Source organism: Pelodiscus sinensis, chromosome 1 (genome assembly GCF_049634645.1).
Source record: "Pelodiscus sinensis isolate JC-2024 chromosome 1, ASM4963464v1, whole genome shotgun sequence".
Lineage (NCBI taxonomy): Eukaryota > Metazoa > Chordata > Testudines > Trionychidae > Pelodiscus > Pelodiscus sinensis.
In genome coordinates this window covers 16,140,611-16,201,558 of record NC_134711.1, presented here as the reverse complement: position 1 = coordinate 16,201,558, position 60,948 = coordinate 16,140,611, and the positions used below count along the sequence as shown (strand labels likewise).

The window sequence follows — 60,948 nt, the reverse complement described above, 5'->3', positions numbered from 1 at the left end:
CTGAAGTACGCCTTGTCTGAAGCAATCAGAGCTACTGCTGTCTACTGCTCCCTGCAAAATTGTCAATACTTGCAATGTTTCCCCTTACTGAGTTTACAAAACTTCTGCAAAACCATTCCTGTTTCATACAAAAATGGGAACAACACTGAAATATTGCAATCTCTGATTCTTCAAAGAGCTGGGCTGAGGGTTGATGTAGTAACGTGAATAATCCTTTTGCTTCCAAATTACTCAGTGCGATGTAAATGGGCTATTTCTAGTTCCATAAAGTTAAGCACATGCAAAATGGCAGAACTGGGGCCCTTAAACTGGGTCTGAATATTCAGTGACGTTTTCATGACACAGGTTTGAATTCTCAGTTGGTCCATAATTTAAACTGAATAATGATTAAAATCTTGACATCTTTCACAATGAAAATAATTCAATAAATTATTTAGCCAGAGCTACATAGGAAAATTAAATACTCCTCTTTTTCTTTTTTTAATATTGTATTTGTTTTTATAATGGACATTATTTTTTCTAATATGCTGCTAATGAGGGGAAAAAAGGAATCTGAGACCTTAACCCTGGAAATAACTACTTAGTTGATTAGTTTTACTCATGTGAGTAGCCCCATTGACTTCAGTGAATCACTCTGTTGAATTCAACAGAACTCTTTCTGTTCAAGCAGAATTGGATCCTAAGAATGTATTCACAAGAGACAGTTATCGCTATAGGCACCACCATCTTCCCTTTCATATGAATTACACATCTCATTAATAAGACCCTTCTCTCCTCCAGAATTCTTCAGTTCAACACAATGGCTAGAGTTTATTTCCTTGTCAGCAATAGACATGAAGCACTGGAGCTCAAGGTGAAATTGAGTTTGCAGTGAAAAACCACAGCGAGAAGTAGAGATTGATTTTTATTGTTGGTTGACATTGTTTAAGACTTTTTAGTTGTAGAAATAAGATAACGAGCTAATGATTTTGTATGTTCATCTATCTACCTTGCTAGTGAACCAAGTGCCAAACCTGGGTCGAGTTCACACAGGCTGAAAAAAAATTAGAACAATTTTAAAGTTTGAAAATGTTTATCAGAAAAGGAGGGATGTGTGAGCTTCAGAAGACTCAAGATCAAACTGCACTTACATTTTTGTGGGGGAGGAAAAATAGTTTCACTTTGTTGGCATAGTTCAGCTTCTTTTTATTTAATTTTTCACTCTTATCTTTGCAATTCCTTGATTTATTTACCCAGGTATTCGTGAAATTTTTCTTTTAACTAACTACAGACTACTTAATTATGGTAAGCTCTAGATGTAAGCTTGGAAATAATGCATAGCTACTCAAATGTAAGATACTAAGTGCCATGTATACACAATAACTAATTAATGAATGCAGATTAATTCCTCTATGTGTTATCTCCCAGGACTTTGACCTTCAACAATAATGGATAATCCTCAGAGCAAAGATCCATTTCCTGTATGTACAAACTCCAATATACAGACGACCCTAAACCAAAATCTCTGGATTCAAATAGATACAAGTTTTGGAAAGCTAGAGGACCCAGGCCCTATCACTATAGTAGATTGAACCAAAATGCAGGACTTCTGTCAGTTCCTCCCCATCTAAACCACAGTCCAACAGTCCATAGCACCAGTCCTCTACCTCTGAGGAGCCCCTCACAGCTAATCTGCTAGATATCCTGCTGATCTAATCAACAACCACATACTATACCCTTGCCTTTGACCACATCAGGCTTGGTATATGATAAGTCAATGGGATCATTCATGGGAGTAAAGCTAAACATTTGTGTAAGCATTTGCAGGGCACACACCACAGTATTTGATTTTAGATTTTCTGAACAGTCGTGACTGTATTTGCCTGTCATGTTAGTGCAGCCAACATTTTCCATTGTCACGCATTTTAGGTCGAACAAGCACCAAGCCCGGAATGCAAGGCAGTACCTTCGCTGAGTCTGACAGAAACGGGGGAGCTTTACAGCATGATCCCTTTTGTGCCGGTGAGTTAAAATAATCCCAGAAAGAGCAAATAACGAATTGTCCTATTTCCTCTCAACCTCAGAGAGGATTATCAACAACTGCAGCAGCTGGTCATTTGGGCTAGGATTGGCTCCGTGAGGAAAGCTAATTTTGTTAGGTTGCCATCTTTTATTCATCTATTTATTTATTTTACAAACGGCAATAAAAACGGACAGAGCACATAACACCTTGCACAACTGGTATAGAATCATAGAATCACAGAATACTAGAAGTGGAAGGGATCTTGAGAGGTCATCAAGTACAGTCCCCTGCACTCATGGCAGGACCAAACACTGTCTAGATCATCCCTAATAGATGTCTATCCAACCTGCTCTTAAAAATTTCAAATGTTGGAGATTACACAACTGCCCTAGGCAAGGAAGGTTAATCCCTTTAGACATTCACAAGCAGTTCTAGAAGCTCTTTTTACCCCATGTCATCTAAGCTGCTCTCTATCCACTGCTGTATAGTAGAAATATGAAGTGGGTTGAATTTTCATTTACTTGTACTTCTATATCACTTGACTGCTTTTGAAAATCCCATCCTGAAAATTTATCCTTGATAATTTGATTATTTATCCATCCTGAAAATGTGATTATTTCCTATCCTGAAAATTTATCTTTGATTATTTGATTATTGATTATTTTTATTTGCAACGCTCAGACCTCCTACCAGGTGAAGCACCATTGTTCTTGGTGCTGTATACACATACACAAAGAAACTGTCTCTGCCTGGAATTTACAATCCATTATGGGGAAAGTGACAAGAAAAAGAGTGACAAGTGGAAGGAAGAAAGAAAGGCAGGCAGGCTGACTGGTTGGTGATTGGTGTGGAACCAATCTGCCCACATCTGGCTACTCAGGTGTATAATAAACTATGAGTGTGTGAGGAGGAAATATATTTCAGAGATGGTCAAATATTGTGGGCTTTTTTGAGCAAATAAAAATTAGTATGGGAAATATATTTGCATTGCTTAAAAAATTTCAATTTTTATTGGAAAATCAAAACATTTTTGGTTTTTGATAAAAAGTTGAAATTTTCCATTGACGTTTGTGAGAAACATGTACACTTTCATTTTCATTGAAATTTTCTGCAGGAATAATACAAAACCTTATTATGGGCAGTTCTATTGGTCATATTTACCTGTTATGCTGTCTATATTTTGGGGGTTGAATCTCTCTATTTTGACACTGATCCAATGTAACCTATTCATTTTCTTTCCAAGTAAGTATTTACATTGTACTCATCACCTCACTAAATTTATTCCTCTATTTTAAAGGGTTGAGTATACTCCTAGAAGTGTGCTGGGCACTTCTAAAAAAACCCAGGAATGTTGTTAAGAAAAGTCTCTCTCTCTGATTAACTGCTTGAATGGGAAATATGTCAGGAATGCTGCTCACTTTTTTTAACTTGTAAAAATATGATACAGGCAGTCCCCGGGTTACATGGATCCGACTTACATCAGATCCCTACTTACAAACTGGGTGAGGCAACCCCGCACTAGCTGCTTCCCCCCAGCAGACTAGGGAGACGCGAAGCTAGCACCCCCCACCCCCCCCAGCAGACCAGGGAGACGCGGAGCGGCTTTTCTCAGCAGACACCTCAGCTTGAGAATAAAGGACTGAGGGAAGTGAGGTGTGGGAGAATAAAACTGAGCTCTGGAGAAGTGTTTGGCTAGAGTTTCCCCTACAATATGTACCAGTTCCGACTTACATACAAATTCAACTTAAGAACAAACCTACAGTCCCTATCTTGTACGTAACCCGGGGACTGCCTGTATAAGGAAATCCTGTCCCTTATTAAATATTTGATACAATTTCAAGTCATCATCACTAAGATTCTTCGTAAAAAAAAAATCTATAGAATATCAAAATGAACCCTTCACAATTTGACTACTCAGAGGAACCTTGGACAGTTGGTCACTATGATCCTCAGATCAGTATAAGCAATATCACACGTGTACTTTTAGTCCAGTTAGACAGATGTTGTTAGTAATACAGATCTGGAATTAAATAATATTTTTTATGTAATAACCCCTGGTTAATGACCTGCCCTGAGCATGCCATGTATTTTTTAACATCCATGTGCCACTCAGCCAAAAAACATACTAAAACAAAATTAAGTCATCCCTGAACAATGCTCTTATGATATAATACACAAGAGAGCCATAGATTAATGGATTACAATGGGAAACATATACACATACATATATATTATTTTGCTGTTTGGCAATGTGGATGAGAAAAGAAATTGTGAATTCTTTTTTGCAGAATGATGGCTGAAACAAAGCGAAGGTTTGCTGGTTGCTTGTTGAAGGTTTGTTGGTAGGTTGGTTATTTAATTTCCTATCAATATATAAAAATAATAAGACCACTAGTAAAATTGAATGCAACATTTTAAGTGCTTCTATGGCCTTTTAAAGATTCCACACATAATCCTAATTTCAGTACAAATTAATGCAACCAGAAATAAATTATCAAAAAAAATGTGGGAATGTGTTTATCATTTTTGTCAGACCTGCAACGTATGTTATCATTAAACCACTACTTACTCTGCCACCCCCTTAAAAAATCCTTACTCATTTAATTAACTGACACAAACTAGTATATATGAAGTGTTTTAGCCATGTTGGTCGCAGCATATTAGAGATGCAAGGAGGGTGGGGTAATATCTACTATTGTACCAATATCTTCACTTAAGGGGAATATTTTGTATATACTTAATAGATTAATAGATTTCAAGGCCAGAAAGAATTATTGCAATCCTCTAGTTTGATCTCCAGTATAACATAAGCCATAGTATTTCCCCAAAATAATAAACTTGACAGGAAGGTGCCTTTCTCCAAACCTTCAGTACACATCTTAGCAGAGCTAGGATTAGGATGGACATGACTGTCCTTGCCCTTAGTCAATTAGGCCACTTTGCCTTTTCATACTATGACTCTCATGCAGCAAGGTACCAAGGTGCATATTGTAGAAAATTAACCATGCGAGTATTTCAGCTGAAGTCAACAAGATTCTTACACTGATGTTGGAGTATCTTGCTGACTCAGAGCCAGCGTAAGGTTTAGCTCTTGATATATTGTGCAGTACAGTGATAAGTCAAGTAAACATCTAAGATATGATATGTAGAGACAATTGAGGTTTTTTTTTTGTGCTGAGACAAAAAGAAAAGCCAACATTCCTACAGAAAAGAATTCTGCAAGCATTTGCAAATACAAACAGAAATTACAAAGGGAAAGAAAAATTGCTGAGTCTTTCACCTACTGCAATTTCATCTCTCTGTGGTCATTGAATCTGGGAAATAAACAAGTGATGTAAGTACATATTCCATATGGGATCTAATCTAGAGTTCTGGATTCCATGCCTGAAAGACTATATAGTCTATGACCCTTGGATCACTATTCCACTCTTTGATTTAGCTTCATATGCTTGTGAAAGCCATGTGGATGAAATCAGAAAATTTAGGAAATGAGGACAGGGTGCAGCGGAAGACATACTAACACCTTTAGAACTATTTTATGATGAAGAGGGCAGGAAATGTCATTTCCATAACTATTGAAATCTAAAACAGAAGGCTGGACTATTCAAAGGGAAACTAAAAGCTTTTCTTCATGGCATCACAATGCAAACTAGAGAGATGTAATGTCTAGAATGTGCGAACATATTTTACTCTGCCTTGTGTAGATCCTTCTGGCACCCTCTAAACGTTACCTAATGCTTGTCAACCAAATCCTGTTTGACATACAACAACATCAATGTGAACCAGGTACCTTTTAGAGCACACTAGCAGGATTTATAAAGGGAAGTTAGAGCAGGGTGCTGTGGTAAATGAGAGGAGAAGGAATAATTCCATTTTCTGGACATTCCATCCATCCATTTAAGTTCAAGTCTTTACTCAGCAGTGTTAACTCTTTAATTCTAACCCTAACTGACTTGTCTGTAAGGGTTAAAGCCATAGACAGTAAGTCCTAGAGAGTCTCAGGTATGTTTAGAGAAGCAGGAAGTGAGTTGGAAGGATGCCAGGAGAGACAATGGACATAGACTGTGTATAGGCTTTGGAACTCGAAGTAGTAGACTTTCCTGTTTCTGTGTGCCCAGGGCAGAGGTCCTTTAAAGAATTAGGGTATGTCTACACTACCCTCCTAGTTCGAACTAGGAGGGTAATGTAGGCATACCGCACTTGCAAATGAAGCCCGGGATTTGAATTTCCTGGGCTTCATTTGCATAAGCGGGGAGCCGCCATTTTTAAAACCCCGCTGGTTCGAATCCCGTGCCGCGCGGCTACACGGGGCTCAAACTAGGTAGTTCGGACTAGGATTCCTACTCCGAACTACCGGTACACCTCGTGGAACCCTAGTCCGAACTACCTAGTTCGAGCCCCATGTAGCCGCGTGGCACGGGGTTCGAACCAGCGGGGTTTTAAAAATGGCGGCTCCCCGCTTATGCAAATGAAGCCCGGGAAATTCAAATCCCGGGCTTCATTTGCAAGTGTGGTATGCCTACATTACCCTCCTAGTTCGAACTAGGAGGGTAGTGTAGACATACCCTTAGAGAGATAGGCATGGAGAATCCAGTGACATCCTTGCCTAGGAAAGGACTGAGTCTTGAAACAACAGATATGTGAGTAGAACAGGGAATATTTAGTCACACATGATCAGGTTATGTTCTTTATTTTTGGATTTGTTGGACTTCTCAGTGCTCAGCACATTTAATTACCCCTTACACTGCAACTTTCCAAACTGAATCCTAGGGAAGTAATTATCTCTAATTTTAATCCATGGTTTAGTTGCTCTGAAACAATGAGCAACCATTGGGTTTTGTTTTTTTTAATAAAAATCACCCTTTTAAGAATATGATCTGATTTCTGTGTCCTAGAAGGCAGGAAGTTCTGCTTACAACTGCACAGCCAAATTACTAAGAGAAACTAAATTTCCATTATTTAGCTGATCTCAGAAGATGGATTTCAGGATCTCTCCAGAGGAGGGGTTAAAGGAGCTTGAGGGTACCTCACAGGAAGGAATTCCGAAGTGTGTCTTCCTGAGTTCTCAAATGGGCTTTGCATTTGGGTGGTGGAAGTGACACCAGTTCAAGGCCAGAGAATTGGTAGCCTTATATAGTTTTTAATGCCCGGTGTTTTCTGGTTTTCTGACTGGGCACCTGGAAGCCTGGCGGGGGGAGTGGCTGGGAGGTGAGGCACGATCAGCACTGGGAGCCCTGGTCGTGTGTGAGGAGGAGGGGCAGCCCAGTCCATGCTCCTGCGCGCTGGTCAAGTACATGATGGAGCCTCAGCCGGACTGACTCGCGCTTCGCCTGGACCATGCAGGGGGCGGGAGCGCCCTGGGATCTGCACTGCCTGGATAAGTCCCATTCCCCACTGGCTGATATGCTCTCCCCCCCCCCCCCTCCTACCCCCCTCCTGGCCAGCCGGTTGGTTCTCCCCCATTTCTCCTCCCGATCTTCCCCAGCCAGCCCTGCTGCAACCACAGCCAGCCCTGCTTCCGGCGGCCAGTTCTCCCCTCCTCTCCCGATCTCCCCCAGCCAGCCCCTCTGTACCCAACCCCTGCCCTCACCACCAGTTCTACCTTCCGCCAGCTGGTTCCTCCTCCCAGTCTTCCCCGGCCAGCCCTGCTGCATCCCCCCGCAGCTCTGCTTCCCGCCCCCCCCCCCCCTTTCCTCCTGGCCAGCCCTGCTCCCCTCCCGGCTGGTCCTTCCCCCGCCCTCCCATGAAGTGTGTCCAGTATTTTTTTTAAGACTAACTGGTAACCCTATAATGTCTCCAAAAAAAGTGTCTTTGTGTTTTAATTTAATCACATGATACGCTCTTTTAGTTTTAAAGTATGGATTGCTGTATTATGCAATAAGTGCTGAATTGCACATGTAAAAAACAAACTAAGAAGTACAGTGTCCCATACTTAAGTTTGTATTTTTTCAGTAAAATTTAGTTGTTAATTAAAAAAAGTTTAGTTAAGTTTTAGTTTCTTTAGTTTGTTTGATGAATAAAAATAATGTCCTTTATGATTGAATATTCAATAAATGTTCGACTTTAAAAAAAATAAAAAATACAATTCTCTGGGTGCACACCCTAATGAAATGTGCTGTGCACACCTATGTCTCGAATTCTGATTTCTAACAATGGTCAATGCCAGGTGCCCCAGAGAGAATGAACAGAACTGGTAATTATCAAGTGATACATCCCATGTCACCCATTTCCAGCTTCTAAGAAATAGAGACTAGACTCACTATCCCTGCCCATCCTGACTAATAGCTATTGTTGGACCTATCCTCCATGAATTTATCTAGCTCTTTATTGAACCCTGTTGTAAAAGTCCTGGGTTTCACAACATCCTCTGGTTAGGAATTCCACAGGCTGACTGTACATTATGTGAAAAAATGCTTCCTTTTGTTTGTAAACCTGCTGCCTATTAATTTCATTCGGTGACCCCCCTAGTTCTTGAGTTATGGGAAGGAGTAAATAACTCTTCTTTATTCACTTTCTCCATACCAGTCGTGTTTTTATAGACATCACATCTCCTTACTTTACTCATCTCTTTTCCAAGTTGAAAAGTCCCAGTCTTATTAGTATCTCCTCATAAGGCAACCATTCCATACTCCATTTTAAAGTCTCTTGCAGGCCCCCACGTTGTGCAGTTGAAGTGCCAGAGTGGCAAACAGCTTTGACAGGTGCTCCAGAATTCACACCTCTCTACTTCATCCTTTGACATCATGTACAAACATAGAAGGCCTAAGGAAATACCTTGGCAGTGCCTATCGAATGTCAGTTGAGATTTGGGCACCTTACAGCCTTTAGCTCTTGGAAAATCCCAGCCTTAGTTTTTTTAATTGTGGGGTGGGTGGGGTTGCTAGCAGCTCTGGGATATGGTTACTTTGACTCAGGTCAGTGCACTGCAGTGTGCATATTAGAGCCATAGGTTGAGCATGGGTTACAAAATTCTTAATTAGGGTAAAAATTTAATGTGGATATTCAAGCCCAGCATTCCTGGATATGGATCATCTGATTTGAGTCCCACTAATCCCCAGCTTGTACTGCAATGTGTATATATATGTATATATAATACCCTCATTGATGTTGCATGTAATAAAATATCACATGGGCATTCTTCACATGTTGTTTCTGTGCTGCTCCCCAGCATTCAGACCAAATTGTTCACCATCTCTTAATTGAAATAAGCTTTACAGCTTCTTTTGAACTTCTTTCGGGAAAAAAATTAACTGCGTGACAGTAAAGCATTAAAGTTTTGATGGAGAAAATTATTAAAAACATAATACAAAGAAAAAAGGCCAATTTCTGTGGTGACCCACCACTGAACTCCTGTGGCAGCTCACTCAATGATGAGCAAAAACATGTTGTACATGTGTTAAACAAGAGAGCTGAAGCTTGAGGTATGTAACCTTCCCCCCTGGATTCTTATTGATATACAAATATACTAACCTGAAACAGATTTTCGGATTGAGCAGAGGACTGACTTATGGCATTGCCTTCTGTTACATCAGTTTTCATTTGAAGCCTCTGGAATCCCACCTATATTTTTTAACTAGGCCACGCCCAGTTTAAACTTGCACACAAGATGTTTATTTCAGTGATTGGCCGGGATTTGTCAGTCCCCTCTGTTATTTCCCTTTATTTTATGCAGAATCAAATGAATGAGATGATTGTACACTTGGGGGCACTGACAGCCTCCATAGGTCCTGTGCAATGGGGGTGGGGGACAGCTCTATACTGCCAAAAGGAGCAGGGTCGCAGCAGAAAGGGATGGAGCCCACAGCGTGGTCCCCCGCCCCCGGCCCTCAGAGCCACCTGGAGTGAATGGCATTCCACACTGGTGATGAATTAAAGAGCCCAGGGGCTCTGGCTACCATCATTGCCACTGTAGCAGCAACGACCGGGAGCCCCAGACTCCTTTGAATCATTGAACCCTGGGACAACTTCCCACTTTGCTGCCCCCATCGGTGGGCCTGTACACTCATTATGACAACCTAACCCACTGACTATTGCTTGTTACTGTATATATTTTGCTAATCCACAAGGCAGCAAACCATACACATATGGTTACTCTAGCTGCAAGGCCTTTATGATGTAGTCCATTGAGGCTACAAAGTTGTTCTAACAGGAGCCTGCTCTTGGCTGTGTCACATGAACCAAACCGAGGCCACAAAACCTTACACCCATGGTCCCCAACATGGTGCCCGCGGGTGCCATGGCGCCCGCGGGGGCATTTGCATGCGCCCGCCAGGTGCTCGGGGCTGGCCTGGCCCCGGGCACATGGCGCGGCGCTTGCGGGGAGCGTCGGCCCCGGGCGCGCGGCGCTTGTGGGGGGGAGCGCCGGCCCCGGGCACGCGGCACTTGAGGGGGGAGCGCCGGCCCCAGGCGCGCGGCGCTTGGGAGGAGCACCGGCCCCGGGCGCGCGGCGCTTGTGGGGGGGGGGAGCACCGGCCCCGGGCGCGCGGCGCTTGTGGGGGGAAGCACCGGCCCCGGGCACGCGGCACTTGAGGGGGGAGCGCCGGCCCCAGGCACGCGGCGCTTGGGAGGGGGGGAGGAGCACCGGCCCCGGGCGCGCGGCGCTTGTGGGGGGGGGGGGGAGCACCGGCCCCGGGCGCGCGGCGCTTGTGGGGGGAAGCACCGGCCCCGGGCACGCGGCACTTGAGGGGGGAGCGCCGGCCCCAGGCACGCGGCGCTTGGGAGGGGGGGAGGAGCACCGGCCCCGGGCGCGCGGTGCTTGTGGGGGGGCCCCGGCCCCGGGCGCGTGGCAATGGGGGGGGCCCGGCCCCAGACGCGTGGCTATGGGGGGCCCCAGGCCTGTGGCTATGGGGGGCCCCAGGCCTGTGGCTATGGGGGGCCCCAGGCCTGTGGCTATGGGGGGCCCCGGCCCCGGGCAAGCGGCTATGGGGGGGCCGCCCCCGGGCATGCGGCTATGGGGGGGGCCACCCCCGGGCGCGCAAGTGTCCCCGCCCCCTGGCGCCCGGCTGGCGAACGGCCACTCCCCCTGGCGCCCGACAACCTCAAAAGGTTGGGGACCACTGCCTTACACGATGATGGAAACAAATCACATGATTGTCGATTTTGGTTTTAAACTAAACGAGATCTGAAATTTTGCAGCCGTTCCATGATGTTGCTGAGCTCCAAGCGTGTGCTAAAGAGTACCAAGCTGAATGTTTCTCTTTACAGTCGGTGAGCAGGAGGCTGTGCTACACCCTGAAGGAATGCTTATGTCAACCAAGCAGAAGTGACAGTTGGACTTTTTTTTCAACAATAAATTTCAACTTTTTTTGACGCAGATGCTGTCTGCAAAAAGTTGAATCAAAAATCCAATTTCCCATTGAAAAAAATGTTTAAGTAGAAAATATTTGATCAGCCCAACACACAGTAAATTGTGCCAATATTTATTGAGAGCATAGAAGTGCAGATGGGTTTCTCCATAGCTTATTATCATTGTAATTCAAGGTCTCTGTACCCTACAACAAGCTAGAAATAAAATCTACGGCAAGACCTGATGGTTTTTATGTCGCTGAGGTATGAAAGCTGTAAACTACAGCAGGTAAGCATCTGGTCCTTAATAAATTCCAAATACTAACATCTTCTGTCAGCTTTTTCAATAGTAAAAGTGAATGATGGTTAAAAGTTGATTATTTATTATTATTTCATAGAACTATTGGTGTGTTTACATAGGTTTTGCCCTGAAGTGGCAAATTCTGTCTTGGTTAACACTTATGAATAACTTGGGACAGCGCTGGACTATTAAAAAAATGAGCAAGATTGGCCCAGAACAGGTATAATGCAAAAGGGGTTGGAAATTCAAGTGAAGGATCTGGCCCTCGGTTTGAAAGTTTGGATGACTGTCTGAATCTTAGATGTTGAAATCACATAAGAAATGTGGTAAAGTAAAGATTTTTGGAGAGATTTCCAGTATTTTCTGCCTTGGGCAGGCCACAAAAGCTATAGAACTACCTTCTTACAGTAACAGCAGCAAATGTCCTTTGAATTGTCGCTTTATACAAAAAAAATCTCACTCATGTGCGCTTTAAATAGGTTTAAAATAATTTGTCACTGCAAGAAGTGTTCTGAGGCCAAGTAAGAAATAGTTAATACCCAACACAATCCCCCTATTGCATAATTTCCCCTGGCTCCCCCAAGTTCCCTTTTCCCTTTTGTAGACAGTTAGGACTCACTTGGCCCAGCAGGTCGGGTGAAGGTTTCCACCACACTGATGTGGAAGAAAGAAAGCTGCCCTGTCAAGCTGCTCATGAGTTCTGAATGCATGGGCTGCCCAACATGGAGCTGTCCAAGCAGCTGTTGGGCTAAAGGCATATTGTTGGGGCATCATGGTGTATGGGAGAGAGCAGGAGCCTATGCTCTGGAAGCCAAAAGACATGTTGCCGAAACAGTTCTCTCTGTTAAGCTGTATTCTCCTGCCTTACCTGCCGTTCCTGTTCCAGGAACTGCTTTACAAGTGCCAGCTCCCACACTGAAACCGTCTCCTCCACCTGCATGGTCAGCAGGCCACTGTTCTAGTCCTTTGTCCTTCTTCTCCTGGTACTGGACCAGCTAGTCTGTCCTTTCAGAAACATTGACCATAGCTTCATCATTGAAACACTTTGCTTTGGAATGGTCCAGGAGGGTACATTGGGCCAGGGATCGAGTGCCTGAAGAGCGGCAGGCAAAATAGGTTGAGATCCTGATACCGGATAAGAAACAGAAGGTTATTGCTGAAAGTAGCTCTCTGGAGGAGCAAAAAATTAATGACTCTGGAATCTCAAGGATATAACAGTTCTCAAGGAGAACTGTGAAGGGAATGCTTCAGCCATCACACCGTCTCTTGAAATAGCCTTGTTACTCCTGGTTACAGAAGTGCAGATTCAATGGTAAGTTTAAAATGAAAACTTAGTTTTCTGCTTCATAACATTTCCTAACAAATTGCCAGGTGAAGGGAGGGACATGGTAACCTTGTCTGTCAGGCCTTTCCTATTTTGGAAGCCATAATGGTTCTTGTGGTGAGAGAGAGAGCTGTCATTCCAAGGGGCTGAAGGGAAACCTGTAATGGATGCAGCAGAAGTATTGAAACCAATGGCGACCGAACAGTATATTTGTGAGTAGACTGGACTAGTCAGCTCTAGAGAGGGGCTTGGAAAATATGCTCTTCCTCTCAGTCCGACAGCTTCTGTGGGCCCCTGGGCAAGATGTAAGGGAGCATGGCTCCACCCCCATAAGAGGCAGGGCACTGGGCAGAAAGAGAGGGGTCAGGGACAGCCAGCCCCTCAGCCCTGGCCCTCAGAGTCACCTGGAGCATGCGGAGAGGTTCTCTGGCAGCAATTTAAAGGCCTGGGACTCTGACCACTCCTGCTGCCACAGTAGCATTGGTGGTGGCCAGGACTCTGCACCACTTTGAATCGCTGGGCCCCAAGGCAAAATGCTTTGTCTCCAGGGCCTGACTGTAACCAAGTCTTTGGTGTTCCTGCTCCAGGAAAAGATTGCAGCTAACATCAGCCAGGATTGGGCCCTAATGCATAATGGAATAAGGATGCTGTGTTGGCCCGCACATGGCTTATCCTAGCATTGCTGCCTGCAAAAGTCTCTGAAATCTGCTACTTTACTCCATCACTGCAAGGATTACCTCTCGCTGACATGGGCTAGATTTGTAAACAGAATATTGGTTCCCAAACACATGCACTCAGTTCACTTTTTACAGTCATAGACTGAGAAGGAGTTATTGTATGGTGGTGTAACTCCCTCGCTTTCAGTACTCGGATGGAGGCTTCCTCTCTGTTAGTAAATGCCAAACTCCATACCTTTGGTTTGGGATGGAGACCCCTCCTACAGCCTTTGGGAGGCAGGAATTCACCCCTGCATTGCTCCAATGGCTTTATCAGCAGGAGTCACTATCATCAACAAACAGCTACAGTGCCCTTCAGCATCAGACCCATGGTCACTGGTAAGGGGCTCACTCTCCTTTGAGCTCCAGCTTACTCACATGCTATACAGTGCAAGCTCATACTAGCCATGCACAACTTTAAGCCTGCTGCAACCCTGTAGATGTTGCAGGTATCCTGTGCAACAGCCCACACAATCAGAGGAGATCTGGCTGCAGGGAGTCAGGGTGGGATTTTCTGCCAGTTTCCTACCCAACCAGGGTTTTTAGGGTGGAGTACTGGCCCGTTCACACTGTTGATCTGTGGGCTGAGGCTGGTCAACAGCAGTGGATTGCATATGTAGCAGTGAAACAATCCTGGCTGTAGTGTGTTATGATTTAATACCTTTGATAAATATATTCTAAGGCCCAGATTTGGACATCATTATCTATACTGGGTAGTTTCTGGCTGTACATATACATAATCTTAATGAAATTAGCAGGGCTGTTAGAAAAGTATAGTATTACTCAGTATAAAGGGAACCAAATCTGGCATTGTGCTTTAGCAAATCTAGTGCCCCTTTGTATCTCAAGTGACAATTCTTAAAGGAGCCCTTTAAATAAGAAAGGAATGATGAACTCCATACTTTCATTTATACCTGGCTTTTCCTTTTTTGTTTGTCTGTTTGTTTCAAATTCTCAAATAAATTTCTCTCTCATCACTGATTTTTGCAATACTATTGCTCATCTTTAAAAAATGGGCACCAATGCACTTTTACCTGGGTTTTGGAATGGAAAGTATTTCAAAGCTTGCTTTTTTTTTTGTTTTTTGCAAGCATTGTTAAAAACAGGTGTTTCATAAAAGGAGTTGTATTACTACTGAAAGATTTAGAATCACGCATATCAGATGTGTGGTCAATGTTTCTCATTCATTAAACAGAATCCGGGGTAAGTCCATCAGGAATTGCTGAATGACCTTCTATAAAAGCCACACAAATATTCCATATTTCATAAAATGTGTTGCATGCCATTAACTAAAACAATGTTTTCAGAAATGTGGGAAAGAGGTACGAGCAAATCATACCAATGATTTTAAATTATTTTGCCTGCAAGCCTTACACTTTCAAATCTTATCCTTTACGGAATAAAGACATAGAGTCAAATCCTCTTCCCTGATTTACACCAGCTGATGAACTAGCTCAGATTTAGAGGGTCTGAAAGACAGTGATGCCATATATTTTTGGAGAGCTCAAATCACATACCATCAATGCTTATCTAGGTATTTTCTGTAATATGATATTGCTGAATGTATTTCAGGCTTTTACCATTATAGGTTGGAAAATATGTGGGAATGTTCAATGGGTCAACAAATGCACATCAAGCTAAATGCCTGGAACATGAGCATTGCAGAGCTTTGGTAAGCCACACTAATGACCATGAAACCCATTGAAAATGAAGGAATGTTGCCAGTTACTAAGCAGTCTTGCACACTCTACGGAGTTTATCATGAGTCTCGTGTTATTCCTTAAAGCCCAGATCCTGGAGTCGGATGAATATATAAGACTTTTGGGTTGTTTCTAGCTTTCATGGTTGCAGAGAGAAGTTGGAACCTATGAACTTTGAAAGTTCAAACATGATATAAATAAAAATAGTCCCAAATGTACTTTTCTATGGAACTCATGATTTGTAATTCAAGCACATGAGTTTTTGGGGACTGATTAGTAGGATTTGAATCATGAAGACTGGCAGAACTGAGGATGGCACTTGTTCCTGCAAAGTGTAGAATTCTTGTCCTGCGGTGCCCAGCGATATAGAATGGTAGGACAATCCAACAGCAATGTAGCTAATGGGACTTTGCCAATGATTTTAATGAGTCACTGCATCACTGCGAGCTGGACATCCCAGGGTACTACTCACAGTTGAAAATGCTGGCTTTTGTCAGTAGTTGAACATACCAAATAACAGCAATAACTCAAAGTGCAATTGGCTGATTTATTTTGCAAATTGTCATGAAGAGTTTTTATTGTGGGTGGATCTCAGTGCACCAGTGGGTAGATCTCAATGCACCAATTTCATACTTACCCTGCAGGCCAATTTATGGCCACAAGTCTGGCTGCTTGTTTCATCCCATTACCCACTCTTGCATTTTGGGGGTTAAAAGTACCGGTGAATCAGAAGAGTGTAGCTGATTAATACCTTTATCTTACTGTCTACTGACCATGGGCAGAACTCCACAGAGTTCACAAGGGCTCTGTATGAATACAGGGCTCTCACTGTGCCGGTCACATGAGAATTTACTGGGAACTGCGGTGCTGCCCATGCAACTCAGGATCAAGCTTTCTGAAGTCTGAAATAGGGTGAGTAAACTTGCCCTCTCCATGCTGAAGCTCGGGGATGTGTAACCAGTGACCTGGGGAGGCTGGCTAAACTTTGGCCCTTGAGGACAACTGTGTTAAGAGGAAAATGTGAATTTGATCTGAGCTGAATGTATTTGTTCCTTGAGTTGTGACTTTGAAACAGAAACTTTGTCACTACAGGCAGGGGGGTTGAGATCCAGGACCTTCCGGTTTCTCTCCCAACACTCCCCTGCAGCATCAGCAGCTGCTGTTGTAGGAGCTAGGAGTTTTCAGAGTAACTGCTGCTGTCCTTCCTTTCTGCAGCTGTCCCACTGGTCAGCTGCATGTATGGCAAGTCAGGAAGATTTTTTTTCTAGTGACTTTCACACTGCCAGGCTTCAGAAGCCCCAGGGAGAGCAACGTGGGAGCTTGACTGGCTTTGTCTTGACCTGGGACAGCCCAACAAGAAAAGTTCTCCTCAGAGAGTGGGGGGCTTCCTCCTGTTGTCCACAGTGCCAGCCAGGAAGCTGCAATCCTCCCCTCCTCCAATCCTGATGGGTGTCTGCTTGGCTTTGTGAAATGAGCAGGGACTTGCTCTGGTTCCTGGTGGGATGGAGGCATGAGGTGACTGGTCTGCTCCAACAGAGGTAAAGGGTTGAAAAGGCAACCGACATTGACCTTGCTGTCCTTTTTGTGGGGGACAGTCCTGCCATGGGAGGGTTACACAAGTTGTTGATGGGGAGTGGCATAAGAAGCTTGCCCTAATATTCCTCAGTGTCTCTTAGGCCTGGTCTACACAGTTAGGTCAATGCAAGACAGCTTCCACTGATTTCAGTATGGAAGTGTCTACTCTTAAATGTTGCTGTTGCCAATGTAACTGCCCACTATGCCAACTTCATACCTCCACCTCCATGAGCAGCGTAGAGTCAAGGTCAATGGAGTGAGGTCGACACAGAGTTAGGGTAGGTACTGTGTTGTTTATGTCTACTGTTACTGGCTTTCAGGAGCCGTCCCACAACGCCCCACACTGACAGAGGAATTGATGCACATATTCCTGGTGAGGACATGCACAGCTGACACTAGGAGCAAAGTGTAGACCCACACAAGTAATGTAATTACTCTGGTGGTTGTAAGTCAATGTAAGTAAAGTTGGCTTCGTTTTGTAGTATAGACAAGGCTCCAGAGTCTGGGACTGCAGTGAAGCCCCATGCGACCCATGGCAACCTAGGAGTGGGGAAAAAGAGGAAAGTCATGAAACAGCACCTAGTAATGATCCTTACAAGCTATTCTAACTTGTGCCAGCTGACCACAGTCCCCAAGAGTGCACAGGACACCAGAGGATAAGCAGGTGGCAGGGCAGCCCAGCTGCTCCCTCTCCTTCTCCACAATATGCCAGGTGTGCCAGGAGCAGTGGGGAGGCAGGTGTAGGAATTGACTATGCCAGTTACAAGATTGCTGGGAACTGCCCCACAAGAGGAATTGTGAGTGGCTTCAGCTCCCTTTGTATCAGCTGGGCTGCAGAATAGAAGGTGCATAAGGCAGGCAGTCTTTCCTACCGCATTCACGGTGGCCACCTGACCTTTGTTTAATATGTTTTGCCCTCAGTAGGAAAAGCAGGACACCAGGGAGACTTCATTTTCCTGCATGTTGAGTTTGGCCCACCTCAGGAATCCTCAGATGAAGTGCCGGGGGTCACTACCTTCTTATCCAGCCCACAGTTAAATCTCTTTCCCTCTAGCTCCACAGAAGAAACATTCCCTGAGTGATACATTTGCTACAGAGGAACCATTTTCTAAATGTTTGAAAGACTTCAGCGTGGGCGAGTACATGCCCTTTAAGAGCCGCATTCACCATGGTTTAAGATTAAAGGCAGTCTGCTTAACAGCATAGCTGACGGCATAGAGGTCTGAGCATAAGGGTCGTGTTGGGAAAGCAAAAGGCTTAAAGCTAAGGAATAAAGCATGCAGGGGAAACTCTCAGGATCCTTTGCATCTGTGCTTAGGGTAAGTGTGACTGCTGGAAAGCAAAAAGCCATGGGTGATCAAGGCACAGAGAGGAAAGAATGAAATTGACTGGGATTAATAGAAACACATTAAATTTAAACTTTTAAAGGGATATGACTCAATTCGGAAACCATATATTTTATACCAGCAGGTGATCAGTCCTTTGTGCTGCCCTAGAAAATAAGTGAATCCTAACTTCTCCAGCTGTGCTGCAGTGAATTTACTCTCCCCACTTGGCTATGCTACTACAGGTTGCATTTATGGAGCCCTACCTTTTTGCCTCCTAGATCTTACATACTCTGCTGGTATGGCTTGTGAGTTTTATGAACCCTAACAAGTTTTCCTATGGAGGTTACATAGGGCCAGAACTTACACTGTCATAAATTGGCCCATCTTCACTTCAGTCAATAGAGCTATGCAGATTTGTACCAGCTGAAGATTTGGCCCATAGAGTTCTACCAGGTGCCTAAGCATGATTTATAGGATGTCTTATATGACTTCTTTTTTTTAGATTCACTCCATATTAACTACTTCTGCACAGCCAATCACAGAAGTTCTACAGTCTCCAGAGACCTTCAGTGGCAGCGGCTTAGTGAGTCAAATTCTGACCAGGTATTACTCCAACTTTTCTACTCAATCTTAATAAAAGTAGTCCCTTGCATTAATTTCTTAATGGGTGTCACAAGGAGGAAGGCGAAAATTTGTTCCTCTTGGTTTCTGAGGACAGGACAAGGAGTAATGGGCTTAAAGTGCAGCAGGGGAGGTTTAGATTGGACATTAGGAAAAAATTCCTAACTGTCAGGGTGGTCAAATATTGGAATAAATTGCCAAGGGAGGTGGTGGAATCTCCCTCTCTGGAGATATTTAAGAACAGGTTAGATAGACATCTGTCAGGGATGGTGTAGGTGGAGCTTGGTCCTGCCTTGAGGGCGGGGGGCTGGACTCGATGACCTCTCGAGGTCCCTTCCAGTCCTATTATTCTATGATTCTATGATTCTATGATTAGTGATTAATGCTCTACATTGCATCATAGAGACAAGGTGGGTGAAATATTATCTTGTATAGGACTCATTTCTGTTGGTGAAAGGGACAAGCTTTTAAGCTCTATGTAGTTTGATAGCTTGTATCTTTTGCAAGCCGAAATGGATCCAATAAAAAATATTATCTCACCCACCATGTATCCTGGGACCCACACAGCTACCGCAACACTGCACAACAATAATACATTGCTTCATGAAATTTCTGAGTTATGAGTGGACAAGAAGAGTTCGAATGATATTTAAACACTGAACACACTTTTTTCCTAGTCCCATATTCCAAATATCTCTTGTCGGCTTAATCTTATATTTGCAATAAAAAAAAAATTATCCTCTGGCCAGAGACAACATGTCAAATATCAGGCAGAAAAGAGATGCTTAGTAAGAGAGCTAGAATGATTCCATAATTATACTGTAAAAAACGGCTATCTTAAAAACCAATAGAATTTCCATAATGAGCAATGCCATCTTAGGGCCTTAAGTAATGCTCACTAAAGTCAAAATGAGATTTTCCATTAATTGGACATTGGGTATCATTCATTATTTCTTTCTATTCTATTTCTTTGGCCTCTAGAAAGTGGTAACTTGGAGGAAACATTGTCCTACATCTTGTTCCTGCTGGCATTGGCATCTAAGTCCCATATTCAAAAATGACTTAGAAATCTAAGTCTCAATGAAAGTCAAGGGCACAAAATGCTCAACTCGCTTAGGAAAATACGAGTAAGGATAATTGTCACTGACGACAATTTTAGCCAGAGCAACTAGGAAGTTTATGGCAGAGTTAGAACTGAATGCAGATCTCCTGATTTCTTAGCCAATGCCTTAACTACACCACCAATCATTCTCTCACAACTCCAGCTTACTTGCCGTGATATAAATTGTCTGTAACACAATGGTGCTATCCCAGTGTGAATGTCATATGATAGGAAATTCAGGTTGTAAAAGTTTTATTTTATTTATTTTTACTTTTTGCGCACCCTATACAATTTCCAGTTCCTCTGGTGCTAATCCCATCAAAAGCCATGTCCCCTTCTAAACCATTAGTTTTAGGGATTATCTGTTTTAGGGTTTCACTGTAATTCAATAGTTAAATATAAAAACTGTTGAAATTGTGCCATTCGCACTACAGTATGGTGGAAGGAGAAAGAGAGTGTCCCCTTTCCAAGGGGCAAACTGCAGGACAGCAAGGGGGCTCAAGAAATTCTACAATGAGGAATTTAATGTCAGGCATCTTTCAGGGGGTTGGTTACATCATTCTTAAATTAATTTGAAACTAGATCAGTCAGGAACTAGGCACCAGCCCCACAAATGCAGGAGCATTTGCAAGAATGGTTTGTTTCTCTGTTCCCGTTAAGTCTCCGCCCCTCCTCTCATCACTGGAAGCATAGCACATTGAGGCTTTTGTCAGCCATTGATTCCCCATGATGTGAATGTGTCCTGTTTCCCCAATGCTGCAAACCAATGTCAGGGACAGCACCTACACCAGTGGCATTTCTGTTATGACAATTAAAGGTTGAGTTTGCAGGATGAGGTTCTTACAAGGGGATAAAGGAAAAGTCTGCATTTTCCCTTGTGAATTTTTTAGTCTTAATTACAGTTTCTTTTTCATATAAGTCAAGGAAAGGCTGTGAAAGCTGATCTCATTCTCCTTGAATAGGAGAATCTTTGAAGTGGCAGGAGAGAGATTTTCAGTGAAGGAAAGGGAGATAAAAAGGAAAATAATATAGTAGAAAGGGAGATGGAGCTTTGTGATAATTACTTTAAATGGAAAAATAGGGGAGATAATTTAAATATTTAGGTAACATTGAGCAAACAGGCTTATTTCACTCTAGAAACACAGACATATGGAATAAGAGACAGGAGACACAATTCTAAATGAGCTACAGACACCTAGATCTGGTTCTAGAAAGGAGGCTTGAAGGAGACCATACAACAAGCTGGATGGGTGGAATTTCCATCCTAATAGGTTTTTAAGGCCCTGGCTGTGATGACTTAGTTGGGTCCTGACTTGAGCAGGGGGCTGGATGATATGGCCTCCTAAAAATCTCTAAGGATAGAGATTCCACCCATCTAGCTTGTTGCATTGTCTCTTTCAAGCCTCCTTTCAAGCCTGTTTGCTCAATGTTACCTAAATATTTAAATTATCTCCCCTATTTTTCCATTTAATCTTCTATGATGCTATGATTCTTCTATAATTTTATGATTATCGTAAACCAAACTGGGAGAGGCATATCGATTCAGGAGGCTCTTTCCTGTGTCTTTACATTTCTGGTGTTCCCTAGCTTTTATGAATCCAAATTAAATCCATAGAATTACTTTAATACAATAGTTTTCAACTTTATTTACTGTTCTGGCTACATATCTCACCCTCAATGCATTATATGGATCACATCCAATATTACTTGTATGGTTCTGAGGATGTCACAGTTATGGCTGATTCAGCCAGAAGTAGCTCCCAGGCTTGGGATGAGAACCACTGGTTTTAACCCATTCACTTATAGACATTCCCCTGTGTCTGATGTTGCTGAACTCAATAGTATATCTGGATATATTTGCTACAGTCAGAAGCACAGTTCTACCTGACTCATTCAGACAGAGTCACATTTAGTATAAGAGTATTAGTTGCTGTAAATACATATTAGGAACCAAATCCTCATCTAGCATAAACTGGTTTAGTTCCCCTGACACCAAGGGAGTCATGCCATTTTACATTAGCTCAAGCTACATTATTTTGTAAAAGACTAGACAGACTCACATTTCTACAACCTCTTCTTCTACAGGTGCCCATGTCTGGCAATACTTGACATTAGTTTTGAAGTTCATTTTTGATGTCCCTTTCCACCAATGCCATGTATTAAAGTTATTAAAACAGGTTAAATGCCACTTCCTCCCATGTGGTCTTTCCACCCATGTTTCTATCTTCCATAAAACATCAACTTTCAGAAACAAAACCACCCACTGAGAGGAGTAGGGAAGGTTAAGAACATAAACATAAGAACGGCCGTACTGGGTCAGACCAAAGGTCCATCTAGCCCAGTAGCCTGTCTGCCGACAGTGGCCAGCACCAGGTGCCCCAGAGAGGATGTACAGAAGACAATGATCAAGCGATTTGTCTCCTGCCATCCCTCTCCAGCCTCTGACAAACAGAGCCCAGGGACACCAATTCTATCCCCTGGCTAACAGCCTTTTATGGACCTAACCTCCATGAAATTATCTAGCTTCTCTTTAAACTCTGTTATAGTCCTAGCCTTCACAGCCTCCTCTGGCAAGGAGTTATTCTATAGTTGTACATTAAGGGATTTCTGAGACCCATCCTTTGAAACATCTAGAAATGGGATGCCAGACCTGATAGATCCCACCAAGGAAATATTTTCACACATTGTATCACATGGTTAACTTGTTAAGAGGTATCAGCGTAACAGAAACATGTATCTGTGATATTGCCACAAAATACAAGGCTAAACTTTCAAATCAGTACTGTTCCACTAAAGTCATTTCAGACAATGCCTACATAGAATATGGAACTCAAACCTACACCAATTTGTGGCAGTCAAGAAGATTGAAAGATACAAAGGAGAAATTGAATAATGAGAGCACCCAAAGTTATAATAACTAAAACTATCAAAACAAATTATAAAGGGATATTAACCTCATACTTCAGGGCTTAAGACACTTTCAGGCATGTGACTCTCATGATGCACTGCATCAGTTCAGTTGGGTAGACTGCCATGCATCATGGAAAATATAGCCCAGCCAGGAAACCCAACCCATAGAGGAGAATGGGGGAATGGGTCACTCAAAATCTAGTTTAAAAAAGGTACTACAGCAGATCTGGTGAGCACAGACCAGGAGAGTCAACGGTCATCTGGCAGAAGGGTTAGGACCAGAGCAGCGAGTGTACCACATTATACCCGCCCCCTCAATCCTTCAAACTGCCTGAGTGGTTGTGTGGTGCTTTGGCAGTGATTTAAAGGGCCTGGAATACCAGGTGCCATTGATACTGCAGAAGCAATGGCAGCATCCAGAGCTGTGGGCCTTTAGAATCACTAGACCCTGGGACAATTGCCTCCATTTTCATCCCTCCACCCCCGTCAGCGAGCCTAGCACAGACTAATGTTGCACTGACCAGAAATGAAACATTTCAGTACAGTTTGGTTAAATGAAACACTCCAGTTTGGGTCAACACTCAGAACAAAATATTGTATTGATTTTTGTCATGAGCAAATAAAAAAGAGTTACAGGACAAATTGCAATTGGAAAACTGTTTTCATGGATAATTCCTGACCAGGACATTAAACTAGATGGCCCATTGGTCTCATCCACTGTTGTAATTCTTATATTCCTAACAGCCATGCAGGTTTAGAGCAGCTGAACCTCTTTCCCATGGTACATTATATATCCCTCTTAACCTACTTCTAGGTTACAACAGTAAGGGTGTGTTAGGTAAGAGTTCTATCAAAGTTGTGATAGGAATGAAATGTGCAAATTAAAATGTCTATTTTCTGTCATTTTTTATATCAGTTCAACAGATTTTATTGAAGCATATTCATGGGGTTTCTCGCTTTCTTCACAGACCATGTTTGATTTATTGCATATCACTGCACTTGGTCACTGTGCAGGGAATGTAAGAAATGCACTTACTAAGTAATATAAAAAGGCTACGGCCACTGAGGACAAAATGACACAACCAAACAGTAGGGAGCTCAGTGAGAACTTTGGCTGCATTCCACTCCCATTCTATTTAATAACTTCGTCTAAGGGACTTCAAAGAGTGGCCATCCATCTCCATCCAAGTGTTGAAATTAAGTTCAGCGAAATGTATTACTGTTCCTGGCTATGCTGGTTATTGCAGACTTCTTGCAAGCAGGCATGATGGGGCCAACCCTGGGCCTGAGGCACAGTAAGCAATCTGTGAGAAAAGGCATTCTGATGACAACGGGGATGGTGTCTTCATCCCCACAGCCCTGGAAGGATGGCAGAGTTATTAAGCTGCTGTAGCCTGCGGGTCTGCAAAGCTGCTACATGAGCCAACAGATTCACATTGGTGCAGGGGCAGATTTACAATGAAACATACTGTGCCAGGAACGGCCCCTCTGCAATGCCATGGAGCACACAGGACTGGGCAGTCCAGCACCAGGTCTGGCACCCCTCTCCATGCACGGGGCAGCCGCTCTGCAGGGGGAGGGCATTCCTCCTAGAAGAGAGGGCTGTGGGTGTGCGGGGAGGGGAGAGGAGAGCAGGTAGGCTCACCTGCAAGCTGTAGCCTCAGGATAACCATCGAGAGCCAGCAAGCAGCGTGAACATGGTCTGGAAGGGTTCAGAGAAGCCCGGGGCAGACACACAGCCAGCCAGAGAAAAGCAGCACTTTGAAGCAGGAAAGTGCCACTTCTCTCGGCTGTAGGCTATGCATCTGCTCCGTGCTCCTCTGAAGCCTTCCAGCCTTGTGCTGCTGGTCACCAATTGGCGAGTGGCAGCTGGCCACAGGATGGGGAGGGCAGCTGGTCGTGGCTGCCTGCAACAGGGATGGGTGCGGCCGGGGGATGAAAGCCAACAAGCTGCACAGCCAGCAGGAAAAAGCCATACTCTGAAGCGTGAATGCACCGCTTCTCTCCAGCCATTGGCTACATGTCTGCACTGCACCCTCCTACTGAGTCCTCCAGCCCTGGTAATGTTGTGCTGCTTTGGCTGCTACCCGGTGAATGGCTGCTGCCCATGGGTGAGCGGGAGAGTGGCTGGGGGATGGAGAGCCCAGGGTGGGAGGGTGGTCATGTGGCTGGTGGAACTGTACTCCCCCTCACCTTCAAGTAGATAAATTGAATAAGTTTCTTCAGAGGAAGTTAACTTTTATTTTTCTATTCATGCGTCATCTAAACATTTTATTTTTGCACATTTTCCACATTAGCTTAATGCAAATACAAGCTTTCATCTGGACCAGAAGTTCTCAAAGGCTACTTCTACACAGCTTCCCTCTTCTGCAAAGCCTATGCAAATGAAGCGTGGATTAGCATATTGCCACGCTTCATTTGCATAATTAATTAGGGGCAATTTTTGGCAAGAGGATTTTGCGCAAAAAGGAGCTGTGTAGATGGCTCCTTTTTGCACAGAAACCCCCTTATTCCCAAAAGCTGTTCTTCCTCATTTTTTCAGGAAGAATGGCTCATGCACAAGAGGGGTTTTTTGCACAAAAAAGCTGGTGCCTTTTTGCGCAAAAACGACTCCTAATTAATTATGCAATTGAAGCGCGGCAATATGCTAATCCATGCTTCATTTGCATAGGCTTTTGTGGAAGAGGGAAGCTGTGTAGACGTAGCAAAGTATGCTCCGAGAACTCCGTTCTGGTGGACTGAGGAAAGATTATTATATTTGTTGTTGGTTTTGTAAATTGCTCTTCTCCAAAGTACTTTACAATAGTTAGCTAATGGTACAAACAATACTTGGAAAGATCATTAAGTGGTCCACTGAGACCCTCAGCAATTTTCAAGTGGTCTGTGAAAAAAAGTTAGACTACAATAACAATACAATACCTCATTTACTTATTACTTATAGAAGGAGGGTGAAGAAAAAAGAATGAAAAATGGGAGGGGCAGGAAGGGTGAATGTTCTTTTTCTTGTCTGGGTCCCCAGAGGGGCCCCCAAAATAAAGCTGAGCATAGGGCCCCACTAATTCTGAATCTGCCACTGCATGGGTGTGGCTATGATGCTATCCTAGGACCTAGGTTCAAGTTCTTGTTCCATCAGATTTCCTGTGTGACCTCAAGCAAGTCATTTAGTCTCTCAATTCCCCATTTGTGTTACAGGATAACAGCACTTCTCTAAATCACAGAAGTGCTGTGAGGAGAAATATATTAGCTTGTCACATGCTTAATGTTCATTTGTAGTTTAAAATGAAAAGCATCCATGTTCAAGGGTTGCCAACACTTTTGCAGGTCCATAGGATCCTACCCATTATGCACTGGCATCATTCCAATTCTGCGGAAACCAAGACCTCTGCACATGTGATGAGTGCATAAAATTGGAGCAGAATTTGCCTCACTGAGCATAAACCATATTTGACTTTATAAAGAATGATTTAGCCAACTTAGAATTAAAGACTATATTAGTTGATCAGATATGGTCTGGACAAATTTGTCCTTTCTCTTCTTGCTGCTTGAAAACACTGGGAAAGAGAAGGCAGTCACAAATACCATGTTTATAAGATGGATGTTCCATAGATAGCACTCCATGGATTTACCCAAGTAGCGCTCAGGCTGTGAATTTGCACTTCACAAAGAGCTGCTTAAACTTTGCATGGGTTTTCACCAGCAAGATATGAATTGGGTCTATTATCATTATTGATTGCTTTTATAATAGCTCCATAATCAAGATCAGAGGCCCATTGTGTTATCAGCTGCACATATGCAAAGAAAGAGACTCAATGGGTCCCTGATTGTATTTTTGTACAATTTAAATAGATGAGATGTGCAGTTGAAGGGAAGGAAGAAAGCATGATCATCAAGATCAAGAGATGGGAGAGGGTAGCAAACAGATGTAATGGTTTATTCTGCTGAAGAAATAATTGTGGCTAACTTGAGAAATAACTGGGTAATTTCAAACTACTGTTCTTCATAAAATTGCACCAGGCAGTAACTTTTCTGTTGGGCTCTGATGCACTCCAATGGTAATAAATGGAGCGCTGTATGTCTAAGCTGCTGAGCTGAGATCTGACGTTAACTCTTGACCCTCAGATGAAAGGAAAATTCAATATCTCCTGTTACCATTACCAATATTGACTTTTCTCCTCATTATTAAAGAATATGTTTAAGTCTCAATCCTCATGGCATCACCCTCTGTATGGATCAATAACAGTTTTCATTTCTACTGTTTCTTTTCACTTTGTCTGGATCTGATAAGCCACAGCCCTCAGGGACTGAAAGCCAAACAGAAGCAATATTGCAAAAAGCAAGCCCAGGGATATTTTTCTAGATTCTTCTCATGACACCATGCTCAATGTACTACTGTCACACGTACAGTACGGTATTTAAAATGTGCAGTCTGATTTTACTGTACATCTATTAAACACTCAAAAGATGCAAGCAAACATAATGGAAGCATAGCCCACTAGTGAGAGTATATGGCAGCCCTTTCTTCTAGTCTACATAGTGGAATTGTCACAGCTCCCTTTGTTGTGCCTTGGCTCTTTAACTCAACCTGCAGTGGTTTGTGCACTTAAATGTGGGGATCCCTGGTTCAAGCCCCACTCTGCTAGCACAGATGCTGGAACTGGGGGGTGATGCTGAATCTTTGAGTCTTGAAGTGCTTTCCATCCTCACAAAGTCCAAAATGTTGCCCATAAAGGCAACAATAATCTAATGTAAATGACAAATAGTAGAGACCTAAATGCAGACTCTGCTACACTTACTGAAGATTAGCAGCACCTGATGCCATAAGTAGTCCCAATGAAATCAATGGGAGTTACTCCTGGAGTGAGGTACTATTCTGTATGGCTGTGTCTACACTGCACCCCTTTTCCGGAAAAGGGATGCAGATTAGACACTTCGGAATTGCAAATCCGCGGGGGATTTAAATATCCCCTGCAGTATTTGCATTTACATGGCTGCCGCTTTTTTCCGGCTTGGGGATAAGCCGGAGAAAAGCGCCAGTCTAGATGCGATTCTCCGGAAAATAAGCCCTTTTCCGGAGGATTTCTTATTCCTACTTTCAAGTAGTTTGCACCTAGGCACAACACCATGGTGAGAGGTAAAATGATATGGATGGTATCACAGCCCAGGGCATAGGCAGTCATGCTAGCAGTTGCAGTCAGGAGAGCGGGCCAGGAACGAGACTGGGAACAAAGCAGACACTGAAGCAACCACAGGTGCATTTATAAGTGTTGAGTGGCTGTTGACTAAATGCAGCTGCTGGGCTGGAGAGCACATCTGCAGGTTCTGCCAGCCAATCAGGTGGTCTGGCCAATCATGTGATTCAGCTGCAAGACAGCCATGATTTCTTTCTGTTCCCCCATGGGAAGATGGAGCTAGCTGGTCCCAGGCTCAGCTGCAAGCCCTAATACCTGACACAGCCCCACTGCCCTCCCTAACAGAACTCCCCCTTCAAGTGCTGCCAGGTATCAATCCTTTTGATTTCACTCTCCAAAGAGCTCCACTGAAGTCTGATTTCACTATAACCCCCAAGTTATCATTGGAGGTGGGGCATGTAAGCCGGGGGTGTTATCTTATTCTGTAGATTTATAAGCAAAATACACAACATCTTCCAGCACTACTGTACACTTATTCAATTAGGTTTAATTTCTTGGAATTTACAGCAAAATGTATTGAATTAGCTAAATATCAAATGTATTTCCTTTGAGCATTTTATTAAATTAAATGTTTATAAAATATGTTGGAAACTGAGACACTGACCCCAAACACTAGGTACTGTACAAGAGTTAGCTTGTTCCCATGATGAAGGCACTGTATTTGGATGCTGGAGACATGGATGCTCTTCTGGATTCTACCATTGCCTTTATTGGGCAAATCACAGTCTGTATCACTTGCATTCTCTGTTGGTTGGTGTTGCCAATTGATACTCCAAAGATATATTGGCATTAGAAAAAGTTCAGAAAAGGGCAACTAAAATGATTAGGAGTTTGGAACAGGTCCCATAGGAAAAGAAAATAAAGAGACTAGGACTTTTCCGCTTAGAAAAGAGGAGATCAAGGAGGGATATGATAGAGGTATATAAAATCATGAGAGGTAAGGAGAAAGTGAATAAGGAAAAGTTATTTACTTGTTCCCATAATATAAGAACTAGGGGCCACCAAATGAAATTAATGGGCAGCAGGTTTAAAATAAATAAAAGGAAGTTCTTCTTCGCACAGTGCACAGTCAACCTGTGGAACTCCTTGCCTGAGGAGGTTGTGAAATCTAAGGCTGTGTCTACATTGGCACAATCTTGTGAAAATACAGCCACTTTTGCACCAAAACTTGCTGCCTGTCTACACTGCCCGCGATTTCTTGTGAAAGAACACTGACGTTCTAATGTATGAAATCAGTGCTTCTTGCACAAGAACTATGATGCTCCCACTCAGGAATAAGTTCTTTTGTGCAACTGTTCTTGCGCAAGAGGCCAATGTAGACAGGCAACATGAATTTCTTGGCAAGAAAGCCCTATGGTTAAAATGTCCATCAGAGCTTTCTTGTGTAAGACAGTGTCTACACTGGCATGGATGCTCTTGCGCAAAAACACATCTCTTGTGCAAAGGCACATGCCAGTGTAGACGCTGTCTTCTGGAATAATTTTTGCACAAGAACTCTTCCACAAAAGAGTTCTTGCACAAAATCATGCCAGTGTACATGTAGCCTAAGACTATAACAGAGTTTAAAAAAGAGCTAGATAAATTTTTGGCGGTTAAGTCCATTAATGGCTATTATCCAGGAGGGGTAAGGAATGGTGTCCCTAGACTCCGTTTGTCAGAGGGTGGAGATGGATGGCAGGAGAGAAATCGCTTGATCATTATCTGTTCGGTTCACTCCCTCCAGGGCACCTACTATTGGCTACTGTTGGCAGAGAGGATACTGGGCTGGATGGACCTTTGATCTGACCCAGTATGGCCGTTCTTATGTTCTTATGTTCTTTGGGACTAGGACTGTCTCTTATGTGTTTGTGCAGTGCCAGGCACAACTGAACTCCAATGTGGGTCGGGGCTTTCAGATGGTAAAGTAATACTTACAAATTCAGTGAGCAAGCCTTGCAATCTCATACTGAAGTCTCAACTCTGGCTCAGAGGAACTGTCTTGAAGAATATGACATGCATTCACATTTATTCAGTCCTTGGCTTCCCTACTAAGATTGCCTGTTAATGATTTTTCCCACAAGAAATTGGACTGAGCCCACCAAATCATTTCTCATGAGCCACCATACAATCATCCTGTAGTAGAAACCAAGATTAAGTCACTGCCAAAAAGCAGATGGTCTGCACTATATTAACACACTGGTGAAGGACACATTCCCTGTTTCCTGAGGCCTCATGCCCTAACCTCCAAATTTAAGTGTTAAGGTACATCTACACTATACGCTTATTTTGAAATCAGCTATTCAGGAAGTAATACTCTGAAATAGCTTATTTCAAAATAGCACGTTTACACTACAGGGAAGCCTCAACATTAGTCCAAGGCAGGCCACCCTAATGTGGATGCACTACCTCAATTTAGAGTCCCAGGAAGCACTAGGGAGTAATTACTTTCAATGGCCCTGGGGAAGAGTTATTTCAAAATAGCAGCAGTGCAGCGTCCACACTAAAGCTATTTCAAAGTAGCAATTTCAGAAGAGACATTATTCCTTGAGGCATGAGGTTTACAGAAGTCAGAATAAGCTGTCCATTATTTCGAAATTATTTAAAAATAATTGAATCACTGTATAGATGCTCGCATTGTTATTTTGAACTAACGTCAGTTATTTCAGAATAACTGTGCTGTGTAGACGCACCTTACGCATTTAAAGATGGAGATGGAAGAAATTTAGTTATTTTTTCTGAATACTTTTGCAATAGCTTAAACAAGATTGTGAATAAATTGTATGTGAAATATATTGACAAAAGCCAAATCATTTAGACCACAGAAACTCAGTCTTTCCTGTATATTGGATTATATTAGTGTGAGGATTTCACAACAGTGAAGACTAGTTCCTCTGTCATTGTTGATTTCTGTTTACACAGCTCTAATCCTGCAAACATTACTCTCATGAGCAGTGCCATAGAAATTACTACAACTATTCATGTGGATGAGAATGGCAAAAACTGGCCCTTAGATTTATTGGCCAGAGTCTGCCAAATTTACCCCTTGGTGTTTTCATCTTATGCCACATTGAAATCAACACAACTGCTGGTGGAGGAAGATGCTACTCAAGGGATGTGTCTAGACTACAGGGTTTTGTCGACAAAAGTGGACTTTTGTCGACAAAACTAAACCTGCGTCTACACTACCGCTGAGTTCTATTGACATAACGTCGACAGAACTCAGCAGTTTTGTCGACGCTGGTAAACCTCATTTTAAGAGGAATAACACCTTCTGTCAACAGAGTTCTGTCAACAGAAAGCATTATTGTATCTAAACTGTCCTTTGTGTCTACACTGCCATGTCGACAAAGCAGCTTGCTTTGTCGACAGAACTGAATGTAGTCTAGACGCTCTTTGTCGACAGAAGCTTTGTCGACAGTATCTGTCGACAAAACTTCTGTCGACAAAAGCCTGTAGTCTAGACGTACCCAAGGGGAATAAAGATGGCATTATCTGGCCTGTATGATTTACTTCTTTGAATGCCTTATAGAAAGGAACTCATATATCGGCCCTGATTCAGAAAAGCACTGAAACGTGTGCTTCAGTTGTATTAAGCTGAGAGGTTTAATCACATGCTTAAGATGTTTGTAGAGTTAGGGCTCTAGAGAACAAAACCTGTTTATATTGGGAACATACTAGAATGAATGCTTCCCCCCCAAAAAAATTTCAGTGCTTTGAAATATGCCTAGTACAATTTGATTTACAGCAGGCCTCTGTTTCAAGAGCAGTTGATCTGTCAAGGGGAAACAAAATAAATTCACTGTATAAAAAGGTTTCCACTGTGCTGTTAAATTCAGCTATAAATTTTTAAATCCCATAGTGATTTTTTAGATCAAAGCAACTTTGTATTTTCATTATGTAGCCACTATTAGGGTATGTCTACACTACCCCGCTAGTTCGAACTAGCGGGGTAATGTATGCATACCGCACTTGCTAATGAAGCCCGGGATTTGAATTTCCCGGGCTTCATTAGCATAAGCGGGGAGCCGCCATTTTTAAATCCCCGCTGCTTCGAACCCCGTGTAGCGCGGCTACACGGGGCTCGAACTAGGTAGTTCGGACTAGGGTGCCTATTCCGAACTACCGGTACACCTCGTTTCACGAGGAGTACCGGTAGTTCGGAATAGGACCCTAGTCCGAACTACCTAGTTCGAGCCCCGTGTAGCCGCGCTACACGGGGTTCGAAGCAGCGGGGATTTAAAAATGGCGGCTCCCCGCTTATGCTAATGAAGCCCGGGAAATTCAAATCCCGGGCTTCATTAGCAAGTGCGGTATGCATACATTACCCCGCTAGTTCGAACTAGCGGGGTAGTGTAGACATACCCTTAGAGAGGAAACAAATCACCAAATATCCTGCAAAGCAGATCAGAAATTATGATCTGTCATAGTAATTCCAGTCTCCCAGCTTCCCCCTTATTTTTTGTACTGTTTCCAAACCTTCCTCTGATAGGCTACACCCAGCAACAGAGTTAAGCTTTCAAATACAAATACCTAAGGTATGCTTCAAATGCGTTCCATGCTATTATGGGATGTTTAGCAAAACATACTGGGGAGACAGTGCAGGAGAGGAATGGTTTTTTTCCTTTATTTTTAATAACTTTGTAAATGTACTTTTGTGTAATTACTCATAACTATTTCCATATGTTTTAAAAAAGACTTTCAGAGAGAGAACTGTAGACCCACACCGTAATCTAAACACCTTAATGACAAAAATAGAACTGCAGGGTTGTTTAACATCTCAGGCTCCAAAGACCTTCTGACAGGAGAAACTCTTTCAGCAAGAGTATCTTAGTGGCACGTATTAGCTACTCTGCTACTGAAAATAATACACATTTATGCACTGCGGGAATGCCTGGGAAACCTGAAAGGAGAAGATTGCCGGGAACACTGAAAGCACCAGACTACAGGAAGAAGACCAGAATTCCATTTTGTGCACTGCTGCTTTTGGGGAAAGTGATTGGGTAGGAAGAAATCATTTAAGAAGATAAGAACGGCCATACCGGGTCAGACCAAAGGTCCATCTAACCCAGTATCCTGTCTGCTGACAGAGGCCAATACCACATGCCCCAGAGGAAGGGATCACAACAGGTAATCCTCGCATGATCCCTCCACTGTCACACATTTCCAGAGAAACAGGGGCTATGGACACCATTTCTACCCATTCTGGCTAATAGCCATTGATGGACCTAACCTCCCTGAATCTATCTAGCTCTTCAGCTTACTTCAGAATAGCTACACCCAGGGGCTCGTCTACATTGGCCCCTTTTCCGGAAGGGGCATGCTAATTTTTCAGATCGTAATAGGGAAATCCGCGGGGGATTTAAATATCCCCCGCGGCATTTAAATAAAAATGTCCGCCGCTTTTTTCCGGCTTTTAGAAAAGCCGGAAAAGAACGTCTACACTGGCCCCGATCCTCCGGAAAAAAGCCCTTTTCCGGAGGATCTCTTATTCCTACTTCGAAGTATAAGAGATCCTCCGGAAAAGGGCTTTTTTCCAGAGGATCGGGGCCAGTGTAGACGTTCTTTTCCGGCTTTTCTAAAAGCCGGAAAAAAGCGGTGGACATTTTTATTTAAATGCCGCGGGGGATATTTAAATCCCCCGCGGATTTCCCTATTACGATCTGAAAAATTAGCATGCCCCTTCCGGAAAAGGGGCCAATGTAGATGTAGCCCCAGGATTCCAGTGGGAATGGTAAGGGTGCTATTTACTCCCCACTATTAAGGACATAGGAATGGCAATATTGGGTCATATAAAATATTCATCTAGCCCAATATCCTGTCTTCCAACAGTGGCCAAATCCAATTGCCACAGAAAGAATAAACAGAACAGATAATCATCAAGTGATCCCTCCCCTGTCACCCATTCCCAGCTTCTGGTAAATTAAAACTCTAAGGACACCATCTCAGTCCATCCTGGCTAATAGCCATTGATGGAACTATCCTCCATGAACTTCTCTAGTTCTTTTTTGAACCCTATTATAGTCTTGAACTTCACAACATCCCCTGGCAAGAAGTTCCACAGGTTGACTGTGCATTGTGTGAAGAACTACTTCCTTTTGTTTTTTTAAACCTGCTTGTCAACTTGTAAGCATGCCTTGTCCCAAGACAGCATGGCCCAATGCCTACAGTTTGTAAATTAGTCCATCAGCCATTCAGTAATACAGCCTTATGGCCAAAGTCTACGAAGTATCCCTTGAGTCACAGGGCAGCAAGGCCCAATAGCCAAAATCTATAATGCCGCCCTTGGACACAGGGTAATATAGCCTAATAGCTAGAGTCAAAGGAGTTGGGGGAGAAGCCCCACTAGTGGGGCCTGGCACCCTATTCCACCAGGTCCAGGCCTAGGACCTTGCTAGCGGGGGGAAGTGGTTTGCCACTTGCTCAGTAGGAAATCTCACTGCAACACATTGAACTCACTCATGTCAGAGATACCCCTCATGCACCTTCCCTGGGTCACTTTCTACAAGTTCTGGTGTTGGGGTTATCCACATAATTTCAGGGTTCTCAGGCTTTGTACCATCAGTCTCCTCAGGTGGCTCTGGAGTCTTGATACAGTCTCCAGGGTCTCTGGTTCCCATCCTCTGGGTTTCTGGCTGGTCCACCTCTGGAGCTGCTCTAGCAGGTTGTTCCCCTTCAGCATCCAGCCTAAACTGAGCTAAGATGCTTCCTTTTATGCTACCTCATCCCTTGGGGTAGTGCAGCTGGTGGGTGGGACTTCCTCCACCTACGGGGCATTAAGGCCTCCTGAGAAGGAGCATATAACAATTGTTTATGTATTTTCTCCACACCAGTCATGATTTATAGGCCTTGATAATATTGCCTCTTTTCCAAGTTGAAAAATCCCAGTTTTATTAATTGTTCCTCATATGGAAGCCATTCCATGCTCCTCATTATTTTGTTGACCTTTTCTGAACCTTTCCCAATTCCATTATATCTTTTCTGAGATGAGGCAACCACACCCACATGCAATATTCAAGATGTGGGTGTAACATGGATTTATACAGTCAATATTATATTTTCTTATTATCTATCACTTCTTTAATGATTCCCAACATTGTTTGCTTTCTTTGCAGCTACTGCTCATTGAATAGATGTTTTCAGAGCACTGTTCACAATGACTCCAAGATCTCTTTTTTTGCGTGGTAACAGCTATTTGGGTCCCCCTTACTTTATATGTATAGTTGGTATTACATTTTCCAATGTGTATTACTTTGCATTTATCAACATTAACTTTCATCTAACATTTTGTTACCCAGTTTTATGAGATACTTTTGTAGCTCTTTGCAGTCTGCTTTGTCAGCTGAAAATTTTGCCACCTGTTTACCCCTTTTTTAGATCATTTCTATCTTGAACAGGACTAGATCCAGTAGGTATCCCAGAGGAACAACATTATTTACCTTGCTCCATTCTGACAACTGACCAAATACTTACTATTTCCTACCTTTAAACCAGTTACAAATGCTCAAGAGGACCTTGCTTTTCATCCTATGACAGTTTATTTTGCTTACGAGCCTTTACTGAGGGAGCTTGTCAAAGGCTTTCTGAAAATCTAAGTGCACTATGTCCACTGGATCCTCCTAGTCCACATGCTTGTTGATTCCACTGAAGAATTCTTATAGATTGGCGAGACATGGTTTCCCTTTACAAAAACCATGTTGATCTTTCCCAACAACTTATGTTAACTTGTGTGTCTGACATTTGTGCTCTTTGCTATAGTTTCCACAGTGTCCACCAGTTTGCCTGGTACTGAAGTCAGGCGTAACAGTCTGTAATTGTTAGGGTCACCTCTGGAGCCCTTTTCAACAGTTGGCATCACATTAGTTATCCTGCAATCATTTGATACAGAAGCTAATTTCAATGACTGGTTACATATGACTGTCAGTAGTTTTCACATTCACGAAGTGCAAATCACAGTCTAGATGTAACACTGGGGCATGCCTGTAGCTGCTCACACTCAGTAGAGAACCACAGATGTTTCCTGACCTCTTTTGTAGTAAAGGGCCAGATTGTGCCACCCCTGTTCATGCTAAGAGGTTCTTTACTCCCAGTGGGACAGCTACACAGTGAGTTGCTTCTGGTTGTAAGTAAGAATAGCAGAATCTGGCCCTTACTTCAAAACACTTATTCACCAGGGGCTAGACTGCAGGTATACATCCTGCCCATTCTGGTAAGAGTGGTAATAAGTGCCAACGGCTTCTATCAACTGGTCATGCTGGCTCAGTTGTTCTGGCTACTGCACTGAGAATGGGTGGAGCCAAGGCCTGTCCACTCCCATCCTTCTGTATACAGGAAGGTGTTTCAGGAATGAGGAGGAAATATTATGCCCTCTCAGATCTCTAAATAGCTACAAAAAGATACAGCCTTGCCCCTAGCACACTACAGTGGTATGCTATTTTCAGTCACCCCCCTGCTCTGCCTCAATAACACAGAGCAACGATGATGATTAATCGTTAAGTCCAAAATTACAGAGGTGATCCTGTAACTCACAAGAATGGTGAGAAGTCCCACTGAAGCCACTGGAGTTACACCAGAGTATTGGTTTGCGTGGCCAGGCTCTGTGTTTATTCCAGTTGCCAAATGTGAAAAGCACAGAAATGCGGCACTACAAAATGCCAATGCTGGGTGTGATGGCATCAAGATCAGTGGCAAAAATAAAGCTACATAAAGATACAGACTGCCCCACTATCCCCAGAGTTTTGATTTGCTCGAATAGCTTATAGCCATTTGGCTTACTGAGAATCATTCATAGAACAGTTAATTAAGATTCTGCGATCAATTAGCAAGCTCAGATTCCACTTTTTGTAACCAAAAAGATGGCAATTATTTATAATTCCATGAAGATTGCTTCCATGTGTACTTCACAGCAATTAGTGGTTATATTCATAATTTATTAATGCTAAAGACTTGAACAAAAACCAGGAATCCACCTACTGACATCACTCTGAGTTGTGTTATTCCATATTATGATAAATTAACCATTTAAGAAAGACACACAGTTGTGCATGCTGCATTAAACCTAGCAGCCAGCATTAAAACACAGCAAATATTTTCAATCTCACAATGGGTGGCACTCAAAGGAGAGGTTTTTATGCAGCAAACCAACGGAACAGCTATGCTGCTTCATGTTGCAAAGAGAACTGCTGCTTCAGGTTCCCTTGTGCTTCAGGGAATAAACCAGTCTCCCACGGTTAGAGAGCAGAGGTAGGACCACCAATCGGGGTGGAGGCAAAGTGGGCAGCTGCTAGAAGCCCGCAATTCCAAAAGGGCCTATGGTTCCTGGCTGCTGCTTCTGCTACTGCAGAATGGCAGCACCTGACGTCCCTGGGCCTTTAAATCACCACTGGAACACCACGCAGCATGGTACAGGCAGCTCTAAGGGCTGGGGGAACCTATGCCATGGTCTGGGCAGCATTGAGGGCAGAGGGAGGAGTGCACTGCTGTCCAGGAGGCTCTGAGAGCCATCTGCACTGGCCTCTCCTCTTCTGCCTGAGGCCCCACTCCTTCCAGAAGCATGAACACCCCCACTTTGCCCAAGGGCCCGGCATGACTGTTGGCTCCCCAATCAGAATGAGACCTATATAGGAGAGAGATTCTTCCTCCCTGCCTTCTGTGGGATTCTCACACCTTCATCTGAAATACCTAGTACTGGCCACTCTCAGGGTATGTCTACACTACCACCCTAGTTCGAACTAGGGTGGTAATGTAGGCATACCGCACTTGCAAATGAAGCCCGGGATTTGAATTTCCCGGGCTTCATTTGCATAAGCCGGCCGGCGCCATTTTTAAATGCCGTCTCGTTCGAACCCCGTGCCGCGCGGCTACACGCGGCACGGGCTAGATAGTGCGGACTAGCAAGCCATTCCACGAGGCGTACAGATAGTGCGGAATGGCTTGCTAGTCCGCACTATCTAGCCCGTGCCGCGTGTAGCCGCGCGGCACGGGGTTCGAATGAGACGGCATTTAAAAATGGCGCCGGCCGGCTTATGCAAATGAAGCCCGGGAAATTCAAATCCCGGGCTTCATTTGCAAGTGCGATATGCCTACATTACCCCGCTAGTTCGAACTAGCGGGGTAGTGTAGACATACCTCCAGAGACAGATTACAGGACTAGATGGGCCAGGACTAGTTCTGATCCAGTCTGGCAGTTCGTATGTTACTAGAGGAAAAAATGTTTCAGAATTATGTGGAAACAAAATCTCCTCAAAACCCAGGGAACCAGAGCCAGAATGGAAATCATTCGTGAAGAGCCCTTTTTTCTGCATTTTTTCCCCCAAGGTGAGAAGAGCACTTGATAAAGGACAAACATCATAGTGGTGAGACATTTACGGAATGACAGTTGTATGAAGAGACCATCTGAGCTGCAATGGAAAGAGCTATACTGAGAAGTAATGTTCATAATGGTGGAAGCTCTTGACCAGAGTCCTTTAGATCTCCTTGCGCACACCGGAGCAGGCAAGAGTGAGGGTAAATGAGTGCCACATACATCAATGTGCTAGACCTTCATACCTGCTTATGACCAGTGTTTCCTCTCAGCTGGGTGGCAGCACAACTTCACAGGTGATTAATCAGCCCTGCCCAATCAAAGGTTCAGGGCTCAGTGCACAGAGCTGCCTGATTGGGCGGGCTGATTAATCACCTGTGAAGCTGTGCTGTCGTGTAGCTTAGAGGGAACACTGCTTCTGACACACTTTTTTCTGGCACCTTGGGGCACATCTACACTGCAGGGCAAAAGCCGAATTAAGATACATAACTTCAGCAATGTCAATTGCGTAGCTGAAGTCAAAATATCTGACTTCAGCTTTTGGCGCTGTCTACATAGCAGGAAGTGGAAGGAAGAACATGCTTTCTTCGACTCCCCTTACTCCTTGTGAAATGAAGGTTACAGGAGTTGGAGTAAAATCCTCCAGCTCAATGTTATTTCGAAATAACATCAGTCATTCCGAAATAACGCTGCTGTGTAGACATACCTTCAATGTATTTGTGGCATGAGCTTAGACTTCAGCTTTGGTCCATGAGTCATATTCCTGTCCCATCAACATCAGCAGCTTTGATCCACATTATTTTATCATGTCCCTGTCACTGGGTTCTTCTTCAGCAAGTCCTGAGCTGTGCTGCCTGATCTGATTTCATGTTTGACGAAGTCACAAGCACACATACTCTGTTTGTTTTATACCACATCCTCAGTTTCTAAACATTGCAGAGCATTACACTGGTACAGCAGCTGAGCTTTTCACAAAGCTTTCTTTCCTTCACCAGCTCACCCTCCGAACTCTTTTCTTTTCTTTTCTTTTCTTTTCTTTTCTTTTCTTCAATGATATAGATTTGCCTGAGTATTCTACAGCCACCCCAGTTCCTCAATACTTTGTGATTTAAATTCTCTCGCTTTGCCCTATGTCTTTCAGATAATATAGCATCTTTTTAATAATAGATTTCCCTGATATTTTTACCAAACAACATAATGCACGATTTACCTTAAGTTGTTTGAATTACTTACATAGGTTTCCCCTTTCTTTATCAAAGCCCTTACATACTCATAAAAGATAATAAATTATTTCTTCCACCTTAAGGAGTGCACATAGTCCATCCTTGTGTCTGTTCAAAAAAGGATTTTTGTCTGAGCCACAATATCTAGTTAGAAATCTCAACAAAGGCACTTCATTAGTGCTATCCAGGCCCTGAAATATGTTATATAAAATCATAGGACTGGAAGGGACCACAAAAGATAATCTAGTTCAGACCTCAGCACTGAGGCAGGACTAAGTATTATCTAGATCAGAGCTACTCAACTTTGGGAGCTCTGGGGGCCACAATGATGCTCACAGCACATGCTGAGGGCCGCAGCTTAAGTGTGGTTGCATATACATGCAAATATATATGCAAATAGTTTTTTTCACACAATGCCCCAGTACTCCTAGGACCTCCTCCCAGGGGGCTAGAAACGCCAACATCCTGTACCCATCTGTTCTAGCCAGCTCGCCCACTTGCGTCTTTCAATGCTCACACCACCTGGGAGATGCCTCGCCATTGTGGAGCATGTTCCCAGTGGAGGCCATGTGCAAAGGATCCCACCCACGGGCCACGTGTTGAGCCCCATGTAAACCCAAACTGCAATGTGGTCTGCAAACAAATGGCACTCAAGGTGCATGTAGTCCATGGGCCACACGTTGAGTAGCCCTGAGCTAGACCATTTTTGACAGGTGTTTGTCTAACCTCCTCTCAAAAAACTCCAGTAATGGAGATTCCACAATCTCTTTAGGCAATTTATTGCAGTGTTTAAACAGTTAGGAAGTTTTTCCTAATGTCCAACCTAAAACTTCCTTTCTGTAATTTAAACCCATTGCTTCTTGTCCTTTCCTCAGAGACTAAAATAACATTTTTTTCTCTCTCCTCCTTGTAGCAACCTTTCATGTACCAAAAAATGGTTATCACATCACCTCTCAGTCTTCTATTTTCAAGAACAAACAAACCCAATTTTTTCAACCTTCCCCCATAGGCCATTTTCTCTAGATCTTTAATAATTTTGTTGCTCTTTCTGGGCATTCTCCAATTTGTCCACATCTTTCCTGAAATGTGGTGTCCAGAACTGGACACAATACTGCATTTAAGGCCTAATCAGCACAGAGTAGAGCAGATTTTATTACTTTTAAAACTCTTGCTAATACCTCCCAGAATGACGTTCTCTTTTTTTTTTCAACTGTGTTACACTGTCGACTCGTAAATTAGGTTTTGATCCACTATGGCCCCCGGAGCTCTTTCGGCAGTACTCCTTCCTAGGCAATCATTTCCCATTTTGTATGTGTGCAACTAATTGGTCCTTCTTGAGTACTTTGAATTACTTCTTATTGAATTCTATCCTGTTTACCTCAAATAATTTCTCCAGTTTGTCCAGATCATTTTGAATTATAATCCTATCTTCCAAAGCACTTGAAACTCCTCCCAGTTTGGAATCATGCATGAACTTTGTAAGTGTACTCTTTGTGCCATTATCTAAATCATTGATGACGATATGAAACAGACCTGGACCCAGAACTGAGCTCTGCAGAACACCACTCGTTATGCCCTTTCAAGCATGACCGTGAACCACTGATAACTACTCTCTGGGAATAATTTTCCAACCATTTTTTCATCCACCTTTTAGTAGTTCCATCTAGATTGCATTTCCCTAGTTTGTTTAATAGACAGCCATGCAAGACCGTATCAAAATCTTTACTAAAGTCAAGGTATACCATTACCCTCCTATTCACAAAGCTTGTTACCCTGTTAAACACATCTATTATGTTAGTTTGACATGATTTATTTTGATAAATCCATTCTGACTGGCAATCTTTACCTCTAGGGCACTCTTTAAAAATCATCTTCCTCTTTTTTTCCCCCAGTAATCCAAATGTTTTGCCATTCCTTACTTAATTCTTTTCTGTCTGAGGCTTTGGAATTACTATTTACTCAAGAGTATTTCTATGTCAAGCTTCCCATTTCTTGCAATGTTTTAGCTGCATTCTCTACCAATTTATTCTCTGATATTCCAGTATGCGCTGGGAACCCAGATAAGGTTATAGCTTTAATGCAACATACAGTTTTTTGGCACTTCATTACCAAGAACCAGGAAGCTACATCAAACTGGAAGAAATCAAAGAAAAGCAAAATAAAATAGTTAAGGGACTAGTGTTTGATTTATGGGGAATGAGTGGCTTCCTTAAATATGTACAGCTTGCATAAATTATTGCAGAGGGAGTTAAAACTGTGTTTAAGTAGTTGAAGGGCGGGGATACTAATGGAAGAAGGGAAATTGTTTAATGTGATCCCAGAAGGTAATAACTAGGAATATTGTGGTGTAATTAACAAGAGAGATTTAAGATGAACAAGAAAATTTTCCCAACATTGGATACAGAATATTCTCCAACTTGGAAATTTTGTTGCTTGAGGCCTTTAAGTATAAGTAGGACCCAGCCCTGGAGTTGACAGGAAGAAAGAGTGAACAACACAAATCAATAGATTCTCTCATCTCTAATTTTTCTGATTCTCTTGGTTACACAGAGTCAACTTTCGCCAAAACTATTTATTCCGCAAGATCCATGGGGTTTTCCAGTCCAGAACAACACATATTTATCTCTGTTTTTCTTCATATGCATTCCTTCCCCAGCCATATCTACATGGTTGCTGTGATACATGCTAATAGGATATTAAAACTTAAGTGATATAACATACCACAGCAATGACTGCATCTAGTCCAGCAGTCAAGGCACAATTTATTTTCCATTTAATCTCTTGGCTCCTATAATTCATTTTTTCTGAATCTGATACATAATCTGTACATACTGGTTTTTAATGATTGTTTCAAAGAGGAAACCCCATTGTCAGACTCAGAGAAATGACCTTATGTTCCAAGTGCCCTTACAGCAGTATTGTTGAGTACCCACATTTCTTTATAATCCCTATTCTGACAAACATTTGTTTATTTTAGAGCATGCCTCAACTGAAAGATTTATTTCTGGATCTGAAATACCCCAGCAGTTACAGATGTTTGGAAACAGGGAATTGACTTACCCCATTATATAGATAGAGGCATTTGCTAAATTTGGATCTGGGTTTAAATTTCACACATCCCCGCCATTTGAGACAACGGGATCCACAGCCTTAAAATTCCACATGTTATTCAGAAAGAGGAATTCTATTTACACAGGAACTCACTGTTCTTTAATGGAACTAACCTTGCAGGGCAAAACAACACCTGAAGGACAGTAGGAATTATAAGTCTCCAGGACCTGATTTTTCCAATCCTTTATGTCAGTTTTACACATGGGCAATTCCTTTGACTTCCAAGCTTTCCGCCACTGAGAGAAGACGGGTAGTGTCATGGTTGAGGCATCGGATTGGGACTCAGGAGATCTGGCTCAAACATAGATGTTCCTTTTTGACACTGGAAAGTCACTTAGACCCAGATCTTCAAAAGCATAAAGGCTTCTAACTCCTGTTGATTACAATGGGAGTTTCTTGCCTAACCACTTTAAGGGATCTGGATTAATATCTCTATGCCTTAGAGTCTTCTCTGTAATGAGGGGATAAAGCTTCTCCCAAGCTCACTTCAGTGTCATCAGGATAAATCTTTGTGAAGAGCTCAGATCCTACAGAGACAAGTGCTAGAGAAGCAGCTCGCTAACTAAGTCTGCATCTCACATTTTGTTAGAAGCTTAAATGGGGCACAAGCCAGCTCTGAAACCCAGGGCAAAATGTGCGCTTCCAGCTACAAAAATTCAGCTTAGAAGCACAAATAAAATAAACATTTATTTTCTTTGTGTCCTTTCCTGGTTTGTATTACTTCAAAATGACTTTGATTTTAATAGCGTGAGTCAAGTTAGAGATCACTTTGGGATAGTCTCTATATGATCACTGTTGCTCTTTGAAAAGAAATGTTGATATTTTGTAGTTCTCACTTTGAAAAGTGACCTTGGCATATGCCCAGCAACTGTACTTCAAAGACATCTCACATGAATTTTTTTCATGTGCCTACATGTGTGGTAGCCGCATGACAGATATTTTTTTTTTGCTGGCACATTTAAAATGCCTCTATAAACACTGAAACAAAAAACAGGAATATGTAGCACTTTAAAGACTAACGAGATGGTTTATTAGGTGATGAGCTTTCGTAGGCCAGACCCTATGTGCATTGGACAAACGTCTCAGACACTTCGCCAAAGGATCAATGCCCACAAAACAGATATTAGACAGGATCACAAAGAAAAAACAGTTTCTTGCCATTTCAACCAGAAAGGACATTGTCTCAATGACTTGATTACCTGCATCCTGCTTCAAAGGCCTTTTAAGACTACACTTGAAAGAGACTCCTCTGAACTGTCATTCATGCTCAAATTTGACACTTTATACTTAAGTTTGAATAAAGACTCTACTTATCTTACCCATTACAAAGATAGCTTCCCCAATTATCACCTCTAATATCATTAGCTTACAGACATTTACCTCCCGCCCATCCCTCTTCTGTTCTGAAATTTGATTTGTCCTTTTCATATGTATTCATTTTTTTTAAATTCTATCCTTTGGTATATATGGTTGTGACAATTTTCTTCCACTATTTGATCTGAGGACGTGGGTCTTGCCCACGAAAGCTCATCACCTAATAAACCATCTTGTTAATCTTTAAAGTGCTACATAGTCCTGTTTTTTGTTTCAGCTATACCAGACTAACATGGCTACATTTCTGTCACTATTCTATAAACATTGATTTACTAGGCAAATGAGAAGACTTCACTAAGTAAATAAAATACATTTAACAAATATATACAGTGCATATATTCTGTTCACCAGATAGCTCAGATATGGCTTTTCTGGAGTGGTTTCAGTGTCTTACATGTTTTGTATTTTGGACATGTGTTTGCGTAATTTAAATAAGAAAGGCTCCCTAGAAATACATATAGCCACAACATAAATTGCTTAAATATGTACTGTTTCCATGGAGCAGGATCACAACAAAATATACATTTTAAAAACAATTTGTAAGTATGCATTTAACTGGCAGGATGGTTCCAAAAAAATTAAAGCACTTAATTGGATCTTATTTGGAAATGTGTTTGAATTTACAGGCATGAATAAATGTCTCATATGTTCACATGGAGTCAGTGCTGTGCCCTTAGGAGGCACAGTACAGAAACAATAACTTACCTTTGCCACTCCTGATCTTGCACCAACGGGATGCAGAATCCCACAGTCCAATTTAGACATGTCTGCAAGAGTGTCTAAGCTATAGCAGCCTCCCTGAGCTTTTCTATGGGCCATGGCACTTCCTGACACCTCCACAACCCTGACGTATGTCTACCTTCTTCAGCTCCACATATCTACATACTTCATATGCCAAGGGTCTTCAGTTTGCAACTTCATGGCTGTTTTCCAAAGTGCCTGCACTAAAGTAATACTTCTCCATCCAAAACGGGCATTTAAAGCCCCTATATACCATTCCACCCCTTTAACTCTGCATATTGAAGCTGGAGAGAAGGTGAAGCTCTCTGATAGATGTTATGATCCAAATGGATTAATATATTAATCTAGACTATCCATAAAATGGGCATCGAATTTTTCCCCAAAATGTAAAAACCTTGTGGTTAATCTAAATCACATCCTTCAGAGACCCAAGGTGAGTGAGGTAATACCATTTCTTGGACTAACGTCTTTAGAAAGATATCTGATCTTGATTTATAAACTCCCCTTGATGGGAATTTACCACAGCTCTTGTCAAGCTGTTCCAATGGATGGTTTATAGTTTTAAATGATTATTATTTAAGCACAGAATAGGAAGTCATTGTCAGCACCAGGATTAGAACTCACTATATCTTCACTATGATGATGATTTCTGGGGCAATGCCTTAAATTCCTTATTAAGGGCCTATGTTGATTTTTGGTTATTGAGGTATAACTTGAGTTTCTTCAGATTTACAGCAGTGTAAACAAGTGTGTTAAAGTGAATCCACATAGTAAACTGTGAGTACATGCATTATAAACTCCCAAAGAGACAGAAGGTTTGTTTGCTATAATTAAAGGTTTCCTTAGCAAAGTTCATTTATGAAAACAGTACTCATAAACTGCAACAAGTTGCTACCCTGAGATTGATGTTCTAGTTATCTATAGGCAACCCCCTAGTCAAAATAAGAAGGAAAAAAACCACCCTTACATTTGAAGCCTTGGCAGGCTAAACATTTACAGTGGACGAGTAAAAAATGTATCAATGATAACAATGCTAAGCTTTTAGAATTTGTTTTAGAACTATGTTTCAAGTGGGTGAGAAAGAACACTTGACCTTAAAGTGTAATGGTGTACAGGAGTGATATTTCCTTCCTGTAGATTGCAATTATATTTGCGCAGCCTTAGGTGGCTCATTATGGGAGATGAAACCCACCAGTTGAGAAACACTGACCATTAGCATAGGCAACATCAGTGCATCTTAGTAGTGCCATAAAATTGTGTCTTTATCTGATCTGGAGTTGAGCAATTACCATACACGTTCAGTTCTCACTCCCACTACTGCCACCAACAGTTACTTTTAATCATAATTTTTGTATTGAGTACAGGTAGGAGAGAAATTATTTTCTCAACAAGCAATTAGAGATATCGCAATATTTTCTCTTTTTGAATCAAGAAAATATTTTTCACACAGAAAATTCTGGGTTTGGGTCTGTCAAAATGTTTTGATAATTTCAAATGTTTTGTATTACTTTTAACTTAAAAACTTTTAGTCTAAATTTACTAGAATTTTTTAAAATCTTGATTCACAAAACTGAAATTTTGGGGTTTGAAAATGTTGAACAGAATTTTTCTCAATTTCAAAACTTTTTTTGTGTGCAAAAATTCATTGCGTCAGGAGACTCATTGAAACTGATGTTGCTTCAAAAACAGTTTTGGTTTCAATGAAGTGCTAACTTTTGCAAAAATAATATTCATCAGAAATTCCCATCTGGCTAGTGATATGAGTACTTTTCATTAAGGATTAGGAAATTGAGACCACCCAGTCATTTCATGATAAGCTGGCCCTTAATTACCACTTGTGTGGCCTTTAACTGAGTAAGTCACCAAAGAATTTTTTATCTCACAATCATTTTCTTCATTCAACCAGTGTAGTATACAAGATCCTTAACAGTATTACTTGTCTTAGCTGCTTAGCTGTATTGAAGTCAATGGAACTATAATGATTTACTCTAGCTGAGGATCTTATTAATTGGGACTAAATAACTCCATGCCACATATCTTTTTTAATGACAGTAAAGCTGATTTTTTTTCTTTCTTGGAATAACTTAGGTTTCTTGTCTACTTACAGCTTTCACCATTCTTAGTTCTTTACTATAAGTCTGGAATTTTGGACAGCACAGTGGAATCATTAGCGTGTCAATAGCTCATCTTAATTCTTACTTAGGACAGTTTGTGATAGCTCCTGGAGCAAATGAAACCTACCCAGAGGGAAGGATGGTTGGTTTTTACTTACTATGGAATTCTTCTATCTAACTTAAAGTATTCACATAGATCATGAATTCCTATCCTTGCAAGAGACTACAGCTGGATTTTTATAGAAACCCTCTAGATACTAATAGTGGAAATTATAATAGCATTCACTTTCTTTCTGTTCTTAGGAATCCAATACCTATTTTTTATAATAAGACAGTTACACACACACGGCTACATTTCTATTACTACTCTACACACACACAGACACACACTTAATACATGGGACCTTTATATCACTGCTGGCACATTCCAAAAGGTTCTAAAGAGTGGGAGTGGTTGTGCCATGATCCAGGCAGTGCTTAAAACTTCCAGCTGACCGCCTTCCCCCCGCCCACCTTCTGAGAGCATGGAGCTGGGGTCCCCACCTTGTTCATTGGCCCAGCAAGGGAATAGCACTTCAAAGGTACACTTTTCAGTGCAGCATTTACAGTGTACATTGGCTAGATTAATAGCAGAAACTAGAGATTTGTTAGTTTCATTTAATATGAAGAATATAAAACAGGGCTACACAATAAATATGACAGAGATCTTCTGCTATTACGTAGGCCCACCCTGGGTATTAACTTGACAATTAAATAAAATACTTAGCTTTAACACATAGCCAGTAATTTCAACATCCATACTATTGAGCACCTATGCAACTTCCAATAAGGCAGAAAAAAAAATCTTGACAGTTATTGTAGTTGTTAAGAACATAAGAACGGCCATACTGGGTCAGACCAAAGGTCCATCTAGCCCAGTATCCTGTCTGCCGACAGTGTCCAATACCAGATGTCCCAGAGGGAGGGATCACAACAGGGAATCCTCATGTGATCCCTCCCCTGTCACCTATCTGCAGAGAAACAGAGGCTAGGGACACCATTCCTACCCATCCTGGCTAATAGCCATTGATGGACCTAACCTCCATGAATCAGTCTAGCCCTTTTTAACCCTGTAAAAGTTCTAGCCTTCACTGCATCCTCTGACAAGGAGTTCAATAGGATGACTGTGTGCTGAGTGAAGAAAAACTTCATTTTGTTTGTTTGGCTCACACACTGTCTTTGGTTCTTTGATGTTCAATTGAGTTCACGAAGACATCTGGGCTCCAATCTGTGATTCTTCCTTTACGGTGTTTTCTCAGTCTCTATCTCACTGATTTCTGTATAAAATTCCAGTAAACTATATTGAGATTCAACTCACAGATTCAGTCTGGCTTACTGCAAGCAGTACTATTTTCTTCATCAGGACTGGGCTGGGTCTGACTGGTGCAGAGATCACTATGAATTTGCCAGCAGCATCTAGCTTCTAGCTGATGATATGGGGTGGGGAGTGTATTTGTGTACATGCAGGAATGTTTGCTCTTAATGAAACCTTCCTTACTAGTTTCAAAATAGCTACTGAGCATGATCAACAACTTCCTGTTCTCCCTCTAGTGTGCTGAAATAGCAACTTCTTTTTTGTGGTGACACAAGGCTCTACACTTCCACCTTGGCTAGGAATGTCTCTATATCTACACTGAGAAAGAAGAATCAGCAGCTATAATTACAGCAGCAAAGCGTTTTTGGCTGAACACTGTGAAATAAGAAAAAAGAAAAGGGGGTTACAGAAACTTGATATGCTTGCGTGTGTGAAAGGGAGCAACTCCCTTTCTTATATGGGGTGTGCTATTTACTTAACCCTTTGTGGGAGTCTCTCCAATGTGCAAAGATGTACATTTACGTTTGTTGCTCAGTTTATACCTAAGGAAAATTAGCATTAAAATAATGCTTTCTGTGCTAAAAACATCTAAAGAAGTCAATTTTATGAAGCAGATGTTATGATCCCTATTTTACAAAATAGTGAAGTGAGGCACAGACTTGTAAATCCTATATATAGATGTATGGAAGAACAATGAGTGATTAAGAAGTCATCTGAGGTCACAGAGAAAGTCACTGTCAGAACCAATGCTATAGTTTGGATCTCATGATTCTACCTATAAAACATCACTGGACCATACTTTTCTCACCACAAACTCACTTGTAATAAAAACAAAATTAAAAAATTGTAAAATTCACAGTGCAAAGAGTTAAAATAGCAGAATACTTTCAGTAAAAAAGAAGGTCATGTTTTCATATTGCCACAATAGGCCAAATTTTAATATGTACCATCTGGATTACTGGAAAAATATATAATCACAGATTCTCAACAATAGCCTGATAGAGATTGTAGACTATCAGGTGTTACTGAAAACACAGTTTAACAGTCAGGATCTAATTTTGATCTCAGATATGATGTTAAGATACATACAGACATGCACATTAGCTGGTGTCACACTCTACACAATGGCGCCCCTGATACTAGGGCATGCCTTCAGGGCAGAAGGCATTATGTCCATTTTCAAAAATGTTTGCATTTCTTCCCAACAGTTTATTTTTCAGGTAAGTGCTGGCATGTCTCTCTTCTAGATAATACACTTTTCCCTTAATGATTACACATTCTTGTAAGTGAAAGTTGACACATTTAAAATGTGAGTTTAATTATTCATAAATGTCTGCATGCAAGTCAGAAATTCTACAGAAAATGAAGTTTTGTTTGCATAGTTAAAAATAACATTTAAAAAAAATTGGGCAGGACAGTTATTGTAGTGCCTGTTAACTCATGTTAGGTCATGTGTTATTTCTCCATTACAGAGAACTACAGTTTTATATAGAATCCAGACCTGCATGCTGTTATATATATTAAGTTTAAGTGTACCTAGCATGGCCAATAGATGGTGTAGCTTTTAAACATTTTTTTGAAACTGCTATGTTACCTAAGAGTGAGAAATACATTCTGTTTTAAGCTGCTGCACAAATGGAAATCTGTGGCTGGTTTTGCACTTCAGCCTCACATTCAACTTTTTGTAAGACTTCCATTCACCTGACACTTACAGGTCAACTGAGTGCAGTTTATTGTTTAATTTCTGCTGCCATTAAATGTGCAGTGTCACATTTACTATTGGCCATATTTGTAACAGGCATAAACCAGTGCAATCAATGGTATTACAGCATCTTACATTTGGCCCTAAATTATTGCAATAAAGTCTACCCTAGATGTGGGTTCAAGCAAAGACTGCTGGCCAAAATATATATTTTTCTAGGACTAATGCTAAAAAATTAAGGAAGCTGCAGTCTGGAAATGTTTTTTTTTTATTTCTGCATATGTTTGGCACATATTTCCTATTACTTTTTCTGTTTCCTCAGACTAACAGTGCACTGCATCTAAGAACATACCATTACAACAACTCAGCATATTTTAGACCTCTAATGTGTAGATACTGGAAGAAATGCTTGTAGAAGTGTTTTCATATTATAGGTACTAAGTGCCTCCTTCTTTGCTGCACTTTTTAAGAAGGCAGTTTCTGTCTGAACCATATTTGGAGAGCCAGCTTCTGCTGTCATTTACAATTGTACAATTCCAATGATTTCAGCAGGATTAAATGGATTGAAAGCATTATTTGGCCCACAACATTTCAGAATACTAAAGGCAAGATACATCTGAGAGAAAATATCTCTTTCCATCCCCTGTGAGCTTTGTTCTAAGGAAGAGAACATGTTCAAGAAGGACAATGCACAAGCAAAGGGTAAAATCTGGATGTGTTGAAGTCAGTGGCAAAACTCCCATTGATCTCATAGAGGTGAGGCTTTCACTCCGGGTGTCCCAGACCTATGTCCTAGTTTTGATTTTGCTACTGACCAATGGACAGCAGAGTAAAAATCAAATTCAAACTTTTCAGTTTGAAGAAGTTGGGCTAAATTCCCCCCCCCCCCTCCTCCTCCTCTCCCCCCCCGCCCGCCCCCGGTAGGATCAGAAGCAGAGACACCAAAATAGTGAAAGATGTTGCTCTTGTAGCAATTACATCCTAACTGGAAACAAGAAGGCTGATTGTCAGGTTTTCCTAGCCAGTTTTGCAGACTTGAGAGTAGGTAAGAATGACCTGAAACCACACTGAGGGCCGAATGCGTGGCTTGTGTAAACTGGTATAATTCTGCTGATGTCAATAGAGCAACACTGAGGTCTGTCCCATCTCTGAAACTGTTGAAGGCAACATGTCTATAGTGATTAGAGGACATGCAAAATTTCTGCCCTATTTGGCTCTGTGCCTTATAGAATATATTGAGTTAAATTCTGCTGTCTGATTAATACATGCACTTCCCAGTGAAATAGCTACCATCCATTTTAATAGGAGTTCTACGCATTCTCTTTGAAATCCCACATATCCACTGATAAAGAAAAAAGGTCAAACTGGAGATGGGTGCCTGATGTAAGGTTTGCAAACAGTCGCCTCTTCCCCCACTTCCCATCAGATGCTCTTCTTATTTCAAGTTCCTCTGAGTAATGTGACAGGCAAATCGATCTTGCTAGGACAATACTGTCCAGAAAGACATAACACAAGGAGATGGCAACTTACTATCAAGTTATGCAGCACAAACGCAACTACCCAAAGCACACAGACACTTGCATTTTATTGCCAGGAAGTTACATATGGACATAATTAAGTAGCTTATCTCTAGTGTAAAACCTCACATTGTGCTCATAAAATCCTTAGGGAAATCATGCTGAACCCATTTGATTACTAACCATGATTGAAGGATGAAAAATAGACTGTTTTGCCTTCAGATTGATTGTTGAGACATATTTATGGTACACATACAGTCAAGTTTCCCAGCTGGGGATCATCCAAAGCCCACTGAAGCCAATGGGAAAACGCCTACTGATTTTGATGGGCTTTAGAAAAGGACTCTGTTTTGTTATCATATACTGCAGGAAAGAATATGATATGAATGCCATATGAAGATATGAACTCCAACAGGTGAAATACACATTCCTTTCCCCCACTTGTTTGTGAATCCATTTGTTTCAGGTTATTTGTTCTGTGAAATAAGACTGGAGATCACAGAGGAGAATCTGACAAATTGCATCAATATTGACACTGGAAAAAGGCTTCTATGATAATGAGAAATCTGTAACATCAACAACTCACCCAGAACATGGAACTTCTTCCTAGGTAAATATGAATTAGAGCAATAAAGTTGTTCAAAGACCTTAGGAACTACTTACAGCAAGGGAAAAGATGCCGGGCAAACACAGTGAAAAGTAAACAAACAAACAAAAACAAAAGCCTAGCAGATTATTTTGTTATCAACTGCAGGTGAAAACTGTTAAAAGTCAAGACATCAATGAAGAGAGAGGAATCCAAAAGTTTGATTAAGCTGAATTAGATTTCCAGTCATCAAAGAAGAGGTGATAGAGCTGAGAGAGTCAGATGGGGAGCATAAACCCAACACTAGAAAGGAAGGGGTTAAAGGGTTGCTCTGGGATGAGGTGGTTCCACCTTGCCACATCTGCAAAGTTTGTGTAGGTTGGAGAAGGTGCTTTAAACGGTAGCAGGCACAGGAGCTAACAGCATCTTTGGACCCCATGGCAATATGGGTGCCCTAGCTCTGCACTCCCAGAAGGGAAGGGGCTTCAGGCAGAAGGGGCAGCCCTCAGCACCGCCCAGACCATGGCACACTCACCCCTACCCCTTAGAGCCTCCAGGAGCACACCATGGTGTTCCAGAGGTGATTTAAAGGACCCAGGATTTTGGGCACCACTCCTACCTCAGTAGTGGCAGTGGTGACTGGAAGTCCCAGGCCCTTTTGAATCACTGGGCCTCAGAGAATTGTCCCATTTGCTCCTCCCTCCTCTATCGCAGGCCTGGGAGCAGAGTAGATCAGTAGCAGACAGGTGTTGGAGATGAGCTGACCTATGCTTTGAGCTCCTGAGAAGGAGAATATCAGGAGCCCTTGCTGCCTGAAGCCTGGTATAATGACGTTGCCAAGTGAACAAAGAACCGGCCTGTGACCTATGAAGTTCAGAGGCTTTATCTTTGTGTCCAGTTCCTAGAGAAGCAGCTGCAGAACAGTGTGAGGTGTGGGACTTTGCTGCTCTATACTGGGCTTTGGTGGAGAGGGTGGGGTCTGGTCTCCATTACAAATTGATATGGGGGAGCTGATTCCTGAATGCTAGTTATCTCTGGTGTGGAGAATCTAGCCGAAGGAAGACCAGTTCTAGACTCTCAAACATTAAGGCCAGAAGAGTCCACCCTGATCATCTAGTCTGACCTTACCCATCCACTCCTGAGATTCTGACCCAAAGGGAACTCTGGGGTCCTCTGCCAAGCCCAAAAGACTCTTTTCACATACCTGGTGATGCGTGGTCTTGAACATATGACCCAACTGGAGGGCTGAGTCACTGATGGCACAAATCTTTGCAGAGCCAGAGTGGCTGTAAAAATGGGAGTGTGTAACAGGAAAGTTGCCATGGCCTTGCCTGAACCTGGGCTACACGGGCATTACATGTTCCCCTTCACAGAGGCCCAATGGGACTTTACATCATATGATGAAGTCAAGATGCAATGGGGCAGGAAAATGGATTGATGTTTTGACTGGCAGCAGAGGAAAAAGAAGAGTGAACAAAATGGTACCTGTATAAATAATGCCCGTAGGCTGTGTCTACACTGGTGCTTTCTTGCGCAAAAACGGCCCCTCTTACACAAAAACGTGTTGCCTGTCTACACTGGCTGCACATTCTTGCACAAGTAAACTGACATTGTACTGTAGAAAATCAGGGCTTCTTGTGTGAGAACTCTGACGCTCCCTCTTGCGCAAGAGCTCTTCCAGAAGAGGCCAGTGTAGACAGGCAACATGAATTTCTTGCACAAGAAGCCCCTATGGTTAAAATGGCCATCAGAGCTTTCTTGCACAAGAGAGTGTCTACATTACCATGGATGCTCTTGCGCAAGAGCACTTCTCTTGCGCAAAAGCACATGCCAGTGCAGACGCACTCTTGTGGAAGACTTTTTGCGCAATAACTCTTCAGCAAAAGAGTTCTTGCACAAGAAGCTGCCTGTGTAGGCATAGCCTTAGTGATTCAAATGGGAACCCCAACCAGACTCCCAAAGATAGCTGGACATCTTGAAAGAGTTTGGAGTAATAGATTCTGATAGCATTTGTCTATTGTGACAAGAAAAGTGCATAGCACTCAAGTTTCCTGAAAGCTACTCCTCTGTCTTCATCACATGATGCACACTCCCAATCTCTGTTTCCAACTTTACTTTGTAGCTGAACCATTGAACAACTGCATTACTCCCAGCTCCTATCTCTCTTATTGATTTGAGTTCTGTGGGACTGGCAAAGCTTCTGCAACTTATGAACTGCCCTTCATTAAGTTGGGGGACATTTTGGCTCTCAAACTATGCAGGAAAAGGCAATTAGAAAGGTTACATAGAGTCATCTTCACCCCTCAATCAGTTACAATGAGTTCAAACTGGGCACAGCTCAGAAGTTAACACATAAGGCAGATCCTTAGCTAAAATAAGTCATTCTATCTCTGACTTCCATGGGTCAAACCAGTTTAAATCAGCTGAGGATCTAGCCCATTTTTAGCATAGCTACCTTACATTGTGCTTCAATTAGTCACCATCTGTAATATATCAAGAATGATCCATAATCTTCACATGTCTTGGATGAGTTATTTTTGGCTGGGCAATGAGATAGTAGAACATTGGCTGCCAGAGTACTTGAACTGTAGTTTGTACTGCACCTATATTTCTGATTGTACTTGTGATTCTCTCTCCGATCTGGTTTACATTCACTTTCTTCTACTTCTTCATTGATCCAAAACTGTGAAATGCAAAAGTCAATCTTCAGTTACTGGATTACGGCACAAGTCGGGAGACTTTCTGACTGCTTCCAAGTAGCTTTCGTGACTATGCTTAATGACTTCAGCAACAGAGAAGCCATGATATATAACTTAGGAATCTTTTGCTGCATGTTTACTATTAAACTATTTTATTGTCATTCTGTTGACTACTTTGCCCTCCTGAGATTGCTGCCTCAAACCTGGAGAAGGAATCAGATGTTTGGTAAAGCTACAGTGCACACATAACCTTCTTCATCCTATTGATCTTTACCACCAAGATGCATTACAGCTGCAAATGTTGTTATAGCTAGAGTTAGCTCTGCTTGGGTGTGATTCATTTTATGCTATGCATCCATTTTAATAACAAGCATTGGCTTTATCTTTGAATTAACACAACTTTTGTCACAAATTGCCACTTAATGTTTTGCAAGGTGCTGTGTAAACATATTCAAAACACATAAGAATTAGCCCCATTTTACTGATGGGAACACAGACATAGGGTCTGTTTCACATTTGCTCTATCAACTGCAAAGTTAATACAAAATGCTGCAAAAATCAGAACAATGGAGTTTTATATCCAGTTGGGGTTGGGTAAGATGCCAAGCAACAGTGAATCAGGATTAAATAAATAATATATGGCAATATACCCATCTCATAGAGCTGGAAGGCACCTTCAGTGATCATCAAGTCCAGTCCCCTGCTCTCTTGGCAGGACCAAGTACCATCCCTGACTGATTTGCCCCAGATCCCAAAATGGTCCCCTCAGGGATTGAATTCATAACCCTGGGTTAAGCAGGCCAATGCTCAAAGCCCTAAGGTATGATGAGTTTCCTAAGAATACACAGCAAATCAAGGGTGCAGAGCATATCAAAATGAAGGAGTACCTGGTTCCTCCAAAATCCCAAAATAGTGCTGCAGTGTAGACATAGCCTGAGTGACTTGATTACAGTCTATAATAGGGCAGGTCCTCCAGGTGTTTTGTTTACCTAAGCATCCACGGGCATGGCTGCTTGCAGTTCCTAGCAGACATGCTTCACCATTTCCGGCCAATAGAAGCTGTGGAAAGTGGTGGCCCAACCAATAGGAGCAGCTTCCATTGGCTAGAAATGGCAAACTGTAGCCACTGGCAGCTGCAGGTCTCCATGTCTGTGGACACTCAGATAGACACTCAGGTAAACAATGCATCGGGCAGCCTGCTAGCGACTAACTCTGATGAACAGTGTGCAGCTGACATGCCAGTGGTTCGCACTCTGGGTCTATAAGCAGTTACAGGGGAACAAATATTTAATAATGACTTTTGTAATCCAGCAGAGACCGGTGCAAGATGATTCAATGGCTGGAAACTGAAGCTAATGGAGAGTGTAATTAAGCACTGGAACAAAAGTGGGGGTGGATTCTCCATCCCTGGCAATTGTTAAATCAAGATGGGGTGTTTTTCTAAAAGATTTGCTTTAGGATTTGTTTTGGGGGAGGCCTAAGGCATGTTTTATACCAGAGGTCAGAGTAGATGATCCAGTGGTCCCTTCTGGCCTTGGAACCTATGAACCTATTCAATCATATGATTTTTAAAGGTGCTGTTCTTCAAGGAGACATGGTAGATGCCCAGCTTTACGGAGAATCAGGCCACTTACTTAATTGCTTACATATGGATATCAGTGTCCAAATGTTGGTATGGTATCAGGTTTTGAAAATCTTGTTCATGGTGTGTGAACTCATGAATCTCCTCTTTAATGGGGTGATGATGGTCCGGAAGCCTGAAAGGAGGGGCCATAATCATGAGTCTTGTGTCCTAAGACAACATGTCTTAATAGGGTTATATGATACCGTGCAATCATTGTGGCTTGTAGAAGAAGTAGGTTTATAGATGATGACTCCTCTTTAGTGGGTGGGAAAACAATGAGATTTTAGAGAGATTAAGGACTGATGTTATGCAATTAGAGATATCATTGCCCAGCCCCAAGTGCCAAATGTCTATAGTTTAATGAAAATAATTTTATGATGAATAGGGAGGCCTATTTTTAATGGCAGTTTGTTTACTTCAATTAAGTATCTATTTGGAAAGTGACCCAGGCCTTATAAATAAATTATCCCACATCATCAACCATTCTTAATAAATAACTGGAATCTGGCAGATCTTAAAGCACATGTGAGCATTATCATAACTTTATTTTAATAGACTGCTGAGTTAGCAGATGTTCTCAGATTATTGTTCAGCTTTTTTCCATCTCATTTAAATCCCTTATTCTCCAATGAGTCACTGGCATGCACATGCCTCATATACCTATTTTACTTGAGGTTAACGAGACCTCCCTATGCTGATACCAATGCAAAGTCTAATGTGGTCTTCTATTTTTTTACATGGACAGTGCAAAAATGTATTCACTTTTAATTTTATTGTGCTATCCTGTAATCTGTGGCAGATAGCAGTCTCTCTTAAGTCAAAGTCATTAAAAATGTGACACTCCATAAATTCTATTTAATCATCTTGAATTTTGCAAGTGACACTAAACAGGTATTGATAATTTCAAATGACTTTTACCCTTTACTTTATTATTAATAAGAACCACTTGGAAACCTTGAAATTAAAATGTTTCCTTCTGAATTCATTCCATTCATCTCTTTGTAACACATACACAGACTTATAATTTGACAGCTGGTCTGCTGGCACCAACTGCTTCTATTCCTTGGGGGTAAAGGGAAAGAGAAATAAACCTTTAAAAATTGCTGGATGTTGCAAACAGGTTTTAAAAACAAAAATGTCAGTCAAATTTTGAGCTAAGGGCCTTGACAGTACAGCTTACCACATTTAAATTCTACTTCCTATAATTCTATTTGTTATTCTTTTCACAATGGCTAGACAAAGGTGTGAGAGAGTAGTGAATAATGACTGTCTCCTTTTAAAAAACAACTAATAGTCTAGCAGCACCTTAAAGACTAACAAAACATGTGGAAGGTATTATGAGCTTTTGTGGGTACAACCCACTTCTTCAGATGAATGGAGTATTAAAAGTCTAGTTTCAAAATAAATGTGGGGGGGAGAGAGAAGGAAGGGGAAAAATAGTGAATTAGAGTGTTCACGTTACATGAAGCTGATAGAGAAGGTACAAATTGTTCTTGCTCTCCCATTGTTTGGTTGGTTAAGATATTAGGATGTGGAAGGTAGTGTGCTGGTCAGGTAATGTCTTTATTCATACCTTTGTGATAGGTCCCAAACTTGTAAATGACATTAAATGCCAATGCTTCCCTGTGTATTTGTCTTCTGGAATTGGCCTGAAACAACATGGTGATTTTGAGATTCCTTAATGAGTGCCCCGGCAGGTTAAAGTGTTCTCCAACAGGACCACATCACTACTAAGGTTTGGATGGTTTTGATTTTCAAGAATTAATATTATTTATTAGGCTTTAGTGTTGATGATAAAGGGGCCAATTGGCAGAGAAAGATTGACAGAAAGATTTTCAAAGAGCCCATGACTCTTTATTTTTTTTCATTGTTTCTCTTGTTGTCTTCATTAGTCTCTGTTATCTTGTTTGTGTCAATGAGCATCTGTCTCACACGGCAACATTCACTGGCATACTTTAGCTTCATTGAATACCTGGAAAAATGGTTTGATTGGTCAACCAGCTACTTAACATCCCTAGAGTAGAGCAAAGACATTAGAATCATAGTATCATAGAGGAGTAGGGTGGAAGAGACCTCAGAAGGTCATCTAATCCAAGCTGCTACTGAAAACAGGGGCAACTCCAATTAATCATCCTAGCCAAGGCTTTGTCAAGACAGGACAAATCTATAAGGATGGCGATTCCACCACCTCCCTAGGTAACCTATTGAAGTGCTTCACCACCCTCCTAGTGAAATAGTTTTTCCTAATATCCAACCTAGACTTTGAGGCTATCTGCAAACCTGCCTTTTTATTGAGATATCAGTGTAAGTATTCTAACCTTTTAATTGACTCCCAAAGCACAATTATAATTTAATATTTAGTGGTCACCAACCAGTAAATCAGGATCTACTGGTAGATCTCGGAGCTTTTGACAGGTGATCCTGACTGGTTTGGCCAGGAGGCTGTCAAGTGCCAGCACTTCGTCTGCCCCCTCACCACTACCGTGCTGCTCCTGACCTCTGCGTTGGAGCTTCCCCCAGCCCTGGAAGCCTCTTGCTTGCTGTGCAGAGCACAGGAAGAAGAGGAGAGGGTGCTGATGTCAGGGTGCCCCTCCTTCCACCCTGTACTCCAGGGGTGGCCAACCCATTTAACAAAGAGAGCCGAAACAGCAGCAGAAAAAATGCAAAGAACTGCACCAGAAATGTCGCACAAAAGAAGATCCCCAGAACAGAATTGTTGAGCAAAACCAAAAAAATTTTAAAAATAAAAATAAAAAAGGAGGCTACCCCTTTAAGATGGCTGCCATCTTGGACACCGGTACGCTCAGGGGAACCAGTGGGGTGGCGGCAGCCAGCGGGGGAGGGGGAGAAGACATTTGGGAGGCACAGGAGCGGCTTCATAAGCCACACTTTTGGGGGGCAGGAGCAACATGTGGCTCGTGAGCCATGGGTTGGCCATGGCTGCTGTACTCCATCTCCACTGAGCAGAGCGAAGGCAAGAATGGAGAGAATTTGCTGGCTTCTTTTGGGAGTGGTGTAGGGTCAAAGTAGGGATAAGCCTACCTTAGTCCCCTGAACCACCACCCAGCAGCCACCTGTGGTAAACGGTGCCCAGATGGAGCCTGAATTCCAAACCCTGTCTCCAGTCCTGAACCCCTCCTGTACCCCAAACCTCTGCCCCAGCCCTAAGTCTCCCTGCACCCAAACTCCCTCCCAGAGCTTGCACCCTGCACCACTCCTGTACCTCAACTCCTTGCCCCAAGCTCATCTCAGAACCCCTCCCCAACACTCCAAATCCTTTAGTTAAAAAATGACGAGAGCCTGCATCCCCTTCCTCTGCAGCCTAGTCCTCTGCCTGCTTCCTGATAAAAGTGAGTGAGGATGGGAAGTGAGTGAGGATGGGGGAGGGAGGATGGAGTGAGAAGGGTTGGGAAAGAGGTCCGGCAAGAGTGTTTGAGTATGAGGTGGATCCTGGATTGGACTTAAATTCAAAAAGTGATCTTGAAGTGTTCTCCTACAGGTTTTTGTATATTACATTCCTGATATCTGATTTGTGTCCGGTTATTCTTTTACGTATCCCTATGTAAAAGAATAAATGGACACAAATCAGATATCAGGAATGGTAATATTCAAAAACCTGTAGGAGAACACTTCAATCTCCCTGGACACACAGTAGCAGATTTAAAGGTAGCCATCCTGCAACAAAAAAACATCAAGAACAAACTTCAAAGAGAAACTGCTGAGCTACAGTTCATCTGCAAATTTGACACAAATTTGGCTATGTCTACACTCGCGGATTCTTGCGCAAGTACGGCCGTTCTTGCGCAAGAATCTGCATAGCATCCATACTGCCCACCTGCTCTAAGGAAATTTACAGTACGGCGTGGTAAGAGAGGGCTTCTTGCACAAGAGTTACGCTCTTTTTTATCAGGTGTAAGCCCTCTTTCGCAGGAGCTCTTGCGCAAGAGGGCAGTGTGGACGCTCGGCAGGGATTTCTTGCACAAGAAACCCCTATGCCTAAAGTGGCCATCACTGCTTTCTTGCTCAAGAGAGCTTCCACACTGTCATGGGCGCTCTTGCACAAAAGCACAGCTCGCACATGGCAGTGTGGACATTTTCTTGTTCAAGACTTCTTGCACAAGAACCCTTGTGCAAGATGTTCTTGCGCAAGAAGCTGCCAGTGTAGACATAGCCCAACAGTTTAGGATTAAACAAAGACTGTGAATGGCTAGCCAACTACAAAAGCAGTTTCTTCTCACCTCCACATCAGCTGCTAGAAGTGGGCTTCATCCTTCCTGACTGAATTGACCTCGGTATCTCTAGCCTTACCCATGATTGGTACTCTTTTCTTATGCCTGTATAATTATACCTGCCTCTGGAATTTCCACTGCATGCATTTGACGAAGTGGGTCTTTGCCCATGAAAACTTATGCTCCTATAAATCTGTTGCAGATTCAGACTAACACAGCTACCCCTCTGATACTTGCCAGCGGACAGGATACTGGGCTCAATGGATGACTGAGCTGTGCTCCTCATGTTGACCTTAGGGATCTAATTGCCATGTATGCTGAACAGGTAACTTGTATCACAAG

At 42.3% G+C, this 60,948-nt stretch overlaps 1 long non-coding RNA gene across 1 annotated transcript; it reads left to right on the top strand.

The window, feature by feature from the left end:
- Nucleotides 1–14,860: 14,860 nt before the first annotated feature.
- Nucleotides 14,861–58,109, top strand: LOC142826502 (uncharacterized). The gene is made up of 4 exons (XR_012900680.1): nucleotides 14,861–16,240; nucleotides 18,734–18,834; nucleotides 51,935–52,078; nucleotides 57,962–58,109. It is a non-coding gene; the product is annotated as an uncharacterized LOC142826502 (long non-coding RNA).
- The last annotated feature ends 2,839 nt before the right edge of the window (nucleotides 58,110–60,948 follow it).